The sequence below is a fragment of the Sander lucioperca genome, chromosome 3 (assembly GCF_008315115.2).
Source record: "Sander lucioperca isolate FBNREF2018 chromosome 3, SLUC_FBN_1.2, whole genome shotgun sequence".
In the NCBI taxonomy this organism is placed as follows: domain Eukaryota; kingdom Metazoa; phylum Chordata; class Actinopteri; order Perciformes; family Percidae; genus Sander; species Sander lucioperca.
Window position 1 is genome coordinate 27,858,906 of NC_050175.1, and position 72,089 is coordinate 27,930,994.

Below are 72,089 nucleotides of genomic sequence, written 5' to 3' on the forward strand. Positions count from 1 at the left end.
AAGTCTTAGTAAGTATTTACAAAAAGCTTTAAACTTAAAGTTGTCTAATATAGATCAGATTAGATTTAACTGTATTGTCATTTAGCAGAGTACAGGTACAGAGCTTGTTAATGTATGTTTCCAGAGCCTTATAGCCTAAAGTATGCCTAATATAGGAAAGGGTACCCTTATTTTGAACCAAGTAATAAGTCAAACTGTATTTAAAAACAGAATTAAGTATATTATACTTTGGTATTATGCTGTATACCATTTACCTTAAGATAATAACTTCAGTGCTGTCCTAATCCTTTGAGAAACAAATCTGCCTCTTAGCTATTTTTATTGGACCAGCTCCAGACTGAATGTATGCACATGCACACATGCACAGTCTCAATCCCTGCATGTTTGTTTAATTATTAAGTGTTTGTGTCGTCTGGAAGGAAGCTAAGGCAGGACTCGGCTCTAACACCAGGAGACTGTGGTGGAGGCATAATGTAAAGCTGACTGTGCAGAAGTTACTGCCTCAGCTTTTGACGCCATGCACAGTAGTTTATAGTACATTATTAAAAGAAGGTCACGATGAGGACTCTTGCTTCTGCACTGACTGCTTTTAAATATATCTAGATATCACAAGAGTGAATCAGCAGAGGTTATAGTCCTTCCACCCTCTCTTTACAATTGATTTTCTCATGCACCCAAACAATTTGTCACCATAGTGACGTGGTTTCTGAAGTTAGCAGGTGTTCTGTCCTCTTTACCTTAAGGGCATCAGAACAAAGCCTTGCATTCATAGTCAAAGCCATGTCGTGCCTCTGTGACAGCAGAAATGGTTATGGTCTGCATTAGCCTGTAACATAGAAATTGTGACGAGCCAAGAGAGTGTCTGCTTAGTGCCCGTAATTACAGTTCTGTCTGCTTCTGAGGACAGCGCCAAATTATCCACCACAGACTAGGAAATCCCTGACATACAGAAGAAAGCAGACAAAAGGAGTCTAAAACCTGACATGTCTCCAGAGAGGTCTGTAATAACAGTAAAAACAGTCGCCTCACTTCATGGAGCTTCTCAACTCTGAAAACTTTGAAGCAAATTGTCAATTCGGCATCAACTTTCGCAAGACTGCCTATATTCGAAATCTAAACATTTCATTTCTCGCCTAAAACATTGTCAGAAGTGAATTTAGTGATGAATAAGATGGCGAAAGTTGTTAAAATTGATCCGTTGTTGGTCTGTCTGTACCGGAAACCCGACCCTCGACCTAGGTTCCTTTGCTGAAAAGGGAAAAGAGAAAAGACCCTGCCCTGAAAGAGTTACAGGAACTGCAGTCAGAGGAACTTAAAAATCCCCAAATTAGTCCAGTCTGAACACGAGAAAAAAAGGGTTCTAGGAATTTTATGTTCTAGGAACTGCAAAAATCCCTCCGATCGGAAAGCGGCTATTGTATGCCTTTAAGCTATACATTTATAAATAAGTTAGTGTGGCTTTCCAATCTCGAATTATTCCATTTTTGATCTATTATGCTCAACAAAGTGAATCTGAGTACAAGAATAACCTTGAATGTTACTGAAATACAGATGTGGTTTGACATTAAAGTGCTCATATTATGCTCATTTTCAGGTTCATAATTGTATTTAGAGGTTGTACCAGAATAGGTTTATGTGGTTTAATTTTCAAAGAACACCATATATTTTCACCCTGTGTGTTGAGCTCTCTGTTTTAGCTACAGAGTGAGGCCCCGCACTTCTGTTCCATCTTTGTTGGGAGTTGCACATGTGCAGTAACTAGATAAGGACTACTAGCTAGTCAGAAGCAGAGTATGAGGGCGTGCCACGCTAGCAGCTAGGCGAGCATTATAACGTGTGTTACAAAGTGACGCACATTCGTCACGGAAGTAAAGGCTGGACTACAATAGAGCTGTTTGGAGCAGTTTGAGAACAGTGTTTTCTGTTGGAGATGGTAAGTCCCTTTGGGGTGGACTTTGGGCTTTTTCACTTTGTAAACCTATTTATTACATGCACAAAAAAGATATATAACACAATAAAGGAAAGGGAAAAAGCCAAAAAGTATAATATGAGCACTTTAAAGATTATAATATAATTAATTATAATACCCAGCTTCAGTTTCCTTCTTACTCGGCTCCAATATCACCACAAGATATAGATTTTATTCATAGACCAACAATAACAAACAAAAATATAAAGCATCACATCAACTTTTTATAGGCAGAGAAAAATGAAGGGTATGATTTTATACAAGACATCTAAAAAGAGCAATTCAGAGCACAAATACATAAAGCACAACTAATAATGACGAATACGGTGAACAATTAAAACAAGGGGGGGAAAGCACAAGCACGATAACTTGAAAAGTGTATAAAAATGACAAATTTGCTTGCAAAATCTTCCCTACTGGGTAATTACATTGACCATGGGCTTAAAGAGCCCATTAGGGTCAGGACTGCTGCACTCGAGGACACTAGAAGCTCTACAAAGAGCTGTCTTGTCTCAGATTGGTAGATGCTACTGTCTCTGAAACAATCCCACCGAAGGTTTAAAAGTCATCATTTAATAGAAATCAAAAATCGACCAGCTTTGACAGTAAAATCGTATGGCTTTGCTGTTCTCTTGAGTCCCTAAAATGTTACAGATTAGCACCACTGGGCTGGCATTAACATCAAAAGCTAGGGTAATGTAAATAAGTACTGCAAAAGGATTCAAAATATTTTGTTCACCCACTGTGTCTTTGTCTAGTGTTCTAGAACCAGAAGGAAATCGATCCACTTCCACCACAGTGGGTGGCTGAAAGGAAACGGGACCAAAGACTATGCTTTTCTATTTCAGCAAAAAGCTTTTCTCAACATTTTCTTTTTTCATCTTTGAGCTTCTTTTTTCATGTTTCCAAAACCATTAACATTAACATTATAAAAGGTTAACGGTCACATTATAAACATGTATGTACTACATGTACATGGACCTTAAAAAAACATCACATTTTGAGAAGCTACCTTCAATTACATGCCTTGATCTGTCTAAACATTTCCCTTTGTAAAAAGCTGTGCTTTGTACTAAAACTGCGTCGTCTTTACAGGTAGAAAAAATACAAGGTTTGTATCCCCAGACCGGCTAGCAGTACTTCCTGTCGTGTCATGCAAAAACCCTTGGAGCAGACAACACGTTGTCACCTTACTGCCCTATAAAAATAATTGGTAGCAAAATAGACTAGTCTTGAGAGTCATGCATCTGTCCTTTTCGCTGGTTCCTGTACATAATTCAATTTTTACCGTCCTGAGTGTGCAAAAAGTCAATATCACTGATGGCTAAAAATAACACCAATGTTATGGACTGCTGAGAGAGAAAATTAAAAAAAGCAAAGGCATCTTCCTGCTCTCTTTACACAGCCTTCTGTTCTGCATTCATATCGCACACAAGTATTCCAACTACATTTTGTGTGTTCAATTTATAATTTAACTAAAGGTTTGCAGACAGTATGTGAGATGTTTTCAAGTTCTATGTAATAGCCTATCATATACTACCTACTACACAATACGATGCTGCAAAAGTATTTTGCAAATTGGCAAAGCTTCCTGAAATGAATGCAGGATATATTTCTTATAACCTTCTGACAAGAACTATTGCAGCTGTGAGCTACAACTGCCATTGAATGTACATTAACCAACATTGCTTTACTAGAATATTAACATTTTACAAAAGTGCATCATCCTCCTGATGACATTTGATGAATGCCACTGTCTTTAAGTACTCATATTCGGGTATTAAGAGATGTAACTCCTGTCTGCTTAATCTTAAGAATGATTTCTTTCTTGATCATTTGTTTGTCTGAAACTCAAATCTGTAGTTAAACACTGTATTTGCCTTATCAGAGTAACAGGCTGCATATGACAGCATGAAAACCTAATCAAATGCTTGTACTAAGCTGACAGTATATTCCTTCACACAGTGTTTAGAAAGAGTTGTTGAACATTTCCATTATATTATTCATTTTCAATCTGTCTCACTGGGTCACATTTATAAATGTCTTCATAACCCATCAAATGCCCACATACAGAAACAAAGTCAAGTGAAATGCATGATCTTATACATGCTTTACAAAATTGTTATTAATGCTTAAAAAAAAAAAAAAAAAAAAAAAAAAAATGGAGTTTGTTTTTTTAAATCCACTGTTCACTTCAGCATCTGTACAAAATGAATGTAAAAATCATGAAAAATGAAATTTAAACAAAAAGTAAGAAATAAGAATCTTTTAACTGAAAAACCAAAAAACCTCCTGTCATTGCTACAGCCTTTCTGGCACTTCAAAAACGCCATCCAATTCTCCAATTCTGGACAAAATGTTGAGATCATGCTAACATGGTACTGCTTTAATGCACTTAGTCCCCTTTTGCCACAAACAACATGTATATAAAAAGTGCTACTGACAGCTGGTGGGGAGGAAGGACTAAGTTACAGATTGAGGATTGGCTGAATGAGGGGGAGGCTCGTCATTTTTCTGTACTTGTGTAGCCGTTCTTGCCTGTGTGCAGTCTGTGTGGTTTTTTTAGTCACTGACAGGAAGTGGGTGGATGAAGGGTTTCCCTAAGAGACGCTGGAGCATCGGATGCTCGGGGAGCCCATTTGTGTGAGCACCTTGTCGAGCCACTGCAGGGGGCCGTTCAGGTGCAGTTCAATCCAGCAGGGGGTGCTGGTCACCGTCTGTCGCCTGGGAGAGACACGAGGAGAGCAGAAACAGATGTTGAGTACACAGGGAAAGCAGGATGTGTGTGACTAAACTTACAAAGTCAGTGTAAGGCAAGAAGCTGGTCTCAGAAAACCAAAAGACAAAAAAAACTGGACCAGTGCTGATTTCTGAGTTACACCTTTAACACCTCGTAATGCCAGTTGAGACAGAATTCAAGATCAGTTTAGTATCAAAATAAGTCTAGAGTGTGAAGTGAACTGAAATACCAATATTCTCTTTTTTCTATTTGTGTTGTTATTTTTTAACTTGCGATTGGGAACGTTTACATAGCGATAACTTCAGCTGAATCAGAATAAATATGATAACCTAAGCCAAAACCTGCTAGCCTCTATGTCTCTATCTAGAATTCTAGTGTTTAGGAATAAATGTCATTTATGGGTACTTAATACTAAAACTGAAAATAGGAAGTTTGTTTTGTTTTTCTTTGTTACCTTTTTTTTATATATACCTCTGACAAACCTTAGAATGTACAAAGTGATGATAAGGATTCTCCACTTACACGTTCTTGAAAAAACAATAGTACTCTTTTTCTTTCGATTTTAATTCTTGAAAAAGAAATATTTTAGAAGAGGCAATATAAACATCTTCAGACATTTATCCTCTTGATCTCTATATCCTTTGGCACTTCCATGATTCCCCATGGCCTTCATACAAAATCCCTCTAGTTTATATGGTTTGTTTACATTTTACATCTATTTTTTTTTTTTTTTTTAGTGGATTAAAAAAAGAACAGGTAAAAGAGACATAAGAGTTAAAATCAACAACCAAAAGTCGACATGGGAAAAGACAGAGCGGGTGACGTGTGGGTGGAGGCCTGGCTGGTCCAGTAACCTGAATACTGTTTTTAACTGTCTCCACATGTCAGCATTTGGTCTGGACAGGACTGGTGAGCCGTTGCTCACAGCACAAAGGTTTCCCCCTTGAGGAAACCTCCTCCTGTGCAGAGCCAACTTTCAGCCAATCATTGGCTCCCCCTTTTATTCCGTCTCCTCCTTTCTTACTATCAGTGAGTCAGACTGTATGGAAAACAGGGAGGGGATGGGACAGGGAAAGTCTGACATCTCTTTTTGAAACAGCACATGTGTGTTTGTTTAAAAATAGTCTGCCGTACCAAGTGGGGCCTGTTTCTATTGATGAGGGCTTGACGACGTCATACACCGGATTCCATACAACCGGAGTGTAAGCAGATGCCCGGGAGCGGGAGCAGCTGAGTTGTGGGATATGATTCACAGTCTGTTTGTTTCTATTGTCTGTGTTTACATAAGGGCTTGCTAAGGACTTGATCTTTGCACAACAGTGTTGCTGACAAGTTGGTTGTGGGTTTTATCATGGGGTTTACCATTTAGGATATGAGTGAGTGGTTGCCGTTAACCCAAAGCTGATCTGTGAAGGCAGCTTACCTGTACTCGGCTCCCCAGCCCTTGACGAAGCTCATGCGGATGGTGCACATCCTGGTGAGTTGGTACACAGCCTCAAAGCCCTGGTTGACTGACTGGGCCAGCAGGGCAGCAAACTCCTGGTTGTTGAAGATCTTCAGGTTACATCCTGGAGGGAACAGCCAACACAAAACTGGTCACAATCAATTTGGTTTTACCATATTTAGACATGTACTTAAGATGGGGCAGCTTTTGGGGAGGTTTGGCTTTCAGGGGAACTTGTTGTATAAAGCCTTTTGTGGCTCCAGAGGGAGAGTGAATAAAAGATTAAAAAAACATAAGGATGTAGACAGCTGGTCTTAATGTTACTGTGCTTCAACAAAGTTTTTATTTATTTTTTTGACCTTTTTCTGACACTCGCAATTTATTTAGCCTGATCTAAACCTGATCGGGCATGAAAGGAATCTCCAGAGAATTGTAAAATCCTCTGAATTACACGGTTTCATACTTTAATAAAGTGATTTCATTTTCTTTGAGCGTAGATGACACTTGCGTGAGAAAAGTGATCTTAATCGGGCGAACAAGAAATGCATTTCATTTCTCTGTGAATGTTACCCCTGTGCAGCCTTTATGTTAATCTGACGGCATCGCAAAGTTCGACCTAACAAGATTGCGATCGTGACCTTTACATTAAAGTGACTTCAAACATGAAACCCACATGTAAAACCGCCATCACATTTAAGTAAAGAGGTGCTTGTCTGAAAGGGGCATGGACGACTCAGACAACAAAGTTCAACAGTGCTTGTGTAAACATCTTTCTTTGGACAACAAACCTCTATTAAGACACTATAGCTAAGGAGGACATTCCTGGACTGGTGGTGAAGGTAAGAAGGGATGCACCCATTTATTGGCAGAACATCGGTATCGGATGATATTTGCCATCGGCCTCTCGGCAAGTAAGATGGCATTTACCGATGGCAGTGTCCAATGTTTATGTGTTTTTTTTGCAGTCGGACTCGGACAACAGCCGCTAGCATGTGCTGCTACTGCAGCTGCTGATTCGGAGAAGATAGCCACTGCCTGGACACTACGCTGCCGTGACATATCATGTATAAGGTCAAAGGGTGCCTTGCCCACATGTTGTGGCCGTGTGGGAGTATTACACCATGTCGAAGAAAGACCAGCGACATAAATCGCCACCAGCATAACTCAGCCCTTGAGAACCACGGCATTTGAGAAAGGGAGAAAATATAGTGTAATGAAGGGATGAATGACTTTAAAACAGTTCTTACAAAAGGGGTAATACATAACAACAAAAACAACAACAACAAAACATCGTCATCGACCATATTGTATTATTTTTAAACATCAGTATCAGCCCAGAATTTCACAATGATGATACAGCCACAGTAAATCTGCTCTCAATCATCTATTTTAAAGAATTATCTTAACTTGGATTAATCCCAACGTGGTTACCAAAAGAGGTTCTCTGATGTCGTCAGTTTTGCCACAGACACTGAACGGGCTCAAACTGGAGATTTTTGCCAGCAGAAAGTCGCTGACAAACACACATAGCTGTCTCCAGAAGTTTATTCCTGCCCCCCAAAACTACACTCAGCCGTGAAAGTAGGGACAACACAACTTCATACTACATAACAAATGGGAAAAGGTGTCTCTGGCAGCTGGACACACACCTGGAGGGATCTTGCAGACTGTGGCAGGGTGCCAGCCGTAGCGTTGGTTACAGTTGGGGCTCTGGACAAAGATTGCGCTGTCGCTGAGACACTCGGCAAAAACTTCTCCTCCGATGTAATACAGCCGCACACCACGGCCTTGAAGACAAAACAGAGACAGAACAAACTCCTTAGATAAAACTCATGCCATCTTAAAAAAAACAAAAAAAAACAGCATTTATCACAAATGTAGAGTGATGTCTTGTTTGGAATTGGTATTAAATAACCAATCACATGTGCAGCGCAGATCTAAATAGAGTCGTACCAATATGTCTGCGCGTTAACTCCACAGCTGCGTTGCGGTTGACGTTGGACAACAGGCCCAGGCAGAAACGCTCTGAGTTGGAGGGGTCCGTGAAGCCATCCACTGTCAGCGAGGGTTGTGAGGCGTGGAAGGTCTCTCCTACTCGCTGGTTTAACTCGTAGTAGGAAATAGAGCACCAGAAGGCCGGCTCGCAGTATGTCACTGGTTGAAGGTCTAACACAGAGAGATGGAGAAAGATATATATATATATACACCTACATCAAACAGACCGAGAGATTAGCGAATGGAGTACACTGTTCAAAGTAGGGTGGCTGTGAATAGACTGAAATGTGCAGATCAATAAGAAATTCAATGCTTGAAATAATACAGGAGGAAAGAAACAAATGGGTAACAGGAGACAGGAGTCAAGGTCAGTAGGATAAGAAAGATGTGGGTACAAATCAGAGGAATAATGGCAAGAAAACAGAATAGATAGGAGAGAAAATGGATAGAAACAGCAACTGAAGCAAGGAAGGGGCAAATGTGGGGAGAAAGGGGGCTGAGGTGAATGTAGAGGGGAAAAAAAACACAACCTAAGAAATCATTAGGCTGAGCTTGTGTCACAAAATGTCAAACCCATACACTGTTTCCAAGAAGCTTTTACCAGACAAAATGTGGAAACTCAACCCTCACTGGTAGGACGCTGGAGCCAAAATGGTCAAATTACAGGCGTATCCATGACCATTTTCAGTAACTTCAACTGGTTCTGGTAATTTGCTCTTTTCTCCCTCAACATAGCCACTCTCTAACAACTTCAAAATTGTGTTCTTGCCTCTGAAGTCCAGAATAGAGCTGGACGACACTGCCAAATGAAACTGGTTTGATTTTGTTATTTCACCAGAGGCTTTACAGCCAAGCCCCCCTGGCGTTTTTCCATCCTGATAGAATAAACGTAGGATATTGCCATTGAAGTTAGTGTGGGCTGAATGGTGTCTGTTCCAAAGAGGGAAGACAAAGGATTCTTTCATCACCTGGTTTCCTTATACAAAAATGGAGTTACATCAAACAGGGAATTCCCACTGGGGAGATACACTATTGAAACAGTTGTCTGTAAGTGAAGGCAGACAGACAGAAAAGTACACAAACACACACACACACACACACACACACACACACACACACACACACACACACACACACACACACAGTCTTTACCTAAGTTGCTGTGTGTAGGTGAAACAGGGTTAGGTGACAGGTTTGGGGAGCTTGTGTCCATGCTGTGGGTCATCTGGTGATCGCTGGTCTCTCCATCCTCACTGAGGTAGCCTGGTGGTGGCGTTTCTGAGACACACACACACACACACACACACACACACACACACACACACACACACACACACACACACACACACACACACACACACACACACACACACACCTCATCAAATATGTGGTAAAGTTCCTTAAAATACATCTGGTGGTAATCTCTGCTGTGTATGTATAGTAGTTGAAACACAACACAGGAAGACAAAAAGGAAGATAAACACTGGCAATCTGCAAAGAATTACATTAGATACAATAAATATCAAATACAGCAAAATGTCAGTTTCACTATGTGTTTAAACCTGGTTGGGAGGAGTATGTTCAAAGCCATGTCCGATAACAGTTGTTTAGACGGCAAACACGTATCACTGTGTCAGTCTGAAAGGTGTGCTAGGCATTAAGAACTGCCTGACCCATGTATCATGTTAACAGCCTGACACTGTGTTAGTGTGGATAATCAGACTTGGTATAAAAGATTCCTGGTGTAAAAGGAGTGTCAGTCATGTTAGGGAGCATGCTGGTACCTGGTATGTAGTTGCTCTGGGGCTCAATGCCCGCAGGGAAGTTGGTGTTTTCTGGGATTGAATGGCTGTAGTCATCCAGAGGTGGGAACTCACTGGGGATTTCTGTGTGTCTGGGCACCAGCACTGGTGGGAGTACTGTATAACACACACACACACACACACACACACACACACACACACACACAGTTGTTTCTTAGAACAAAAGCAATACTGAGTTGGACAATAAATAAATATAAAATAAATATGTAATGCAACACAATTCAATAACAAAACAATAAAAGGATACAGTAAAACAATAAAATAGGACACAGTTGTGTGCAATTAATCACAGGACAAATATTAGATAAGCCCTCTGGATAAAAACAAGTCTATTCAAGTGTATTGAAAAAAAAGGGCCCTGGCAGCAAAGTAAAAGAATTCTGGACAAACTGTCAAACTTCATCCTTTATATTCTTGGAAAAAAATATCAAGAGAACCATGGTAAAATTGGAAGAAGAGATAAACCTGCTCAGAGCTCTCGTACCTGGCGTTTCTACTCTCTGATAGTGGTATGGGTTGACACACACTTCATCCTTCTTCGTGTGGAAGGCGTACTCACACAGCTCCACCGCCCGCAGCTCATGGTGGGACTGCAGGTCGGGCCAGCGCCACAGACGGCAGTAGATGACGTGAGGCAAACCTTTCCTGTGGGAGACCTGCAGACGGCCATCCAGAGACCTGCAGGCAGAAGCAGAGAAGTTTGTAAATAACCTGCATCCTTTTGTCTGAAATACGGATTTATGTGTCTGCCTTTATTTATAGATGTATATATATGTTTTTTCCCATCAAGGTTATGACAAATGTACCAGTTTGAATATGAGACTTGGACTAGTTATTGTCTGATCTGCCTTCCCCATCTCCTTTGCTTATTTTGCTTTGCCCAAAAAAACCCAATTATTTTTCTCTATTTTAAGTTGTTTTCGAAGGACTTATGGACATATCTTGTTTGACATATATTCTCAGGTGTTTGATACGGCACCTCTTTTTGATTAGTTCTTACACCCTATGGCTTTAGTATAAACATGTTTTGTTTCAAATTGGAAACTGATACTTGACGAAGGTCCATGACCCAAAATGTAATAATGATAACAACAAACTCACTTGTAATACAACCTTTTCTTTCACAGTCACAGACAATTCTGTCCTCCAAATCATATCACCAGATGTGATGTATTGTTGTTGTCTGGGCTCTGACACTACCTCCTACTGACGAGGGTCCCAGCTGTGTGCACGCTGGTTATGAGATGATGTCTAATAATAAACAACCGGCAATGAGATTTCAGTATGTATAACAAGTCTTCATTCATTGCGTATAGCATCTACATTCATCTGGTATACAATACTGTGGGCAGGATGATGATTTAGGCTGCCCAGATAGTAATGAGCGGTAGTTTGACGCTGCAGATTGTCATAATGGGGATGTAGCCTTTAATCTATGAGCACAATGACCCAAAAAACACACTTATCTTATCATCTTATGCAAGAGGCAACAACCACATATGCCTCTTCTAACTCTCTGTCTCACCCACCCTCTTACACATAAATACAGAGTAAGGGTCAAAGGCGTAAGCTAAAGCCCTTTAGAACGACAAATGCCAGTCCCCAAATATTAACAAGGCTGTGTACTGTTCTACTACTGAGAGCTCAGTCGTGCCCCATCTGGGTCAGCCATTGTACATCCAGCAAGCAGAGAATTGTGTTTTAATTTTTCATGGCAAAGGCTTTTATTCACTGCCTCTGTACTTTAAAATGGGATGGGCCGGGGTGTGTGTGTGTGTGTGTATGTGTGTGTGTGTGTGTGTGTGTGTTGGGGGGAGGGTGTCTTCAATTTATAAAATGGTATCTGAGTACTTTATGTGCACACAAGCATACAGGAGCATACAAAGAAGAGGCATACTATCGTCTGAAAAGTGAGAGCCCCCAGCTGATTGACAACACGAACCTTAGATGTTAAGGATAAGATTTCCCCATAATATGATGCAAGTCAAGTGACACAGTGAGAGGTTGAGGGGAGAGTCCCTTTATAGACATCTCATGACTGAAAAGCTGTAATTAAGTTGCCAGTTTTCCACAATTTTAAATAAATTAAAGTAAGTAAGTAAATTTAAAAAAAAAAAGCCATTTCTTGGGGTTTTACACCTTAGTGGTCCAGTAGTCACCATAGGGAAAGTGGAAGTTAACAGCAGAGCTGTCCTCAACCATGAAATGGTATTATGGCCAATCAATAACACATAAAACAGCTGTTTTGTTTTTTTTTCTTCATAAATGTCACAATAAAGACAGAAATGGTGTCTCACTCTTTGTATAGTCTGTTTTGTTAAGGGTGTATTGTACTGAAGCTTGTCCTTAGTCAAAAGTATTTTTTCAGAGTGAGCCACAGCAACATTATGCAGGTTATCACAGTGCTGACACATCAAAAAGGGAAGTAAACAACATAATAATATTAATAATACATCTATTATAGCATGGCCAGGAACATGTAATATGGCTAGGGATGTTACACGATAACACAGTGTCTGATCAAAGACCTCGCAGACTTCAGGCTATTAAATCATGGACAAACAACAGGGCTCGTCCCATTACACTGCTTCTGATTTTAGTGTTCAACAAGAGAGAGATTTGGCTGGGCCCAACAGTACAATCTGGATACTGTCACACAGTAGACAAATAAACAGAAACACCTCGGGTTATTATGCAATCAAGTACAACAACCTGCAATAAATAATTGTTCATTATTAACTGTTCCAACATTGTTCATTAACAATATTGTTAAAGTTGTATTAGTAGTAGCTTGCAACAATTTGTTAAACGTATTTCAATTATCGTTTGTGAGAGTCACTTATGACCACTGTTCCTCTTTTCTATTGCAGTTTTTCCGTGTTTGACATGTAGTGTTATGATTTATTGGTGCTGTTTCCCTTTACCACATTGCATACTTTTTTTTAGGTTTGTGACTGATGCAATAGCAGATAAGGCCTTTCAGTACCTCTGTAAGTTGTCTCAAAAGTCCCTTAAAGATGTTGTCAGACCTCCATTACAGCTAATTGGTATTCAATGTATTGACTCAATTTGCAACCTTGTTTTACAAGGGTTGGACAAAATAAAATAAACATACAGACATAAGACAGTTAGTAGCTTTGAAGCAACTAAATCACAGTTTCATAAACAGAGGCAGCTGCAAAAGTGAATCATGGGAAATTGTCCAAAAGGAGGACACGAGACAAACGCATAAAAAAAAAAAATGCATTTGCGAAGAGGAACAATGATCACATGCAGACACTCATAACACTGACTGACTAAATGTTGACTTAATAACAGCGCAAACTGTGAAAAAATAACCATAAAGTTGGAACACTACATCGCTGAAGGAATCCACAAAAATAATGCATTATAATCCTCAAAGAGGTAACATGCAGGGTTATTGTGGTTATCGGTGTTCCCTTACTCTTTTGGAGCAGAAAAACTACCACTGTAGATGTGTTAAATGGTCAGACGGGGCTGATCTGATGTCAGTGGTATGTGTGTTAGGTCCCTGCTGCTGAGTGAGTTTGGTAGGGGCTAGACTCTGCATGGGCTGAGACAGACATGCTCAAATTGCAGTGGCATTACTGGCTATTTGGTGTACTAACAAGACGTAGGGCATATGGAAAAAAATGGAAGAAGTAACAGTGCACATGAAACACATGGACAGGTCCAAACACACACAATACCCTCCTAAAACTGAATGACTCACTTTATTGAAGAAATTTATGACAGTACATTGATTGAGACTTTAATGGGGGAAAATAGTAAAAACCACTCCTCCACCACCATCAAGCCTCAGCTTGTTGTTTAGAGGAAGAGCCAGCAGCACTGTCTAAACAGGCAAACTCAGACAGCTATGTAGCAAGGGGGAGGCAGAAGACGGGAGAACTATGACACCAAATTCCCTGCTGGATGGACATGGGTGGGATCTGAAGGGTTCCAAAAGAAATCCAGGCAAGCAGTTTTTAGCCTTCAACTCCTCCCTACAGCACCAGAAACTGCGTAATACAGATCACCATAGACTGATTTTGTTTACAAAGACATAACTCACGCTGAAAAATAAGATAGACATCGATGACAACGGAATAGCTTTACATGGTTTTTCTTAACATATATTAAGGGTGTCACAATTTTGATTTTAAATCAAAATCGACCGAAATGAAGTCACAATCTGCTGCCACGCCCCCATGTCACGTTCGGTCGGCTTGACAAGCGGAAAAAAAACACGTGTTGAAGTGCTGCGAGTCAGTCAACCTCCTCTACCTTAGCTACAGCCAGTCAAGAGTTAGCATGGCAACTGCAGATGCAGGAGACCCATCGACAGAACTTGAACAACCTCCTCTTTCACTGAAGTCGCCGGTGTGGAAGTATTTTGGATTTCCAGTGAGTGTACCATATTCTGTGCGTTTACCATTGCACATTAGCCTAGCAGCTAGCAGAGTTTCATTCTGCTTATAGCTTAATCCCGACAAAACCGCACAGTTGAATTTCAGCCTGCATGCACGTTTTGTAGCCTAAACAGAGTAGCTTATATTGGTTATATTAGAGAGAGCAACAAGATAGCGGACTGCCGAGTCGCCCTCTGTGCTCTCTGACTGCTCAGCTACTAAGACCGCTGTGCTGGCTCAATGGTGTTTTAAGGCCCCAACCAAGCCTTCCTAGCAGCGCTGTGACCATCGTCTTCAAGGCACCTAACCATAACCATTGCCTAATCCTAGTGCCTTCCAGGCAGCGCTGCCTGGAATACGACGTTGGGGGCTTAAAACACCAAACATCGCTGTGCTGCGAAGTGTCTGCCCTCAGCATTGTCGTTTTTTTTTCCTTTTAACTTTATTGACAAATTGTCAAGTTTCCAATTGACTGAAGATATAAGTTATTGTTACATTATGTTGTTAATTCATGTTTTAAATTTGACAATGTAGTGTGGTACATTGCAAACAAAGGTCATATATTATATTGTATAAAAGTCTAGTCTAAAAATGGCATAGCAACATGTGCTTTAAAAAAAAGAAATGTAAAAATCGAGAATCAAATTGAACCGTGACCTTAGAATCGAAAATTTTATCAAATCGAGGATTTGGAGAATCGTGACACCCCTAACATATATATTTTTTTCAATATTGACTTTGTGTAAAATTGTTTTTCTGTGTGCATCAAATTTGGATTTCAAAAAATCAGTACCTCAAGACCACAAAATTAATCGTGTATAATTTGAGGAGAAGTCTTGTGAAGTCTGTACTTTGTACATTATGGTGTTTTTAGACAACAATTTGCACAGTTTTATGTGACACATCACAATGATTTTAAGTTGAAATTAGAAAGCTATTACTAGGTCTGCAACTACTCAATATTTTCATCATCAATTAACAGGCCAATTGTTTTTCTCAATTAATTGATCGTTTGGTCTATAAAATGTCAGAAAATGATTAAAAAGAAATTCCCATTGAAATTTCTTCTTTGTCACACAAGACAAATAAAAGCAGCAAATTCACTACCGAGACGCAAGAACAAGGGAATGTTGTAAAAAATAAGTTTAAAGAGTAAATCTATTCATTATCAAAATAATTGCCAGTTATTTTCCGACAGGAATGGACTCACTAATCTTTTCAGCACTAAAATAATATAATAATATAAATAAGAATAAAAAATATCCAAACCACCCTTCACTTTTCTGACCTACATTGAATTTTATTTCCTGTAGAGACAACATGTAAGGCTACTTAAAACATGCCTGTGTCATCTTTAGGTCATCTTGATTTCCTTTCTGATTGAGAACAAGAGACAAGGTGCCGATGTTTCTCCGTCAAGGGACAGAGTGAAATTGATGCCAAAAAAGGAAAGGCACAAATTGGTATAGATTTTTTTGCCACAGGGGAAATTGTGTCAACATCATTCGGTTTTATGACTCGAAGCTGAGGCTGAACCTGACCTTTACGCCCGATCAGCTGTTTGTGTGAATGGTACACACACACACACACACACACACACACACACACACACACACACACACACACACACGTTTGTTTCACTATCTCTGTGGGGATCCGTCATTGACATAATGCATTCCCTAGCCCCTTACCCTAACCTTAACCATCACAACTAAATGCCTAACCTTAACCCTTACCCTAACCCTAACCATAACCTAATTCTAACCCTAATCCTAAAACCAAGTCTTAACCCTCAAACAGCCCTTTAACCTTGTGGGGTCCAGCATTTTGGGCCCCACAAGCTGTATTCCCCGGTTTTTGGACCCCACGAATATAGTAAAACAAGCGCGCACACACACACACACACACACACACACACACACACACACAAAAAATAACTGTACTTGCAAGGGATTCACATTTAGTAATAATCTATGTAAATGCATAATGTGTGTGTGCGTGCATGTATGTGCTTAGCTGTCTCAAAACAGACTCAGACGGAGCAGATTGAGCTTTACTGAGGTGGGGGGGGGGGCGCAAAACAAACACTGAGGCATGCCCAGTTATGCTCAGAGACACAAACATATACACTGTGTGTGTGTTCAGGCTGGCCAGAGCAGTGCTCTCTCTCTCTCACAAATCTGTTCAAACTCAAATGAAAGTCTAACATCACTAAAAACAAGCCAGCAAACACTGAGGACCTAAAGGCCTTTTAGCATCTACTTTATTTTTTGTTGTCTTCCAGTATTGGTCATTACGCTACTAAACTCTCATGTTTAATCCAAAAATTAAAAGAAATGATTTTGGACTTTTGAAGTGCCTGCGAGTGTATGTAAACATTGTGACCCCTACTCCACAATCTGTCCTATGATAGCATAGAGGGGGGGAGGACAAAGTGGATGATGGATAAAGAAAGGATGGTGCTGCTGGACAAAAGGGCTGGCAGACTGTCTCAACAGCACGGGGCAGCTCAGAGACTCTTTGACTGGGCCCCTAACCCCCCCCCCTTCCATCTCCTCCGTCTGTCCCACTATCCTGACCGCCCTGCCTCAGTCCCAGTACTGAGTGAGGGTAGGAGTGTGGGGGTGTAGGGCTGAAATAGCCTTTGTGCCTTTCATAAAGTCTGTGGCCAGTCTGTCGAGCCATGACCAACAGAGCTGCAGTCTAATGACATTTAGCAGAGGGCTGATGTCCACCAATAACAACATGTGAAGAGATAAATCATCAATAATTCTGGAGAAGGGGTTGCAATAAAGTCGGGGTTTTGAAACCTGACACACAGCTTGATGGCAAATTAAGGTTTTCCTTAAACTGCTTCATGTGCTTCTACTGCGTCTATCCCCTTGTGTCATACATTAGTTAATACATTTCCAACCAACATTGGACCTGTTCTTGTACGACTGTCACAGGTTAATCCCTTGTTGTGCCACCATTCAAAGAATCTGCAACCGTAGAGTTAATCACATTACGTACAATCATAAAATAGTTCCAGTTTCAGTTATCCCTCTCTGCAAGCTCTCTTTCTCCCCCACCTGAGTTGGATGTTAGGGGTTTGCAAAAAAAATCGATTCACATTCGAATCGCGATTCAAAATCGATTCATAGAATTCCAAAAATCAATTCATATTTTTTAATAAATAAAAAAAAATTAGAAATCTTTAAAAAAAAAAATTTTTATTGTATGTCGACTGCAATCACATGGGAAAAGTAACTACATTTACATATTGTGAATCGTTTTTTCAATCGAGAATTGTTTTTGAATCGAAAATCGATTTTGAATCGAATCTTGAGCCTGAAAATCGATATCGAATCGAATCGTGACATTTTCTGAATTTTGCCTCCCTATTGGATGTAGAGAGTTGGTTAACTTGTTATTTAAACAACAATAACTGAATCAAAGTCCCTACTGGAAACACCTGTTCAGCAAAGCTACGCAGCATCTGCATTCAGCGTTGGTCAGGAGGAGGAGGACTGTGAAGCCAGACGTGCACTGACCCTTCAGTTCTGTCACTGACGTGGGTTTAACCCATGCCACCGTGTTGGTCTGAATTACCATGTGTTCAGACCAAAAACAGATATACAATAAACAATGCAAGGGGCTGCGTTGGTGGGGGATCTGTTGTTCCAGATAGCGATGAGACAATTAAATAATCCAGGAAGGCCAGTTTCGAGAAACCGATCCATGAGTTTTTAATCCTTTTAGACGCCAAAACCTTGCACAATGATTCATAATAGTATGAGAAATGACTTTTAAAAGTTATTATTACAACAATCGTTTCATTTACAATTTTTTTGGTTAATCCAGGTGACTAAATATCTGAAAAGATACAGAAATCCTGTAAATCAAATATTCCTATGAAAAGGTTTTTTTCTTGTAATAATACAACCAGAAAACAATAACCATAGGGATGTCTTGTGGTTGGTAGCGATTTGTCTTTGTGACATTAAGACTAAAAAGTAGAGTTAAAACAATTCGTCAATTAGTCGATCAGCGACTGGCAGAAAATCACTTGCCAACTATTTTGATAATTGATGAATCATTTCAGTAATTTTAAGAGCAAAAACTCAGTTTTCTGGTTCCAGATTCTCAAATACGAGGATTTGCCGCTTTGTTTGTTTTTTGTCATAATGAACTGAATATCTTTGAGGTTTTAGACAAAAATAAGACATTTTATAGATCAAATGATTAATCAAGAAAACAATCATTTATTAATCAATCATCACAATAATCGAAAATTTGTTGCAGTCGTAGAAAGAAGTCCTTGTTCTTTGCTACTGAGGGACACATGGTAACAAGTTACAGTTCACTTTTATCTTCACATGGACATTTTCTGAAATGCTCAAAGTGCACACATCTTTGCTTGTGAGTACATTCCAACAGAGGTGCAACTCACACAGAGGAACGTATTACACACACACACACACACACACACACACACACCTCCCACTCACTCTGGAAAAGCCATCAGACTTCTCTTTTTCTTACAAAAGAAGGGGGAGGGAGGGTGAAGGAAGAGAACCAAGAATAGAGTGTGAGAGAAAAGCAAGTCTGACTGTGGCCCACAGGTGATATCACAGGGCTAGAGTGTGCTGCAGACAGACAACCGGCAAGACAAATAACATAGTCTGGACTCCAAAAAATGGGGACACGATAGAGGACTGGGAACCATTAGTTTTACTGCTTATATTCAATGAGCTGAGCAGCCTGCCTCTCTCTTTCTGCATTAAAATGATGAATGACTGAAATTGTTCCAGATGCAAGTCATCAATACATTTTTCTCCAAAGTGTAGTTAAGTTATTTTTTTCTACAGTAGGGCAGAGTGTGGGCAAGTCTACTAGTCCAGTGAAATTGACGTTTGTTCATTCTTTTAAACACACAGATACCATCCTCCACCTGGATACGATATCCCACAAAGTGTAATTTCTACGATCAAAAAAACACTAAGTTTGCAGTGTGTTTGAGCATTGAGAGTGATTTCCAAAACAGCATTCTTTTAAGGTTGTTTGCTCAGTGACTTTGGCCAACACATGTTAACCGCGTCAGTCCCACAGCTTACGTCAGTGGTTGATTGTTGATTGATTATTTTCTGAGCTGATGGTCAGAGATCTGAAATACAGGCCAAAATAATTAAGCTATGTGAGCTCAGATCTGGCTAGAGGTAAAAAAAAAATGCTATGGCAAGTGCTTACTGTCCAATGTACAGAAAATAAAACAAAAACGAGAACATTCTCATACTGAGAATACTCAATACTGAGAGAAGAGTACACTGCTGTTGACAGATCAGCAAAAATTAACAGTTTCCATTCTTAACAAATAACTTTCTATGGACAAGCATAAACGTTTCTCTCAATTGCTACGCTAGACAGTAGATTTTTTATATATATTTATATTTGTCATCCATCTATCCATCCATCCGTTTCTTCACTGCTCATCTTTACAGCATTGTGGGGGCCTGGAGTCTATCCCAACATGCACTGGGAAGGAGGTAGAGTACACCCACGACAACGACTCGGTATCGTTTGAAATTTCTCAATTTTGATTTTCAATTTGTGCGATATGAATTACTGAGTTGAATATATATTTTAAAAAATCGTTCCACACCGAAGTTCTTAAATGTTAAATGTTGTCTAAACATAGGCCTAATACAAGGACTAGCCTTTAAAGGACAACATTTGGATTTAAATAGGATAAATAATTAGGAACTATCTGATGAAAGAATACGTAAACAAGATTATGAATGTAATTGTGAACTGATAGCTACAGGGCTAACACACACTGACAAACACATTCAAACCTTTTTGAGTCTCCAATTCATCGCATGTTTCTGGACAGTGGGAGGATTCCAGCAGTCCAGGCAAAGTATATAAGGCATAGTTACTGTGAAGGCTCTGACACACCAACCTGACGGCCGACCTTCGGCAGAAAAGGCAGTTGGACTGACTGCCTCCCCGAGTTGGTCAAAAAAGTGCCTCGGAACACACCGAAGCGAAAACCGGCAGCTGATTGGACGAACGCGTCACGTGGGTCTGGCTCCTCCCGGATTTTACAACGGAGAATAATAGCAGCTTGTTCAGAATACGATCTCATAGTTTACGAAGACAGTTCACAGTGTTTCTGAAATCAGTTTAAGCGAGAAATAGGCCGTGCTGTTGCTGAATCTGTCTTCATTTCAGATCGACAAAGGTCAGTTTGTCAGATTCCAAACTGACCTCACCAATCAGATTGGCCATTTAGTCCGACTGCCCGCCTTCCGATTCAACATGTCAAATCGGTTCAAACAAAGGCCGACAGCTCCTCAGACACACCGAATAGACTCGAGTCACTGACCTCGCCACTGTCCGACGGCCGATAATCGGGTTGGTGTGTCAGGGCCTTAAATATCACTAAAGCTTCACAACCTAGAAGTTGGGACGTTGTGAATATATATATATATATATATATATATATATATATATATATATATATATATATATATAGGTAGGAACATTCTGGGCCGTGAAAGTCATTAATCCCTTCATTACACTATATTTGAATTAGTACAAATGTGATCATACAAATTTATGAAACAACATATATCCTTTCACATGAAAAATAACTGCTTCAAAAGCCCTTTTAGGCTGCTATACAAATTAAGCTTAGCGTTTGCAGGACACAGAAGTCATACACCCGCTGATTGAATTATCATTCCTATCAGACACACACCAATCACAGCCATTCTCACATCAAGGCGGTCCTTTTAAATGACTCCTTCCTCACTGATCCCTGCTACACTGACGCTGCTTCCTAATTCCTAGTCCTAACATGACTCAAAGTTTAAAATGGTTTTCAATGTCTTTCTTTTGGCTCACTCTTTTTTTTACCCAGGGGGGGTTTGTGCATGGTGCTCCCTGTTTCAGTTTAGCATGCTGCTTGGCTGGTCAAGGGTGCATTATAAAGAGCTGAGCCATCAGCGCCAAGCATAACTGTGTTTCCATTTGTTGCAATTAATACTTAAATCTATGACGAGAGCTCCTGGCTGAACTAACGTTACCTACTCAATCGCAATCATTTTTCTGTATCTTGTGATCACAGGGTACACTGCAACAGTGAAATACTCCACAAATCATGAGAGATAAGGTCCTTGAGGTCAAGATCTTGATTTAGGTCCACGGTCCCTTGTGTTGCTGTATTGGGTGTCCTTGACAGTAAAGTGCAGAGCTCTTAGCGAGACTTACGTTTCTGGTTCTTCTATTTTGGCTGAGGTGGTGCTCTCATCTTAAGAGCAGATTGAGGAAGAAGGATGAATGTTTAGGACAACCTAACAGAATAAATGGTCAACAACAGATGATTTTTTATTTTTTATTTTTTTACAACCAGAGTCCCACTATGATTCTTGTCTATGTCCTTTTTAGTGAGTCTTGGACCACAATGGTATATTTAGTGATGTACGCTGTTCACTTCAACAACATCCAGTGACTTTTCTCAACCTTCTCCTCCATTAATACCTCCCTTTCTGTATTTTAAGACATTCACTTGTACTCGTGGCTTAAAAGTAATCCCCCCCCCCCTCTCCTTTTAAACCCCTGCTCCTTCACGTCAAGTTGTTTTTCCACACATATCCAGCTGTAGTCCGGCATCCCGTAGCAGCAGCAGTGGTGGTGTTAGTGGCCAGTGGAGCACAAAGACAGGCTTGTTGTCTGGTGAACATGTCTGTGTGTGTGTTTCTGCACTGTGCACGTGTACTTCCCCGCAGATAGTGAGAAGGCCAAGTCAAGGCAGAGCTGTCTCTTTAACCCCCTCCACCCCCAGAGTAAGCCGAAAACCAAACAGCAGCCAACGCCCTCCTCAAGGCCCCGGCAGGCAGAAAGAGCATTCTCTGAGCTGACTAACCGCACGCACACACACACACACACACACACACACACACACACACACACACACACACACACACACACACACACAGTGCATGGCACTATCTTTGTGGGGACCCGTCACTGACATAATGCATTCCCTAGCCCCTTACCCTAACCTTAACCATCACAACTAAATGCCTAACCTTAACCCTTACCCTCACCCTAACCTAATTCTAACCCTAATCCTAAAACCAAGTCTTAACCCTCAAACAGCCCTTTAAAGTTGTGGGGTCCAGCATTTTGGCCCCACAAAGCTGTCCGGACCCCACAAGTATACTGTATTCCCGGTTTTTGGACCCCACGAATATAGTTAAACAAGAAAACACACACACACACACACACACACACACATATATATATTTCCTACCTCATCTTGTGAAATGTTTTAATAAAAATGCTGTAATGCATTTAAACATCAGAAATATCACACAGGGCCAATCCCGATACATGCCTTGCCCCTACCACCTAGCCCGAGGGCCACCCGGAAACGAGGGGTATAGGTACAAATATGAAATGGGATTGGGCTTCAGTGCAGCAGTATCCACTTTCTATAAAGCAAATCAAACAACGACAGAAATCCTGAACCCAACTGTTGGGGGAACTTATTACTACCTTCATCAGAGCAGTCAACCACAGACAGACAGACAACACACATAAACTCTCTGTGACCTGTCTTGTATCACGTCCCTGTCGAACAATGCTGTCTCAGATGACTCAGGTGTGATACTTGACATGAAAGCTACCTAAGTGATTGAGAGTGAGAGAGTGTGTGTGGGTGTGTGTGTGTGTGTGTGTGTGTAAAAAGGAGATGGTAGACCACACTGAACGTATTATGGAGATAAAGGTAAGAGAAAACAGCAAGGAATGAATCATCGAGGATCTCCCAAATACCAAACTGCATTGAGTCTTAGGTTGTAGTAGGATGTTAAAAAAAGAGAGGCAGCGTATCTCTTTTTTCTAAATAACCTAGCGCTGTAACATTAATCTATTGGTCTATCGATTGAAATTTAATCAGAAACTTTTTGACAGTGGATTAAGGCTGTCGCTCTTTGTTTTTTTTCCGTTCTTGCAAGCGTGTTACTGTCAAACAGTGTTCAGTAGCCTCTCTGTCTGTGCCAGCCCAATGTATGTGAGCAGAGTGGAGAGACAAGAATTTCCACTCCTCCTCCCCCCACTGCGCTGTATTTATCCGATGTATTTAACGCCAGCGCTCTAAGCTCCTCGTTACATGGCCGCAAAATGTTAGCCGGATGCCGCCGGTGCTCTGGGCAATGGCGGCAAGGAGGGAGGGTGGGCGCCTGGGTCGGGCTTGGACATACTTCGAACTCATGTTGTGAGCATTACCGGAGCGAGAGATAAGGCGATGCCCCAACTTTTTAAAATGTGATAATTTGCTGATAATCTAGTGGAAAATATTACATTTGATGAGATCACCTTGGACTGTAGGGAATTGTGATAAGCACTGTTTTCTAATGTTTTATAGACCACACAATAATCAAGAAAATAAATCAGCAGAATAATAGATAATGAAAATAATAAAGTAATAATGTAACTTGCGGCCCTAAAATAATCTAAATAGAATTTTCACTGTGTAAACAGTATGCTGGCTATGATGAACTATTGTTAGACCTATCTCCACAGCGCTGCGGAGTAAGGTCAGACTCCTCCACACATTCCAGGATAGGAGAAAAATACGCTCTGGGTTGTTTGCATTTCTTTTAACCAATCACAATCGCCTTGGGCGGTGCTAAGCTCCGCTTGCAGAGAGTCTCGGGCACCCCGCAAAAGAAAACGCCACATACAATATTAAATGAAATTAACTGTTCACACAATACAGTAACATGAGCTATTTAAATTAGCTGGATACATGGTTAGACGTAATTTGCTTTTACCAGTGAATCGCCGTACTTCGTCCATACCAAATCCCTCCCAATCGGTCCCAAAACGTCCCAGTTAAGAGAGTAAATGCCATAAACATATTCTTTGTAAATCTTTACAATCATTCCCCGAAAGAACCGAGCAGGCCTGCCTTGTTGCACGATCCAAATTTTCTTCAAAACTTGCCATTTTCAGCATGTATCTTGCTAGCTTAAAGTTTGTTGTTGTTTCCTGAAGAGAACGAATTTTGGCGCTGACACACCAACCCGATAATCGGCCGTTGGACAGTCTGGCGAGGTCGGTGACTCGAGTCTGTTCAGTGTGTTCCGTGCCATCATCCGTTGGAGGAGCTGTCGGCCTTCATTTTGGCCGACCCGACATGCTCAGTCGGGGACAGGGCAGTCGGGACTCACCCGGAAATGGGGAGCGGATGAGCCTCTCAAAATCTGACAAAAATCTTTTAAACTGACCTTTGTCGATCTGAAATGAAGACAGATTCAACAACTGCATGGCCTATTTCTCGCTTAAAATGTTTTCAGAAACACATTTCGGTGAACTATTTTAGTACAATATGAGATTGTATTCTGAACAAGCCGCCACGACAGTCTGTCTGTGAATTTCCGGAGAAAAAAGACCCACGTGACGCGTTCGTCCTATCAGCTGCCGGTTTTCATTTTCTGGGAAACAATACAGAGAAGCGCTGCCTGCTGCTATGGAGACATATTACGTTTCGCGCACGTGCAGAGCGTACGCTCAAGTCGGCGTCGCCTCAGTGTGTTTTGAGGCATTTTTTTGGACCTCGGGGACCCGACTGATCAGTCCGACTGCCTTTTCTGCCGACGGGCGGCCGTCTGGTTGGTGTGTAACCTGTGTCGTTGATCAAGACTAAAAGAGATGAAACTGCATGTCATGAGTGTTTACTACTAGCTTTATGAAATTAAGCTTTGGTATAACTTCAAATTGCAATCTAAAATTACACCCAAACCTAGATGTAATCTGAGTAAAACAAACAGTTTGTTGTTTCTGCATTTACTTTATGGCGTCATTCTACCAACTTTGACCACAGTAACAAACAACAGCATGCGTCACATATGATGATATATGACAACTGATTCAAGAGACATAATGGCAATATAAAAACCACTAGTATTAACACATACAATTCAGACAAACAATATGCACTGATAAAGACAGGATGCAGACCTCTACTATACTAAATGACAGGATGTGTAGGACTGGTTGTGCATACTGTATGTACATATGTACAGTATGTATGTGCAGTAGAGCTGGGCGATATGGCAAAAAAATATGATCACGATAATTTTTTCCATATTGATCAATATCGATATTTATCACGATATATAATTTCATAATGCTGCCAGTTTGAAGAGTATCCTGATAAGGACTGAAGCCTGAAGAAACCAGAGGGTTGATTAGTTAAACTTAGAATATAATTTATTAACATAAAAAAAATAGAATAACATAATGTAACATGTAACTGTGCAACCATGGCTTGGTTTAGAATATATTGAATAACATCGAAATGATAACATTTAACTTTGCAAACATGCTTTATCTGCCTTAACAAAACAGTACAAGTTAGTAATGTAAATGCAAATAATGTAAATAAAATTAAAAGCTGTGACTACTATCACATTCACTTATCAATTGGGGCAATGGTCGCAAAAGATGACACGATTGATTGTTGTTTTTCAGCCCCGCTAGCGCTGCTAACAGCAGAAGAACCACTAGGACGATGGACAAAACATGTGGGCAGACTCGTTAACATGGGCCCGCATTTTCTAACTCTCGCTGGGATGGTACCTTTTCAAGTGATAGAAAAGATCGGTTGGGTTTCCCTTCTTGGTTGACACCGACCGACGGCATATTTTGCAGACCGTGTTAATCTGCGCTACGTCACTTTTGAGATATCCACACCACTTCCATAAAATTGATGTTGAGTTGCCTTTTTTGTCAACAATTTCCTCAGCTTTGGAGGATAACGCAAGTTCACTTTCACCGTAGCTTTCGTGCCCATGCCCCTCAGTTCCACTCATTACTTCCATTTTCTTCACCGCCGGTAGCTCAAACAATGCTCTGCGTAGGAAATGGGCGTGCACTTTTAAGTGCAAGCCAAAAACTTCTTCTTCTTCTTCTTCTACTGATGTTTTTTGGCGGTTGGCAAACAACTTTTGGTGTGCATTACCGCCACCTTCTGAAATGGAATGGCTTGTATTTCTGCTGTGTGATAGGCTGTTAGATCTATCAATATCGAGTAAAATATGTCCAAAGTTAATCATCGTTATCGACCTGAATTTTATCACGACCCCATATCATCGATGTGCGGCATTCAAGCAGGTGTGTAGCAGTGCAGGTACATACAATATCTTCTTGACACAGTAGCTTGTGTATGTATGTGTGTAGTTCGTCATCCATACACACGCAGACACTGTTCTTTTGATGCTGAACTGCTCTCTAGTTGGAAAACAAACTAGTTCTACCTCGGCTATTAGCGTGTTTCTTTTTTTTGCATTCCAACCACAGTAACCACAGTCTCCTTCTGATAAGCTTGAGAATCCAACACCGTGCCTCTTGCCAAATATTCTGTCTCCTTCTCTTCCTTCATCTAAACTCTTGGCTTTCTGGTTTACCTTTCTCTTTCACATTCTGATCCCCTCAAATTTCTCATCTCTGTTGTTTTCACCCTTTTTATTCGGTCTTCCTATGTCTATCATTTATGTGCCATCCTCCCTAATTAAATTCCCACTCTACCACTGTGATGACAGTCCTCCTCCCCTGCAGCACCAGACACAACACTGGGAATCCCCAACTCCACTCCATCCCTTTGTATTTCCCTTTATATCTTACATAATTCATTCTGTCCCTCTCTCAGAGCACTTAACTGATAAAGACATGCACTTGCATGTTGATATAGCAACCTGGTAGGGCTGGGAAAAGGATATGATACAGGATAAAGAACAATATGATACCTGAGTTTTGGTAACTGGAACAAAGAGATACTACAAAGAGATACATGAAGGAGCTGCTCGGAGAAAAGAAGACATTTTTCTACAAAATAGTCTAAAACTGGCACAATTTTATTTTTAATCAGAACTACCGGCATTTGATCAAAAAAATTGTCCAAAGTAAACAAGACTACATCTTGAAATGGTGAAAAGGTGACCACAGGTTTCGATAATTAGAGGATTATCACGAGACTAATATTTGATCGCTAAAGTAAATCTATTGGTTTTGACTTCTAGCTCTTTCAGTCATAAAGTGTGCGGTTGTGGATAAAGAAAGACCTCTACATTATTGTGGAGCACCTGTTTTGGCACAAACCTTTTCATAGGCGGACTAAATCAATAAAAGGAATCCTCTAAACGTATACCAAGTCCTCCATGAATCTCAACAGCAGTGATATGTATGAGAACACGGTTTTTGAACTGGGTCTTGTCCTGTGAATAGCGACGTTTGTATGTGGAAAGGGTACTGGGCTCCCTGTCCTTTCTAAAAGGATGCAGTCTCTTTCATTCTTAGTCCGTATTCTTTCTTTTCCCTGTCTTTCTTGGTTATCCTATCTTTTATTTCTGTCCTTGGGATTCCTTCACTCCCTCCCTCCTGCCCTGACATGCAGCAGTGTGAATCAGTCTGAAGTCTCGCTGCCAGCAGGGATGTGTGTGGACAAGACGAAAGCACTCCCCAGCACTGGCCAAAACCCACTAAGTTAAAAGTAGGTAGGATTGAGGAATCCACTCCCCCAGGCTCTATGAAAAGACATAACACACACATACATGCAACCCACATCTTGAATAGTTTCTCTTAATATACCACCAGTGTTCCCCCATTAAAATGCCATTGGGATCCTACATTATTTTGCTGCTTTGTAAGCTCTATGTAAACCTATTAACTCTTAAAACTACTGTTAAACATGAAACCTGTAACATGATGTGTTTCTTTTTCTGGTAAGGACTGGCTTCCATACACAGTTCTCTGTTCAAACATGATAGGACCGTTACAGATAGGTACATAGTGTCAGTGTAATAATTGCCATTTGGCACACAAGACTAGACAATGCAAGAAGTTATTGAGAGACTGTTAACCTATCTCCTCCTAATTTCAATGTCAGACTAATTTCCATCCATTGGTACAACAGTAGTGTAGCTTGTGCAATTCTGTCTTCAGAGTCAAGTCTAACACTGCAACGTGATGTCCACGATCAAGGCTTTACAGCATGTACTGCTTCCTAGTAGCTCATGCTTAGTTTGCACAATTTAGGCTAAGTGCCAAAACTATTGATTAGTTGAACGCCAGAAAATGTCCCGAAAACAACCTTGAGAATACATTATTGAAGTAATGTATTGTTAAACACTTGTTAGGTTTCAGCTTCTCAAAATATGAAGATATGAAATATGAAGATTTTCTGTTTTCTTTTTTATTTGCGTCATTGTAAATTGAAAATCTTTGGGTTTGGGTTGGTTGAACAAAATAAACAATTTTAAAAGGTGTCACCTTGACTTCTAGGACTAGACAAATTAATCGATAATGGCAAATAGTTGTTAGTTACATACACACAAAAAGTTAAATAATGTGACGATAATTGCATTTCCATCACTTTTGCAGGAATAAAACCTTATTGGTTAATGTTAGGGAAACATTGTGTTTAGGGTTAAAATAACTACTTCCTTGAAGGAGAATTCCGGTCTATTGTGTCTCTTTTCGGTGTTGTACTTTGTAGACGGTCCCTAAGCACTCGTCTTGCCGTCTCAACACCGAAACTAAAACAGAGCTGAATAAGCACAACTTTTATGCATTTCTTTCACATCTACTGCAGTCAGATTCACTGTGTTCACTCGGAAGGAATCACTTCACATGGGTAGACACTTGTAATGACATTTCAAACATGCTAAGAGGCTAAAAGCGCATTTAAAACTTGCCCGGTATCACTCTCCTGGGTGCTAACACTAGCAGGAGGATAACACGGTGTAGGCAACACCGATTGTTTTCATTTTTCTCCCTACTGACAGCACTCCAAATTTACATTTATTTAAAACAACAGAGCTACGTGCTGAAATCGACCGGAATGTCCTTTAAGGTTACGGACCTTTATCATCTTGGTTAAGGTTAGGTAACAATCACAGCCATCGCTAAAAGAAACTAACAAAGACTGTCAGTAGAAAACAGAACCAAAAAGCAGCCTTTTGTGTAAAAGTATGATGTTTTGTTGATCCATCCTCCTCCATCTACCTCTGACTTTGTGGCTATTTTCTACTTTGCTCAAGACACGCACAACAGTCACAATTTCTATGGCCACCGGAGGGCTTTGGAATATTTAGTTATTGGGAAGCTACAGTTAAACCACCTGAGAAATTAACCAACCCACAGGTATAACTGAAACAGACTTGGCTTCTGTTTATAAATACACAGATTCCCTTTAAATTAACTTTTTGTTTGTCCACCAGCCAAATGGCTAGTGAATGTTCAAATTTTACCAGCCACTCAATAGAGTACCATTGTTTTTTTGTCTGGTGAGTGAATCAAATCTACCAGCCACATGCACATTTTACCAGAATTTGGCTGGTGGATCGCGCTAATTTTGTACCCTGCATATCCAACCCTCTACCGGTCTGACGCATTTTACACACCAATGTTTGTGACTAACCCAAGTTTACAGCTCATAGGAAGAGAGGGTTTTAAAAGAAGAAAGGGAGAGAAAAAGAGGGAGGGACGGTAGGTCAACACCACAATCCCACAATTGCTCGTTGTTGAGTGACTAAGGCTTGGACAGGAGCCTCAGCATTCACTTAGCTTACTGCGCCTAAAAAAATTGAAAACAGCTGATTGTGAAAGCCACAGTGGCCTAAAGGCAAGTAAAGCAGTAGCCCTGCCCAAGTGATAGGCAAAGCCTAATACTGTATACTGTAAAAGCCTAGCTTTTCCAACTTCAAATGGGAATTCTAAAACAAAGTGACTGTGTGACTAATGTTTTTTTCATGGGACGCAGGCTTTATCTCCAGTGTAAACATGTTGGGCCATACACACACACACAGCCCACTTAACCACCCACACACCACCCACACCCAAAAATAACTTTGTCTGGACCAAACTCCCCAAGTTGTGATACCACGGCTTCTAACCAGACTGTCATGTTGTTTTAAAAATGTCATCTGGCAGGTCACAGCCCTTTAAAATTTGACAGCTGGCTTTCCCAAAGCTCCAAAACATTAAATTTTTACCACTTGGCAAGGTAAGTTTGACAGACAAAACTTACATGAAGGAGCTGCTCGGACAAAACCTGTAAACATCCTTAACTTTGTTTGACACAACTGGAAAACATTAGCCTTGAGACTTCAAAATCAGCTTCTGGTTTTTGGCATTCTAAGATATGATATCTGAATCAGCTGTGATGAGTAAATCGCCCGTTTTCCCTCTTTTCAGTAATGATAACCCTACCTTACATTCCCCCCAACAGATATTTGATCTGCTAATCCACCACCTGATGCAGCTATTGACTCAATCAATGCACAGTGCCGGCTTCCTTCAGCACTCAGCATCACGGAAAACCGTCATCAAGAGGGGTAGCGACGATGAGCCTCATTAGGGAGTACATGTGTCAGAGAGATAGGAGCTGACCTCCTCATGGACAGGCCTGAACACGCACGCAGCTGCTGTCAGTGAGCCAGAGCGTAGGGGAATTAATAGAAACAGCAGCTCTCCAGGGACACTGTTAGCCCACACTGACAGCCAGATCTGATATGGGGTCATCTTAATGCACTCTGCCTCTTCCCTTCTGCATTAGTGGTGGGATATATGAAACCTGGATCATGACAAACATTATTTAACTTTCCGGGTAGGCTTAAATCTGAATGCTGGCCAAGGCCTGAGCAAGCTGTGATATGCACACTTGTGGCAATAAAGAATGTGGGAGTGTTCTGCGTGGGGTTCAATTTTCATCTGACACACGGTATGCTTTTTAATCTAAATGACCCACACATGCAAGTGAGATTTTGTAGACTCAAGCAAATGTTGGAATGTTAGAGACTTAAAAAAATCGCTGTGAACATACACTCTGTTGCCAGTTTATGAGTTACACCTGACTGAAACTAATGTGCTCTAATATGACAGCCATGCAATACATTCTACTTTCATGAAGCTTATAATGTTGAGTTTTTGTTGAAACTGTTGAAGAGAGGTGTTGATTTAACGTTATTATAACTTGGAGACTGTAGATTGTGGGGCTGTTGAATTCTTTTGCACTACAGTGAGAGGTCTTAAGACTACAATCATTTAGGGCTTCAACTAATGATTGTTTTCATTAGGCTACTGATTCATCTGCCAATTATTTCCACAATTTATCAACTAATTGTTTGGTCTTGATGCCAGAAAATAGTTCAAAATGCCTTTTACACACACACACACACACACACACACACACACACACACAGTCAAAAGCGAGATGTAGTATTAAAATATATTGTGTCCAAAGCCACAAGATATTTAGTTTACTTTCATATATGACAAAAGTAAAACATCAAAACCTAACATTTGAAAAGCTGGAACCAGCAGGTGTTTGATATTAAAAAATTACTAATTTTTTGCCGATCAACAAATCGATTTATTGACTTGAGTTGAGTTGTACCCTCACTGATACTGTATACTGTACATGGGATGGACACATTTTAGCTAGGTGTGCTAAAGAAATGGCAACTGAACTGAGTGTATGTAATAGATGCTGTCATATTATGGCTCTACAAAGGCAATGCACACATTTGGAGTGTGATAAAATAGACAAAACCTTAAATTACACATTACTTGTATTAGCATGATGTTTATGAATTGAGATAAGTCAAACTCGGACTTTTGGTAGACATGGTCTTTGTTTACAAACAGCACCTCACCAGCTCTTACCTGTAACAGCCTTCCTTCAAGGGAGGAAAGTGAGTGCTTATAAGTGAACTGAATGGATTAAACTACGAGCAGTAATTTGATGTTGAATGCCAACGTTGATTATTTAAAATACTGTGTTGATAGACAAATGGCTGTATATATGCACTGAAAAGGAGACACAAGAGCCCAGCTCCACAGGCTCGCCTACGCACTAACACAAACCCACAGCGTTAGTAGAAAGCGTCCCAGATTAAGGCCAAGTTATATAACTTGGACTCCATTTGTGCTTTTGCATTGCATTAGGCTGCTGGCTAGTGATGCACATATTATATCCCCTTTTTCAACAACATGACTCCAGTTATATCTCAATTGTATCACTAGAAACTGCTGAAATTCTTTTTTCAGTTCACTTAAAGTGAAGTGTAACGTTACATATGATGGCATGGCAGCTAACTGACGCGATGATTTGCTAGCTATCCTTATGGACCACTGTTAGATAAGCATTGCATTAGCCACCTTATTGCTGTATAATTAACGCAAAGCGTGGAGTTTGAAATATTGAGGCGAGACAGGAAGTGGAAATGTCAACTTATCAGTCAAGTAAGGATGCCATTCATGTGCATGCTACAGTTAGCTAAATACTGGGACAACCTTCGAGTGTTCTGTAACAAAGCTGTAATTAAACGTTTAAACTGAAGTAACGTACCTACCTCAGCTAGCTAACGTTAGGATGCTGACTTTCCGGTCACTATCAACCCAGCGCACAAACTCTCCTTACCTCGGTATAGTGATGCATTTTGTGTTGATATTCTGGGTGGTGATGGCTTTCTCCAGTTCGTCTAGTTGCCCCGTCTTCTTGAGCTTCTTCACCAGACTTTTCACCGCTTTTTCACACCATTTCTCCTCCTGGCCGTTTTGCTCTCCCTTCTTCCAGCCTAAAAGTCTTTTGACAATGGGGGGAGTGAAAGGCAAAATTGACATCTTGGGTTCAGTTTAAGTCCTTCCAGTGTCGAGAAGTCCAGGCGGCGGTTTGGACAAAACACAGGAACTGCTCTTTAAACGGTCCAAACAGTGGATGTGAAAGTGATATCGATTAGCTAAAGATAAATTGTTGTTGTTTATTAAACGCCACACCGATGCACCCCAAAGTTAAATCCTCCAGTTTTAGTTCACTCTGTCTGGCTCAGGCTCAGCGGTGAACTGTGCACCGGTAGTCTGTTGCGCTCTGAATTTAGTGCTACTCCGCCAGGAAACCTAGTCCCGTCTGCACTCCTTTAAACCGGAGCTATTTTAAATACACTTAACACAACTCACACCCAAACTACGCCTTTAACTTGAACTATGTTTAAATATCTAAGTGAAAATAGGCTACTTTCTTAGTGTTTCTTTGCGGCTTAAACCTCCAATCAGAAAAGTTTTGATAAATTCAGAGTCATCCGCGGTGCTGGGTCCCCCGACTTAAGTCTGCAAGAAGTCTGCATCAAATGCAAATGCAGGAGCTGCTGCTGGGAGTCACAATTCAGGCTTTAGACTGCACAGCAGACCTGAGAGAGGCCAGTCTGAGCAGCTGGCCAAATGTGCTGCGCTGATATTGCACAATCCCTGCCTTTTCACTGCTATTGCTTGCTGATCAAATTGCATGTGGCTGTGCCTAAATGAGCTGTCACAATCACAAACATGCTCAGATCACTTGATTTAGTTATGTAAAACTGAGGAAAATGTGATTGCACTTATAAAGTGTGATGAATTTAAGTCCTTGTGCTCCTAGTGTTGATCTTTTGTGTGTGTGGGACGATTTAGGATATAGGGGTGCTATAATATATATAGGCTCTGCTTTTAAACATTTCCACAGCGAAATATGCTTTATTTATCCTTTGTGAATCTTCTTGAAAACTCCCGAAATGAAATCCTCCATCTGTTTCAGTTCATCTACTAATATAATTATAGTCCAAAGAGGGCCATGATGTTCTTACTTCCTTATTTCCCTCTACAGGGTAATAAAGTTGAGGTTTTTAACTTTAATAGGAAAATACACTCATTTCTTTCTTTATTCCATTTTCTTTTTGGAAGTCCACACACTCTTAATTATCCAACAGACAGTCACTTATTTTGCATAAGGATACATTCATGTGTGTATTTATTGTGAAAAGACTTGTGGGGTTTGAAATTCAGCATCTACAACACAATACTTTCCAGTAATTGCTACTGGGTTGTTTGTCTCCACATGGGTAAATAACTGCTCTAAATGGAAGGTGATAAATGTCATGCACACATGCACAAGCTGAGCCACCAACTTGCCTCAGCTTGTTAGAGATACAAACACAGGATGCCTACTCAATAAGGTGGCAGTTTGGTTTGCAGCGCGGCTCAGCCCTAAACCACAACCGTAGTCTGACATGCACACACACATATGCATACACCCCCTCCCTCACACACTCACTCACTAGTCCACACACACAGTGTCAAGGAGCCAAGTGCCAGATGTACAATAGAGTGTGTAACAGCTGAGCTCACCACAGAAAGTGATAGTTGGACAGTTTAGGGTGTGAGGCTGCCTTTGTTCTTCAAGCTTCAAAAGAAAGACTTTACTGCATTTAAAAGCCATTTCCAAACTTGGGAGTCTTATTTGCATGCACTTGAAAGAGTTGTAAAAGTTGTGAATGCTCTGCACAAAGAAGTTGGTGCACTTGCTGGCATTCTCCTTACAAATTCCCATTCCCAAGTAGCTTAATACATAAAGGAATTAAGGCAAAAGCAGAATAACTTGCATACTTAGGGCCCCAAAAAGGCTGTGAAAATATGCATTAGAACTATACTGAACTGTGTGATTAAGTCAAATTTAAGGAGAATGTATTGTCAGTTTTTTTTAAGAAGTGCAAACCTTTAATCAGCCTCCACTGGCATTTCACACTCATACAAGAATAGTAGCATTGATCTGTACTTACCATTTTTGGTTTGTGTGTCCAGGCGCATCGACCTGGGTCCAGCAGTCCCCCTCTCTGTGCACAGTGTGTAGTTTGTGCTAAAAATACAGCTGGCTTCAGACTCAGTAGGACAGACACTTTCCTTTTATCTATTTTGGTTACACAGCAGTGTATATTTGTATACCTGCTAAAGGCATGTCAAGGTTCTTCCTTCATGCTTACAATCAACCAACATATATATCTGATAAATAGATTCACACTGCATAATAATTTATTCAAATAAAAAAGTCATATACAATTAAGTAATTATTAAATATATAATCACATTTTAACCAGAGCTATCACAATCTTTTACATTACTGACCAGTGAGAAAGTTTTGGTTTTTGTGCTATTAGCCATCAACAGCTCCTCTGTGATAAAAATCAAGTCTGCAGCTGTAAAACACACCACTTTCTTCTCTGGTGTGTTGGCAGGCTGGAGGAGCGTGCTGCCATGTGTCACATGCTGAGGCCCCGCGGCCCTCTCGGCACCTGTTTACGCCCCCGGGGACACGACTGGCCAAGACAGCTGGTTTGTTTTGGAGAAGTGCAAGGCGAGAATGGGCGGATATGGGGGTGCAGGATGGGGGATGGGATTACAGATGGGCCGCAGTAGACGGGGTGTGGAGGGGAAGGGGGGCTTCTGTGAGAAGAATTACTGAGCACAAAAGGCACGTCAGCAAGACTGAATGGGCAGTGGCCGCATACAATCCGATGGTTGATAATGACATTGTGCTGGCTGGGACCTCAGGGGACTTGGTCCAGAGTGTGTGTGTGTGTGTGTGTGTGTGAAGTCAGCTGGTGCCCCCAATGAAGTAAAAAGGTCAGAAAGAATAGAAACTGTGGTTGTCTGAATGGATGTGATAAGGATGCAGATTTTGCCAACTTCAAGAGAAAATGTAAAATGTATCATTAACTAGTTGATTTTAATCCAATATACACTTTAAAGTTTCCCGTAAATAGCTTCAAAATTAGATAAAAAAATATTGACAGTTTGCCAACATCACATTTAACTCTTGTATCTGTATTTATCTTTTGTAGCTATACTTTTAGTGCATAAATTGTTACGTTATATTAAACACTACAATAAAACAGAAAAGTGTAGATATTTCCTGCATTTGTTTTATACACATTTAAATGTAATAAAGACAGAAAGTTCAGTGATTAAAGAAGTATTTCAGTAAGAACCTTTACTCTGCTAAGAGTTGCAACAGCACAATCAAAACAATACTTAATTACAAGTAAAAGCCTTGCTTCCAAATTTGTAGTAAAAACTCTTTCGTAAAACTACAGAAGTATTATCAGCTAAATTTACTTAATGTATCAAAAGTAAAACTGTTATATTGTTATTTATTACATTATTGGATTATTATTACTAATACATTCAAGTGTATGCAGTATTTTAGTGTTACAGCTGCTCAAGGTGGAGATAATTTCAACTCCTTCATGTGTTCACTAGTTTAATCTAATATAACATGATTATATGGTTTGTGTGTAAAACAAAAAACAATCTGCAAAGTAAAGTAGGCAGTCACAATAGCTCATACATGCATTTAGTGGTGTAAAAAGTACTATATTTCACTTGGAAATGTAGTACACAGGGAGTGTGTTGAGAAATAAAAGTGTTTTCACCGATCTTCTTAGCAATAACATGACACTGTTATGTTTTCTCTCTGAGAAAGCCATTAATCGCTCAACAGCTCTTGACATCTCCTCCAGCCAGCACATGGTGTACCAGAGGTTCAACATCAAAACCCTTCTACAGACACACACAGGCACGCACACACATACACACACACACACACACACACACACACACACACACACACACACACACACACACGCACGCACACACACACACACACACACACACACACACACACACACACATACACACACAGACACAGACACACAAACAAACACACACACAGACACACACACACACACAGACACACACACACACACACACACACACACACACACACACACACACACACACACACACACACACACTTCTCGGTTAATAAGGTGACAAATGCTTTGAAACTTCAGGCTATTGCACAACTCACTGTTCTATGAATAACAGGAAGACAGTTATTTTCCTTTCAGTGTAATTGCCTGTCGCTTAACAAACTCCTCAGTGGCAATCTGCATAAATGCAAAGCACATATGGTTACACTTTACTTGAAGGTATCTGCATGAGAGTGACATGACACTGTCATGAACGTGTCATAAACATTATAAACAAGTCATAAACGTTTATGACAAAAACGCTTCTGTCATTAAGTGTCATTCGGTTTTTGTCATGTCAAGTTATGGTTAGGGTTAGAGTTAGGGTTAGAGTTAGAGTTAGAGTTAGGGTTCATGTGTCATGACAGTGTCATGTCACTCTTATGTATATACCTTCAAGTAAAGTGTTACCGCACATATAAAGGTTTTATTTATTTATTAAAATAACATACCATGTACATGACACAATGAAAATAAGAGCTTCTGAGATCAGTTTAACTTTCTTTGTTTTGTTTTTCCTGGGTTAAACATTAACATTAATAACTTGTAGTTGCTATCAAATGTTAGTCCTTCTATTAGGTAAAAGGCCTCATATACAGAATCAATCAATTGAGGAGAGTTGGCCAGTTCCAAGCTTGTGTTTAAAATTTTGGTGGTGGTGGGAAACCGGTTTTGTTCATGATACAATTAAGATTTAGTAACAGGTGTTGAACAAGTGGACAAGTCAGCACACATCACCCATCTAAGTGAGAGGAATAAAGCCCTTTATGTAAGTGTATAATAAAGGTGTCATATATTAAGCCCATGTCTGTTCAAAATATTCTCAGAAAAAAATACTTTTGAGAAAAAAAACATAGTTTTGTGTCATTATAGTATTACAAATCAAAATAAGCTTTTTGGCTGAGTATGTTTACACATGCAAGGAATTTTGGGACATTTTGGAAAATTGCTTTCAATTTGCTTACACACAGTGCTGATTACAAATGCACAGTAAGATACAAATGCAGGCAAACAACAAACAAACAAAGCTAAGCAGACAATGTAATAATAATGTCTATTATTTGTAGGCAAGAAGTAATTAAAATATATACCAATATATTCTGTACATACTAGATAAAACATACATTATCTATATACAGATTACTAACAATGGATATACATGGCTGTTGGTCTGGTTGGTACTGTGCTACTGTGTGCAAACAATGCTTGAATAAATAATGTATGTATTGGCTGCTATTTATACAGAGGTGGTTGTCTGTCTATCACTGGATATCCTATATGTACAGTCAACGGTATAGTATATACAGCCAGGTTAGACCTACAGTGGACTTCAAAGAATATTGTGTGCATGTTCTTTTTTTAGTGAGTCAAACTAAATTCTGCTAATTGTAAAAACTAGACAATAAAGTGCACAAAGGAAAGGCAAAATAGTGTGCTCACATGTTGACATCTTGTAAATGCTCTACATTTTTCTAGTTTTGGTATTGTGTGTGTTTTCAGTTTCCAGTGGACAGCCAACTCAATTTTGTACTCCTTAATGGGAATTAAAAATGCTGGATCAAAGTCCAGGGTCGTAGCCAGGACTTTAGAAATAATGAGGTTCAGTTGGTTGCAATCTGTAATCTGCCTCTAAACTACACACTTGTCCTTTAACTGTTTAATAGTTTTATGTATATATTTGGTTGAGAGGGTGACCTCCTGTGATTGCTGCAACCCACAAAGGGAAATGGGTCAGTATGAGTGAGTACCCTGTAGTAACCAACTGGTACAGCGGAGTCATATGTGTGTTGCTCATCAGCACTGTGTGATTCTGCTGATGCGACTTCTCCCTGATACTATGTGAACACACATGAGTGGATCAAACACAAACACATGACTCATAGCACAGGTAGCTCTACTCTGGACCCTTTTATAGTCATTGTGACCATAATCTTTGTAACTGCAGAGAAAACTTTACCTCCAGTCTTTCTCCCCTCGAGCTATGACTCATCGTGTGGAATGACAATCCCAGAGATTACCCAGTGTTTCTACTATGACTGATTTATAAAACACAAGTTTGTCTTACAGTGCGGACTGAGGCACCACTGTCATGACTTACCTCTGAGTCATGAGCCACTATAAATGGCTGCAGTTCAATCCCTGTGAGAGCAAATTTCCTGTTGTTAGCATGCCTGCATAATCTCATTGATAGCAGACAGGATATTGAGTTGAGGTCATTCAGTTTGAGATGGTGTGCAAAAGCAAGAAGCACTGAGCATTGTGCCACATATGAGACGGCCATTTGGTATCATTTAACAACACATTTATCGGAGTACTTGGACTAATTTGGGATGTTGATTCAGAGTTAAAATTTCTGTTCATGTCTTTTTGCATCATTATCTTTTGTCACATTTACTCTGCTCAGCCAGGCTTTCCCAGCTGATCCTGGGATTTAAAGTGTTAACAGTGCAGCCTTCAGTCGTCTCCAACACTCCCCTTGGCTTTATTCAAACATTCCAACTTCTAACTTTTTTCACAACTAGGGTAAATTTTTACAGACATAAAAAGCATCTACAGTGTAACATCTACAAGTATGGGGGCGTCAAAAACCTAATAATAATATATATGTATATATTGTCCAAATAGAAAATTATTATAAAATTAATTAAACAATTTTAGGCAATGTCTCCCTGCCAGATAGGCACAAACTGTAAAACGTTCTCAGTTAGTAATTGATGTTCATTGATTAGGTATGACCAACCTAATAAATTAATATCAATTACTAACTGAGAAATTGAGAACTTGAATTGAGCAATCAATCAATACTCTTGAAACACCTGGATCTATCATCCTGTATGTTGGTTTGTCGTATCTCAATCACAAGCTCATATTAAGACGTTTCAGTGACCACACACATTATTATTTGACAAACTCTGGTTTCTTATATTCTTCTGACTGTGAGCATGTCATTTGTGACTTTTGAATTTCCCCTTGCGGAATAAATGAAGGCGTGTCTTCTTCATTTTCTTCTTCTTGTCTTTTTGGAAGAAAAACAAACTGTTAAATTGCGCCACCCAGTGGCAACATTAATTCATTACAAGCATGTGCACCTCAAGTATTTCATTCTCTGTAGCTGAGACAGAGAAGCAGTTAGACTTAACAGACTGTGTTTCATGAAGAAAATTAAACCATAATCATCAAAACTATCATGCTACCTGGCGAAAAATTAGACTTCATCAATTCTGGCCATCAAAATCTTTATCACGTTTATTCTGAAGGAGATGAACCACTGTGATGATCCCTCTGATTACATGCAACGTTAAATGAATTATGTCTACAATCATACTACAATGTGGAATGTGTTTGATACTGTCCACTGCACATCATACTTAACAGAACACTAAAGTGGATTAGATCGAGTAAAATTCCTATTTGAACCATAATTGCACATTATATCCCTGCATACCAGCTTCCCATTTGCATTTATATGACAACAAAACCCCTCAATCTCAGCTAACATATGCATGAAAGATCGAGCATTTGGTCACAGACCATTGCTTTTCTTTGTGGCTGATATAATTTCTCATTCTCCTAAGCCCTATTCACACACCCCTTGACATTATGCAAATAATGTCCCTGGGCTACCATTGTATTGCTGCACTTGAACAATATGAGTGAGAGGAGAGGAATACTATTGTTGCTGGAGTTGTTATCAAATTCCATGTTCCTTTAAAAATCTCTGCAGCTGATCATAATGTAGGGGTACAAACAAAGAGATCCATGTGGTCTGCCTAATGTTGTTTGGAAATGAGAGTCCTGTATTAACAACATGGAAATGAGATACTCACATTTGTGCAGCTCATCTCAATTTATTCCACCTTTTTTGTCTATTTTGGTCATTTTGATATAAATTCAAACATGATTACTAGATAGATAGATAGATCTTTATTGTCATTGTATGCGGTACAACGAAATTCTGTTGGAGACATCCTCTCCAAATAGCAGCATAGAGTAAAAAGTTTAAACTATATATATACACCAGCACATTCTCACCCAAGCACATCTCGCACATACACATTCATCTACACATACACTTTCATTCCATGTTCTCAATAAATAGCTAAAAACAGCCCACACTTTAATTTTGCACTAATTGTATTCTGTCTCTTTACTACATCTCAGCAATGTTATAGATTGTCTATTTCATGTATATTATGTTATCACCATACCACTTTCGCATATCCATCGACTTGGTTACACCTCACTTTGTACCGGCTTGAACTGCCTACTTAATCTGTACCTTTGTAGCCTATTGTATTCTGTTCTCCTGCACTATGTTGATTGTGAAACTATATGTTGTCTTGTACGCTTACACTTTTCTTGGCCAGGTCGCTGTTGTAAATGAGAACCTGTTCTTAACGGCCTACCTGGTTAAATAAAGGTTAAATAAAATTTAAAAAAAAAATAGTTTAGTGGTATATAAAATAATAAGTTTATACATTTAGATAGACAATTTCTTAATCATTAACAAACACTTAATACAATATATAAATGTTATGATGTGAGAAACAATAAACTGTTAAAATAATATACATTATAGCATCTATAATAATTAGTAAACGTTAATTATTATTTTGTTGTTAGTTAACAGTAAAATAATGATTAACTTATTTTTAATTAACTATCAATTTACATTTATAAGCAATGGTTATTATAAAGTGTTACCTAGTTGTCTTTAATAAATGTGTAGCAAGAGCAGTGTACGGATTTTCCTATAACTCCAACGCACCTGCACAGCAGGATTGTTGGATGTGCGAATTATTTCTTTAAAAATGCTTTTGACCCATTAAAATGATGCAATATCTACCTCTCTTCAAAGTAATGGCTTCAGTCTGGACATGAGCTGTGATCAACCAAAGAATGATTTTTACTTCCCAGATTCTCTATTTTAAGAATATTTGACAGGAATCTGAGAAACTTTAGAGAGAAATCATAATACTGTGTAGCAGAAATATTTCTTATTTATCTTTTTTTGTGACCCCTCCGACTTATCTTGGTACCCCTTCCACTCTTCATGAGAAGGATTATTTATTTCATGGTTAAGACTTTGTTTTAGGAGAAAGGTTTGAATTATGAGTCGGTGACCGTACAAGTAAGGGTTATGTTAAGGATTATTCATTTGGTAAAGCCCATTGTATGTAGCCTGGGAAAACCCTGATGAACTTCCGGCAAATTTGAGATTTGTTCTGCAAGTCCACTCTCAGTTACAACTGAGAAGGGTCTGGTGTCAACCAGGCGACATTGTATGACTTGTTACAATTGTGCCAAAAGATGGCAGCAAAAACCCAATTACACCCCACTGAACAAAGTCCATTCATAAATGTGAGGACCACACAAAACATTCAGTGAAGGATAGTGTTTCTGAAGAGAAAGTAAAGATATGGAACAGAGTCTGACTGTGTTTCCAGTCGTTATCTGGAGCCAGACAGTCTAACTGCCTGCCCTGCCTGTGTAACTGCCTGCCCTGCCTGTGTAACTGCCTGTCTGCCTGTCTGCCTGCCTGCCTGTCTGCCTGCCTGCCTGTCTGCCTGCTTGTCTGCCTGCCTGTCTCTCTGCCTGCCTGTCTGTCTGTCTGTCTGTCTGCCTGCTTGCCTGTCGATCTGTCCATCTGTGTCACTATCTGTCTGTATGTGGTCAACAATGCCTTACTGTATAACTACATCACAACAGGAAGAAGCGGATGCTTTATCTTTGCCACAATGTCATTCCCCATGTCAGACGTGTTGTTGTTTTGTTTAACAGCTTTATATAGTTGTGTTTGCATGACAAATCATAAACAAATCCATTTAAAAGTTGTGCAAGAGGATGGAAACCAGAAGAAAAGAGAGTTGTTGTTTTTGTTTGTCAAAAGTATATTTTTCGATGGAATGTTCATTTTACAGCACATAAATATATTATATTATGGTTTTATGTAAAGACAAATCTTTTGTATTGTGCTCTGACAAAAAAGAAAATCTCACCCAACTAAAGCTCATCTCAACCTTAACATGTCTCTCATTCAAAATATAGATTTCATTTTTTTTTTTTATAATCCTACTGTTAAGTGAGGGAAAAGTCATGGCCATGGCATGTCTGTGGTATCATTTAAACCACTAATATCAGTCTAAAATTGTAAGTATAACTTATGTGAGTAATTTTCTTGTCCTCCAGTGTGTCCCTGGCTCGAGTGTGGTGGTGACTGTCTGGTAATTGATCTACATATGCTGTAGTTCAGAACAGTTTTAGGCAATGTATCCCTGCCAGATAGGCACAAACTGTAAAACTGTATTTTATATCAAACAAAAAGTTAGGTATGTTCTCAATTTCTCAGTTAGTAATTGATGTTCATTGATTAGGTATGACCAACCTAATAAATGAACATCAATTACTAACTGAGAAATTGAGAACTTGCATTGAGCAATCAATCAATACTCTTGAAACACCTGGATCTGTCATCCTGTATATTTGTTTGTCGTGTCTCAATCACAAGCTTAAAGATTATCTTCAGTATATACAGTATCGTCTGTAGTCTGTCTTTTCTGAGTGAACATGGGCATTTTATTGGCTTAGCGTACTGTTTGCATGTACTGAATTACATTCTTTTTTGAGGCAATGTTTAATTGCTTTTACTGCAAACCAAAATGACTGCCATCAGTTTTCCAACACATGCTGTAGTGTTTTAGATTTCTGAAGATTCACATCTTGACAAATGGATTTCCTTACTGTAATGAAATAAATGGAAGCCAACAGCTGCCTGGAGGATAGGAAAAAGACAACTCATTCAAGTTCTAACGCTAAATTGATCAAAGCACGCAAAGACTCTGGTTTGATCTTTCAAGTGACTGGGTATTGTAACAGAAGAAAAAGAAGAAAAGAAAGTTATTCTTTTTTTGAATGCTTGAATTAATAGTCTGGGCACAGTGTAAGAGCAATGACATGTCTTTGGAAAATTCCTGTGAAAAAATACACCAAATAATTCCTCAGATTCTTTTACACATCTCCTGTGATAGTCTTACAGTGTTCATGCAAAGGATATGTATAATCTGTCATATGTACAGTATTTCATTCGAAGATTTTATCTTAAAGTGCAAGACAAAGCCAAGTGCAAGTGCATGTTACGCCAACATGTCTGTGGTTTTCTTCTTATTTCTGTGAGAACATTGGTACTTAAGTTTTGAGGAAGTCTTGATGTTTAGGACTTTCCAGCATACCAAAATAAAAATGAAAAGAACAAAACATTTTGTAAAGAGAAAAAAAAAAAAAAAAGCAGCAGCAAAGGCCAACTGCAGCACTGCAGGGCATGTGTTGACAACTCCTTTGACAATCTAAAGATCATCAGTAGTCGTGGTAATGTTGCCTCCAGGGCTCAGGCTAGTACCTGCAACACCAGCACACTGACAGGCCGACATAGCTTTCTCACCTCCACCACAGTTTGATTGACAGCTTCATACAAAAACCCTAGAGAATCCCTATAAATACACTTCAACAGCGCAGATCTGAACACAAGCACACAGACTTTGACTTGATCTGATCCTTCACTTGCTGCGTCTCTTGTTCGACACCCAAACTCTCCTTTTGAAAGACTATCTGGTTACTGCTGCAGGATAGCAAAGCAGTGTTATCTTGTCAATATGATGAGCTGAAAGTGAGTTCTCTGAAAGTGAGACCTCTCAATTCCACCCTTTTATTTCTGTTTTTAACACCTTGCTTGGGACAAAGTGTGAGAGATGAAAAATGGCTGTATAAGTCTGACTGGTTCAAGAGGAGGTCGGACAATAAGGCTTTGTGGCTTCAGCTAGCCGCCACGGTTCAATAAAACGCTTTGATATGAGGAATAATGTCTGTGTATGTCAAAGAGAGAAAGAAAAGACGAAAGGAAAAGAGATGAAAGAGTCACGTTTAATGTCTCCAACAGATTTGTCTGATGTAGATGTGCACTTTTTTTAATGCTGAAGTACAGTTTAGTTTTGGTCACAAATAATGCTGCAGTTTGTAGATGCTATGCTTACACTGGTTAGAGCAGCAGTAATTACAAAGATGAAAGGCTTCAGAGATGGTCTATCCCTTTTCCAACGTATAATTAATGCTTAATTACTTTATGAATAGGTAGACTGATTACAGTAGGGACAGTTTAAAGGAACAGTTCAAAAATGCAATTAATCAGATTCTACTCAGATTTTATTATATTGAAAATGTAAAAATGTGAAGCTGTATTATGCAGGTGGCAATGACGCTCTGTCAGTCGGCCCATCACTTTAGTCCAGGCTAAAATAATAATAATAATAATGATAAAAACATTGGATGTGTTGCTATAACACTTTGTACGGACGTTCATGTTCCCCAGATGCTGATCAGTTTGGTGATATCCTGATTGTTCATCCAGCACCCCCAGCAGGTTCACATTGTGGTTTTGAGTGAAATGTCTCCACAACTGTTGGATGGATTGGCATTAAATGTGGTACAAACATGTCCGCCTTAGGATGAGTTCATCGAACACAATCATCAGGTCAAAATGTTCATTAGTCTAATACTAGCTCTGCAGGTTTATGACCAAATACCTGCAGAAATAATGACATTCTTGCCTCAACTGTAATTTGTGTTTAGTGTTACTTAGCTAATGTTAGCATTTGCATAGTAAACATTATAACTGCTAAACATCAGTTTGTTAGCATTGTCATTGTGTACATGTTAGTATGCTGACATTAGCATTTAGCTCAAACTAAGCCAAAGGCTCATTCTTTACACTGAGTCCTGTCAGTTTTAAACGCTGTTTATATGATTTCCAACACCTCTGACAGGCCCAACCCCGTGCTGCACTGGCTGCCAGAATGCAGAATAATGTCACCAGTCTGGCTGAAACATGCTGTATGTGCATGGTTTCTTTTTCTTCTTTATCTTATAATGTTCATGTCTCTTTGCTGTTTTTTTGTTTGCTTCTCATGTCAGTGCATTGATTTGCATTTTTGAGTTGCGCTTTCCTTGCAGCTCCACTTCAGTTCATCTTACAATGTTGCTACTGAGTTTACAGAAGATGTGGTTTGCAATGGGGAAAAATGGGTTTGGTCAACAACAGTTTAAGGATGTTTCTGGGTCAGTTTAGTTGCATGCAATGCCCAGAAGGAAATGTCAAGACTGACTTCAAGTCAAGCAAACACATTTCCACAAGATCTGCAATTAGCTGAATGGACAGCATGAGGAAAATACTGTGTTCATCTGAATCAAGAGAGGGTGGAGAGTCTCCTGAAGTCTCTCTCCCAGCGCGAGGAAACCTGAGCAGGGTTGGTACCGCGCTGGAATCTACCGCACTGGCATCTACCGCACTGGCATCTGCCAGAGCCAAAACCTCATTCTGGAAGTTTGGAAAGCAGAGTGGAGTGACAGCATTTCCTGCATCCATTTAAAGTCCCACAATATGGAAAACATTTAGACCTCTTAAAGAAGAAAAGTCAAGTCATACATTGGTTTCATTGAGATTTTTTTCTGGTGGTATTTTGAGTAAAAAAGTTTTGTAAAGGAAACCTTTATCTTTGAACAATAACAAATTGGAAACAGAAGGGGAGTTGGTTTGATACTCGATTGTGTGGTCTCGGGGCAGAATTGTTCTTTGTTATGGATTTGTAAATCAAAAATCTAAAATGTCTATGAAAATAGTCAAACATCCTCTGTGTTTCTGGAAATGTGCTGCAGCTATTGTCTGGGTGGTGTGGCTCTGTGCCATGATAACCAGGCATGAAATTTACTCATCCACTATTTAACCACCATACATTGTATACATTGTATAGCGTACATTTTCACCGTTTTTAAAACCATATCATTTTAAAAGTACTGTATGTTGGGAAGACAAAAGTGTCATTTTAGTCCAGACCAGTACCAATGAGACCCTCAACTGAGTCAGGATTTCTTATTTGTCTAACAAGAGACAACGAAAAGTGGTAACTCATTACATTGTGACTCAGTGGTCAAAACTATAAACAAGCAGCCAAAGAAAATCGTTATGTTTTCAGATTTATTTTCACTAATGAAGACATGGTCTCTGTAGGGCTATATACTTTCCTGTGCAAGATGACTTTGTCTTTTTAAATCTTCTTCCATTTTTCAAATGTTGAGAATTTTTTTGAAAAAGATTAAAGATTCTGTTAAGTGACGTATTTTACTTTTTATTACATTAACAACTGGAACACACAGCCTAAGAATAGCCTAAATAAAGTAAAATGAAATTAAAAAAAAATTAAGTTTACTGTAAAAATACATAAATGCAGTTTATGCAGTAATGGATAAAGGAGAAAATTGACAATTACATGCTGTCCCTAAGAGAATGCTGTATATTTCTAATTAAATAACTCCAGCTCATTAATATGCTTTGTTTGTGTGTTTTACTTATATTTGCTCCAATGTGTGAGTGGTTTTGAGAGTGACTGCAAAATATTAAATAAAATGTTGTAACAGAGGAATGAGTACATTTAACAGGAAACGTAGGGGTGCCTGCTTAGCTCACCTGGTAGAGCAGGCGCCCATGTACAGAGGTTTACTCCTTGACGCAGTGGCCACGAGTTTGACTCCGACCTGCGGCCCTTTGGTGGATGGCATTCCCCCTTTCAAGTCTAAGCTGTCCTATCCAAATAAAGACTGACAATAATCTTAAAAACATTAAATTATGGTATATTTTAATTGCAAGCAGTGTGTGTAAATGTTTCAAGACTTATTGAGAAGTTCAGAGATGGATGTTTTGACACATGACAGATAATAATTGTGATTGCTTAGTTCATAAAACAATTCCATATATTGTACGTCAGTCACTTTCTATGACCTTTGCCTCCTGGATCAGAACTATTTTGAGGAAACCGTCAGGTGAATTGAATAAAGAACTCTTTGGGTGATCTAAGGGGTTAAACAGGATTTGAAGAGTCTCTTGGCTGCTATTCAAGAGGCGAGCAGCTTCAGGCGGTACTGGTCGTGGCTCACAGCAGCTGAAAGAGAAGGCTGTCTCCAACGCCTCCCCCCCTCCTGTGTCTCTGTCTCCATATAATTACACTATGGCTGACAGACATGGTGCTTAAAGTAACAAAACAAAGACGGACTGGAAAATAAACAGCACCCATAGTCCTTTATTGAAAGGGCGAGCCTGAGATGTGTAGGCCTACATTGCTGAGTTTTATAATAATAGTTTAGCAGAGAGGAGAAATAGTTCACAGTGAAGCAAAGCCATGCACATGGAAACCATAAAGGTGACACTCAGTCATCCTATTACTCATGTCCATGTATTAACGAGGTAACAAGAAGCTTAACCACAACGGTTATTACAGTATTATTGTTTCATTTCCAGTGACACAAGTAAGTCATGTCTTTGCAGTTTGGAATTAGTTTACAGTGATTTCATGCTTTAAATTTCAGAAAGAAAACTGACAAAATGCTGTGTGTATGTGTGTGTGTGTGTGTGTGTGTGTGTGTGTGTGTGTGTGTGAACACAAGAAGGTTGTTTGTTTGTTTATTTGTGTGTGTGTGTGTGTGTGTGTGTGTGTGTGTGTGTGTCTGTGTGTCTGTGTGTGTGTGTGTGTGCGTTCTTGTTTAACTATATTTGTGGGCTCCAGACAGCTTTGTGGGGCCAAAATGCTGGACCCCACAACTTTAAAGGGCTGTTTGAGGGTTAAGACTTGGTTTTAGGATTAGAATTAGGTTATGGTTATGGTTAGGGTGACGGTAAGGGTTAAGGTTAGGCATTTAGTTGTGATGGTTAAGGTTAGGGTAAGGGGCTAGGGAATGCATTATGTCAATGACGGGTCCCCACAAAGATAATGAAATGCACTGTGTGTGTGTGTGTGTGTTTGTGTGTGTGTGTCTGTCTGTGTGTGTGTGTGTGTGTGTGTGTGTGTGTGTGTGTGTGTGTGTGTATGTGTGTGTGTGTGTGTGTGTGTGTGTGTGTGTGTGTGTGTCTGTCTGTGTGTGTGTGTGTGTGTGTGTGTGTGTGTGTGTGTGTGTGTGTGTGTGTGTGTGTGTGTGTGTGTGTGTGTATGTGTGAGACTCTGATCCGGTCAATCAAACAGAATAGACAAATCAAAGTTAAACACATTTTTAGTTGGAGCCCCAGACAGTGTGAGTTTTGGGAGGGCATGCTCACTGTCACACTGTCATGGCTCACTGGAACAATTGAATAGAACAGAGTCATTGTTAATGTTATTAGCAACACCTGAGCTTCTCCTCCTGTGTGACAAGTCAACATGTCTGCTGCGAAAAAGGCCTCTTTAGACCGAACTTTAAATTCAAAATCGCAAATTTGGACTTGACTACACTTGAAAGCATGTTACTGAGCACAATCAACCAGAAGATGTACCATTTTCTCATAAAGAATTCAAATATCTTTTTTCATGGTTGGTCCAAAAATATCAGCTTTGTACACAAGCTACTTCATAACCTCGTATAGGCAGCGTTATGACGGCTCGCAGGGCCATGGCAAACACAGGGAGAGACACCAAAAAAAGCAGTTAAATAAACTGCAAAAAACATCAATTAAATTGCAAAAGAGATGAAATGTGGACAGCAATAAAGTAAGTGGTGTATGTGAGTGGATGTGTGGGAAGTATGGTGTGCAGGTCATGGTGGGAAAAATAATAAAGGAACCAAACAAAGCACATGGGACAGACGGTGGCAGAGGACAGTATGTAGTGACTGGGAGCATTGGGCCCGTGGTGATCTCAGTCAGCCCAAGTGGATGGCCGTTGATTGCAGATTGACGCAAAATCAGCCTCATTTTTATTATGACACAAATTAGAGTATTTACTCCGTCCATCATACAGAAAAGAGAGCGTACTTAGTTTGTACGCATATCACTCTAACATAAATTTATTTGGGTATAAAAATGATTGATGAGACTAATCTGAGGCTTCTTTAAACAGCTTCTACATCGGTGTCATCGGATGTTTACTCTCCACTTACTGATGACTCTGCAAACACCCTCCATGTTAACAGGTAACTAAACTCTGAGTTGTCCATGAGTTGCTGAGATCTTACTTAATCTCAGCATTTTCAACAGGCCACCTCAATAATCCTGGATTAGAAATATGTGTGTATGCCTTTGTTTAATAAACTCCAGGCCACGTAACAGCTTTTTTTAGTTTTTCAATAAACTGCCAATTGTTGATTTACATGTTTTGTGACTACTTAGGACCTGTATGTCATTATTTTTTTTTGGTTGAGAGGACATTAATAAACACTGATGTGCAATCAGCAACAAGACAGTGAGGAGACGGCTGAGCTGTCTGCGGTTTCACACAAGAAGGCTGGGGAGGCATCGATCCAAATGCACTCTGAGCAGCAAAGTGACAAAACACTGTCAAGATGATGATGATGATGATGATGATGATGGCGTGATGAGAGAAGAAGGGTGTTGATTTTGAGGTTCAGTGTTTTTCCTCTGGTGATCACTTTTACCGCTTTAGATTTCTGCAGACGGTTGAGATATAAAATAGACTTACCTACTAATATTTCCTTACCTTTTTTGTGGCAATCTGTTTCCTAATTTATTTTAAAGTGTTCATATTATGCTTTTTGGCTTTTTCCCTTTCCTTTTGTGTTATATATCTTTTTTGTGCATGTTATAGGTTTACAAAGTGAAAAAGCCCAAAGTCCACCCCAAAGGCACTTACCATCTCCAACAGAAAACACTGTTCACAAACTGCTCCCAACAGCTCTATTGTAGTCCAGCCTTTACTTGGTTGACAAACGTGCGTCACTTTGTAACACACGTTATAATGCTCACCTAGCTGCTAGCATGGCTAGTTGTCCTTACCTAGCTACTGCGCATGTGCGACTCCCAACAAAGATTGAACAGAAGTGAGATGTCTCACTCTGTAGCTAAAACAGAGAGCTCAACACACAGGGTGAAAAGAGGAGCTGCAGTAATGTGCAGTACAACAAAAATATGGTGTTTTTTGAAAATTAAACCATGTAAACCTATTCTGGTACAACCTCTAAATACAATTATGAACCTGAAAATGAGCATAATATGAGCACTTTAAAGAACAACCCCTTTGCTGACCTCAAGTGATGTACAGGTGAACTCCAGGATACCATGACATCACGTGACATGACATCCAGCCCTTTACAGGTGCCCCAAACCACAGGTTGTGAACCACTCCTCTAGACCATGTATTTCAAAATGATCAATACAAATATAAAGCATACGGGATTTGCAGTTTAGAAGCTAAAACTTGTAAACACTGGTATGTCACTTTAAGCGATTACTAATCTTGTTTGTGGCAAAAACAGAAAAGGTCTTCCATTAATTACCCATCTCTGATGTATTCATTAACATAATTATAACATCATAATCTGGACAGGGATAATTATATGGTGAAGGGGTGTAGCTCAAGAGCCAGTGGCAGAATTCGCCCATTTTCCTTCAGTTCACAGTGAGGTCAGCACACACCGCAGCCCTGACGACGAGGGCCAGAAACCCTTCTTCACCGCTCACTGCCTGGGATCCGTTTCATCGTCTCCATGACTCTGAATCCTGACAAAGGAAAACAATTAGGAGACTAGGCAGGGGTGTTTTCAGATGAGAAAACCAAAAAAGAGACGGAAGAGAAACAGGGTAGGTTTTTTGGACTAGTCCTGCCAGCAGCAACTCTCCCACCCCGATCCCTCCTCTGAATCCTTCCATTGTATCCTAACCACAAATCCCACACTTTGCCTGGAAAAGCAGAGAGGAGACTTGACTGAAATATACATTGGAATTTTGTGTGTGTGTGTGTGTGGGAATGAGCTTTTATGAAAGGTTTTTATCCAATTCTGGTTGTTGTTTTATACAAATATGTGTGGTCACATAAGGCTTGTATCATGTGAACGCACCAACAGTTTTGTTGTCATTAGAATTCCCCCTGGGGGCGACAGAAACTACGCACTATGGCTTTCATTGCAACACATTGTCAGGGAATGTAGCCAGCTAAGGTGTTACCACGAGACCTAGAGCTAGATTTTACTTGACAAAAGGGGTGTTGAATTTTACTATTTGATAGAACCACTGCAGCACCAAATTGGAAACTTGTGAGAAGCAGTTGTGGAGGTAAGCCCTCTCCACCTCTTCCACTAAATCCACCGTTCATCAGTGTTTTTTTTTTCCAAACTGCTTCCAGACCTGAACTGAGAGCAGCTCATGGCATGTACAGTATGCATTTGACTGATCCTTTAAAAGAAATAGTTGCTAAACATGCTTATTTTCTAAAATTAATACCATTCTCATATCTGTCCACTAAATATAAAGCTACAGCCAAAGACAGTTAGCTTAGGTCAGCATTAAGACTGGGAGCAGAGGGAAACAGCTAGCCTGTGTCTGTCCAAAGGTAAACCAGCACTTTGAACCATTCCTGTAAATGCTGAAAAGAGTGCCTATGGTGTAAACAGAAGAATATGTTTGTTTGCTTCAGGGGAGAAAACCGGCAAGTGTTTGTCAAAGTCGTAACCAAACCCTGCACATCACTGACAAGTGCTGACTCATCCATAGCTCAGGTAAAAGCACTTGAGACCATCACAGAAACCTTCATTTAATACAAATACTTTATTGACAATGTGTGTATGGCATACTTTCTGATGGAATTGCTAAATCATGAGAACATAAACCAGGTTTGTCTTATCTTAAACAGTTTATATTTGCAAAATGACACTGAGAAACTGTAATGCATATATAGAATCAAAAGTGCATATTCTTGTTCCTTTTTTATTTTGTCCATATACACATTACACTATACATAAATAATTGCATTGTAAAAATGACTCAAGTATTTACATGTATAATATATTTTATATAATATATACATTTTATATTAAATCTAGGTAGATTACAATTAGGATACTGGGTCAGAAAACCTCATGTGAGTCTGTGTGTCTGTGTGCTATCTGTGGTTGTTGAGTAGCACCTCCAGCCAGCACGGACAGGAGGTGATGAACTGTCTGGAGTAGCAGGGGCCCCATCCTTTAGCAAAACTGATGCGAACACTGTGGGGGTCCCAGGGCCCCTCCTGGCACTCAGGCTTCACACCATGCTGTGCCATCCAGCTGGAGCGCTCATAGTCAAAAACCTTGAGGGAGAAGCCGGGCATCACCCTCTTCACACTCAGCCCTCGAGCCCTGGGTGGGTCCAGAGTGGGTGAGTGGACAAACACCGGGTGCTGGCTGCGGTTGTACAGCCACACTCCGTCCGGCTCCCGGCTCAGCACGATGCCATAGCCAATTTTACTGCGCATCTGTTGCACACTGCTGCTGCAGTTACCTCCACTTCCATGGCTGTGGTGTCCATGAAGACCCGATGTGCCGTGGCTGCCAGGGTCGTCATGGCGGCTGTGGTAGGCGTTGGCGTGGAGCTGGCCCAGGCAGAGGCCTGTGCCCTGAGGTAGGTCATAGAAGATGTTGAGCGAGGGCTCGTAGGCTGGATAAAGGCGACCCACGCGTGTGCGCTGCTCCCAGTAGGCAACACTGCACCAGTACGAGCGGTGTCCGCCGGAAGTCGAGGAGCCGAGGGAGGTACCAGTGTCTGAGCGGAAGAAGAGAGGTGGAAGAATTAATATTTGCATCGGTTAGTGTTCACGTGCCCTAATCGATACTCAAAACAAGTTTGACTTACAAGACCACCACAGTGTTTTCACACTGCAGCAGAACACATGCATTCCTCAAACCAATACAATATTTTGAAGCAGTCTATGGTTTTAACTCGCAACAGCAGGAAGTTATAGATGGCTTTCACTTCCATTTTACAAGACAGAAGAAATTCATTTCTTGGTCTGCTTGAAAATTCAGTACAACCTTAAACCTTTAGACCTAAAGATACTGTACATAAAATGTCTTAGTAAGATTTTGTGTCACCATGAGCCGCCAAATCTCTATGCGCTACTATAAAACATCATTCTTCTAAAAGACATTCCCTCATTTGGTGGTGGAGAACACATCGCTCTACCAGAGGTGCCTAATTGGGTTGCGATCTGATGGCTGCAAAGGATTAAGAAATTAAACAATACATGCACACTGTTATTTTGCTCCCAATTCTTGTTCTATCCAGACAGGGGCTGCAAATTACATCTGTTATATTGCTTATTCTTATGTAACAATGTTAAATAAACAAATTAATAATGTGAAAAAATAAATGGACGTGATGATGTGTTGGCCACAAATGATCTTCCTGAGGAAAGTATAAAAGAAGAATTGGGAGTGAAATGGCAGTGAGTGGGTGATTTTCTGTCTTTTTGTGCAGATTACTGTTACCTATAGGTCCTGCAAAGATTTCCTGGCCTGGTGATTGCCCTGCAGTAAATGATTCACAACATTTCCATACAAATCAAACCACTCAGTGACCCCTTATGCTATGTAGGGAAGCATCTGCATTTACTGTTTCTTCACTCATTTATTCATATTTTTCCTTTAATTTGTCATTCATCTGAGTATTTTGAAAAGTTGGCTTAAACTGCCAACACTGAACAGCCCACTTCCTCCTCTGATCCCTTGTCATCTCCCTGCATAACACTCCTTCAGGTCCCGAGGGGAGCAGCAGAGAGGGGGTTGGGGGGTAGGGGTGGTGGTGGAAAGCATTCAGCTCTCTGTCAACCTAGCGCAAGCCCATGAACCCTTGACCCCCCCAGCCCTCATGCTATCAGCTCACATTAACTCCCACACAGAGTGATGCCATTATTTTGCTCCAGAGACTCTATTGACACAGAGGATTTAAAGACCCATGTGCCTGTGGCCCCATTCCTTTCATATTCCCGCGAGCAACCCCCCTCTTTATCCACCAGGGGCCAGAATGGCTGCGGTCCTTCTCCCATTAACAAGCTGCTTTTGGGTGAAACCAGGACCGAGATTAGGCTAGGTGTGTTATGTTTGCACAGCAGCCATTTTCGTTTCAGGGTGGGGTGGGGTAGAAGAGGCGGTGGTAGTACGGGGAGCAGGGAGAAGGAGGAGGAGAAGGAGGAGGAGGAGGAGGAGAAGATGTGTGTTTTTACGCAAATACACGCACACACACTAGATGATGAGATAGGGCCTCACACATGCACATGTACACACACAAATTTGGTCTTCTGATCCAAACAGTATGACTATAACACACACACATACACACACACACACACACACACACACACACACACACACACACACACACAAAATTGCACTTCTCATCTGAGGCCCACGTGTGTCATTAGTGAATTCCAAGCTGGCAACTCCTGCGGTCTGGAGTTTTTACAGCTCTCCAATAAGAGAGCAGGCTGCTCAGCTAGCAGGATCTCTTTCTTTCTCTCACTCTATCTCTTTCTGACTCTCACACACACAACACACACACACACACACACACACACACACACACACACACACACACACACACACACACACACACACTTTTACAAGCCATGCTCTTCCCTGTAATAAGGCAACACAAACATGTCTGGGGAAACACAGGGAGACTTTATGAGCTCATGATCAAATTAAATTAATTCCCAAAGAAGACATAAAACAAACTGGGACTTTTTAGGGTTTTTTAGACATAGTACACATTACTGTAATTCCCATCACATAATGAATGATGCTGCAGATAGTATAGTATTACATCCTGGCTTTTAAGTTTCTAATGAAACCTAAACTCAAGAATATTATGAGATTTAGTTTTTGTGCACCACATATCTGGACGAAACTCCCATAACTCCTGTTTAATCTGTTTAAAGCAACACTATGTAACTTTTCCCGCTTCAGTCCCCCTACAGGTTGTCTCATTGGAACTACAGCTGCAGCTAAAAGTTATATAGTGTTGCTTTAATTCTATTTTAACTTATTTTTTTCTTCCATTTTATTTTACTCTTTTAAAATCCTATTTATGTCTTTTTATATTGTCTTGTGTTTCTTTTATATTAGGTCTTAATGCCTTTTATGTCTTATGTAAATTGCCTTGTTGTAGGTGCGATACAAAAAAATGTACCTTGCCAAAAAGAATTCTTGAATAATTCATATTTATAATTTCAAGTTACTATTCAATATTTACCAGAGTGTGCTTCTTTGCTCATATGTATATTTGTTTATTTACTTATAATTTTCTTACTTATTGTATTTCATTTGTGCACAGTTTCAATTACTGGATTACAAGTATGACTATTGACTTACTTTATTTTAGTTTTCTGCCATGTGTAACAATCCATATACAGCTTTGGGGAGCATTGAGGGATAAAGAAAAAGCCGAGAAAGTCATTGAAAAACTGGCAAATATGGATGAGAACAGAATTTCACATTAAGCAATGGCACCACAGTCTTCTGGAGATTGACTGACATGTTGTGAAGTCAAAACCACTCAATCTGGATTTCCACTAGTGTTTGACAGCCCGTGTGGTACAGCATGTCATGTTTAATGTTTCTGGCACACTGACATAATGTCATCATACTCAGCCAGGCTATCATCCAACTAAAGGTATAATGAGCTTGTGTGAGAATGACGAGGGAGAACATGGAGGGAGGGAGAAGAAGGGAGGCGCGGGTGGGCAACTGAACTTCATCAATGGAATTTTAAAAGACGGGTTCAAACTGGAGGTTATCAGCATGTTTATGTTTGAGCGGAGGAAGTCGAAAAAAATGTGTGTTAGTGTGTGACTTTGTGAATGTGCGTGCCTACATCTGTATGTGAGGGCTGGCAGCAATTACAGCGTCCTGCAAGCATTTACACCAAGCACCATTTAACAGCTCTGTTTACCAATTAGATAAGTAGCCTTTGTTATTTCATTTCAAAATCACTGTCTCTTAGTGCCAATCTCATGGAAACGCCTCGGTACACTTCACAGTTGGTTTTATCCGAGGCCTGAACAAAGGTGGGAAGATAGATGGAATATAAAACAAATGACTCGCTGAAATGAAATTACAATAATCGACAAGCTAATTGCATTGACTAGTTTTGTTTTTTGGACTGATAAAAAGCACTGCCAATCAAAAGTTCAGGGGTCAGACAGGCAGTTTCCTGCCGGCTCCCGGACTTCAAACAATGACAGCAACACTCATTTTTCCTCTTTCTTTTTCTCCTCTTGAGTAGATATTAAAGGAATATTTAGACATTTTGGGAAACACCCTTATTTTTTGCTAAGACTTCGATGAGAAGATTGATACCACACTTATGCTTTATCTATATGGTAAATGTGGAAGCAGATGGTTATATTAGCTTAGCATAGCATAGAAACGTCGAGCCTAGCTCTGTCCAAAGGTAACAAAGTCTGCCTAGCACCACTTTAAAACTGTATATCTAATTGTGTTTAATTTGTACAAAAACCAAAGTGCAGAAACAACAATCTGTGGTTTTATTGGGGGATTATATATTGGCCAGGAGCAGTGACTTCCTGTAGTTTCCACTGGTTGCCTGACAACCTCATTGTGATGACTCCAGGAAGTCACTAACCCTAACATTACATTCTTAACTTGTAAGTTTTACACTTTGTTTTTGTATTAATTAAACAAACGAGGTACAACATGTTCATAAGTGAGCTTTTGAGGGACTAGTAGGTGGATTTTTACCTTAATAGAATAGAGACTCCCCATTTCCAGTCTTGATTCTAAGCTAAGCTAACCAGCGTCATATGTAACAGACAAACATGAAAGTGGAATCGATCTTCTCATCTAATTCTCAACTAGAAAACAAACAAGCTTATTTCCCAAAATGTCGAACTATATCTTGAAACTCCCTCACTTTTCTTGTATCCCTCCAGTCTGAGCTGTGGAGGCTTCCTTCTGCTAACCTTAACCTGCACAGACAGGAAGAAAGTAAGGGGAAAAAAGGGGAAATAGAGGAGTAAAAAAGAGAGACTGGGTGAAAGAGGGAGCGGGAAAATGAGAGGAAAAGAGAGAGAGAGAACCTGCCAAGCATAACCAGCATCCACGGAAAAAATGAAGGGAGAGAAAGAGACTGTGAGAAAGAGAGGGAGGGAGGGAGACCCTCGTCTTTCATCCACTGCCAAGGATTAGATTCCCCTCCAGTTATTAGACTCTTCCACTGTGCTGAAAGAAGTGGGTGGGTTGGGGAGAGGGGGGAGGGGGGCAGAGGGGGAGGATAGAATTCAGTTACTGACCATTGTCGGACGCCTCTAAGATGCTTTGTTTTGATTCAACTTCCTCAAATTACCTCCTAAAGCTCTTAAAAAAAGTAGAAATAAAATAAAATAGGGGGTGGGGGGGGGGCACCCCTCCCTTGCTACAAATGGTAGGTTCTGTGTTGTTTGAGACAACTATCATTACAGGGCAACTTCAATCCAGCAAGCCACATTTAGGCTGGCGTCTCGACTATCTCTGCCATCAGAGGGCTGCGTTATCGCTAGACACGGGCCGTACAGTCCAACACAACAGGGCTCACACAAACACACACACACACACACACACACACACACACACACACACACACACACACACACACACACACACACACACTCTCTCTCTCTCTCTCTCTCTCTCTCTCTATCGCTCTCTCTTTCCTTCTCTCTCTCTTTCCATTGTAAAGTGGATCTTGTGATGTAGCCTGCTGCAGTGTGCAACTAGACATCGTTCTCTGCGTTTACACAGTAAAAAAACAATTCTCTAACAATGATCCATTATTTTATACAAACAGACGTCCACATTCCTTGAACCTGCAGGTCAACCGAGCCACAGGAAAGTAACTGTGTGTCCCTGTAAAATTCCTAGGAAGATGTTCTTGGAGCTAGTTTAAAAAGCTCCTCTAAGAGGAAGAGAGTAAGTAACCAGTTTCCTGCATTTCTGCTGCTACTTTAAAGTGCCAGACAATTTAAGCCAAGGAATGTCTCAGGTTTGCATACATCATTATTGTATCCAGGACAAACTCTACTTTCCTGTCTTATATCATCCACCAAAGTTTGTGTTTTCATTGTGGACATGAAACCACTGGAAATCCAAATAGTTTTCACCTCAGTTTTCACCTTCTCCTAACTCTGATTTTTGTGTGTTATTGTATGTTTGTGAAACTCATAATGAAAGATGACACTTGGGAAATAAATATATAGAATAGATTATATACTGAATTATGCACTATTGTTGACATTTGTTCCTCTGTTTTTACTGACAATTTACATTTGACTTTGGCAGAGCTTTCACACTTTTTAGAAAACACAAAAGAACAGTATATAGACTGTGTTCTGGTGGTCATTAATACACATAAGCTTTGTAGCAAGTCATCACCCCTTCTCTATAAACTGTTGGTGTAGCTTTGTCAAATAAAGGCAAAAATGCCATATAACAGAAATGTGGACATGTTCCAATCCAACGTGTGCTTCTGTTTAAACTTTATACTGATTTCCTTTTTTTGTACACAACAATCTTGCCATGAGAGATTAACAGTGGTGATCCATTTGTCCGTGCTGTTCTGTAGCGCCGCGCTCCACTCTATTCCTATGGGTGACGTCAAGCGACTTCAACGTGCACGCAAAGCATTCCGAGAAGGCGGTGCTGCATTTGAAAAAATGCTGCGCGTCAAAAAGCTGGCCGATGCCCATCTTTATGCAAATTAATCCGTTGAACGCGACGCAACTATCCAGTAGAAGTAGATGAAAATCTTTTAAACTGACGATCTGAAATGAAGACAGATTCAGCAACTGCATGGCCTATTTCTTGCTTAAAATGTTTTCAGAAACACGTTTCGGTGAACTATTTTTTAAAAATCTGAGATCGTATTCTCATGACACTCGGTTGAAATTCTCGAGCAGCCAGACACGTCATGCGTTCGTCCAATCAGCAAGGGCGTGGAGCATCAACCATGGATGTATTACGTCGCGACACCACGCTTCAGTCGTGTCGCCAAAGTGGATCTCTACTGTTATGTGCAATTTCAAAATATTTCAAGAGTTTTCTGCAGGTAAACACACTGCAAGGATTGCTCATGTTATTAATCCCATTTGACTGCGAGCTACTAATAATGGCCTGACACTGAACTAATCTGAGAACTAATTGTGATTGGGTGTGTTATTGTAAATCATCCCTGATCAGATTTTTACTTCCTTGAAGCAGGTTAAGTTTCAGCGCAACATTTGCAACTAGTACAACTTAACCAGCTAAGCAGGACGAGGGTGGGACTGACGCCTAAATGATACTTCTATAGTACATTAAGGTGTCACAGCAGCTACAGCATGCAGTGATTTATTGTTCTGCACAGGCATTGCACACAGGCTGCATTCCTGCTATTTCTGATGTAATCATGTTCATTGATAAACAGTGGTGAAAACAATCACATCAAAGTCAAAGTGTGCGTTGGAAATAGCTTTTCTAGATGAGCGTGAGCTAATCTGTTGACCATTTTTGATAAGGGGAACATTCAGCCTTCGCAATGTTGTCTTCACTATCAACAGACACAGCAGCTCAATCCCAGTTCATGTGGTGCCTGTATAGCCTGTGTAGCCCCTATACTGTACATGTGGTTGCATTTTTCAAGAGTTACTTACAGACGCGCCAGAGAGACATATACAGGTATCATTATACTGCGACAGAGACATAAATCCGGCTTGACTAAAGATATTGCATATTGTAGCTTTAAGAATAACTGGCCTTAAGTTTACGACTCAAAGAAAGATGATTTAAATCTGAATAGAGACACAGAAGCAGCGAAGAGTAGCAGAGCTCTGCAGTTGACAAGCCTCCCCTCCCAACACATTCCTGGACAGGCCCTCTTCCTCGACACTTCCTCCCCCCGCTCAGCCAGTCACAGGGGTCAAGTTGACAAGTCTCTCATTGAGCCTCATGTGGTCCGACTATGGCCTTCACTCCTCACAACATAATTACACAAATGTATTGGTGGAATAGATCAATTTGTTCCACTATGAAGAAAGAATTATGAAATTCCTTCTAAAACTTTATTTGGGAGAAATATCTGAATATGAAACTCCTGTGTGGAACGCATTGATATAAAAAAAAAACAATGAGGCTGTGGACTGAAAATACAATGCACAATCACTATACATAACTCACAAGGGAGTGACACAGGGACTGTGAAACCTGAGAAATTAAGAGATTACAACTTCATTGACAAATGAAGTGTAATCCACGATGCACACACATGACTTGGCAGTTTTAATAACGAACTGAACAATGATCAATGGTTTCTGAAAGCTCTGTGTGAAAGATAAGTGTGTGTGTGTGTGTGTGTGTATGTGTGTGTGTGTGTGTGTGTGTGTGTATATACACAACAGTCCTCATCAAAGTTGGATAGTGAAGCTTAAATACTGTATGTGTTTGTCTGTCAGTGTAGTTCTCAATATCATGGGTGAATGCTCAGCACAAACACACAAGCAATTGTTCTCATTAACAACAGGCAGCTACATTGCCTGAAAACGTATGAAAATGTTGCTTCCGTCATATATACTTCAGACTTAACTCAGCGTTGCACTCAGAGCTCAAAGCACAGGCGACAGCTTCCTACATTTCATAAAGTCAGAGAGCCTGTCGACATCTGCAAAGAATCTTTAGGTTCAGCAGCATGGCAGAATTCCATTAAAAGCCAAATTGCGGGTTGGCAAAAACTCTGAGGGAACAACGGAAAGCCACAGCCAGCCCTGTAATTTAAACCTTATTTTAAATTGTGATGGCCTGACTACATGGACTGAAAAAGAGGGGGCGAGAATAAGAGTTGCAAAGACAGAGAGAAAGAGAGCAATAATGCGTGTACAACAAACAGTAGAGGCTGCGAGGGCAGAAGTAGAATTAACACTAAGACAAAGAACAGTAAAAGTGGGCTAAAGTGTGAGGGGATAGCAGAAGAATGGAGCATAAACAATATTGTGATTTAAACAATATGAGACAGTCTCTACTTGATAATCAGGTGTGTTCCTGATGTGTAACACTTCCTAAATCCATGAACTTGGAGAGGTCATGGGCTGTTGACTCCGTGTCAATCAATAACAAGGTTGAAAATATAAATATCTGAAACAAGCTTCTGTAAACACAGTGTTACCACAGACACATAAAGCAGGGTTGCATCAACCAAGACCGAATGTACAAAGACCCAGGATCAGACAAAAATAAAGTGTTCAAAAATAGGAAATGAAATAAATACATTGGTGCTTTTGCTTCTTTCTTAAGTTGCATGTTGGACGAACCGCGTTGATATCGTGTATCCTTTCCTGCTCAACCTCAGCTACCCTCAAGTGCTTGGAGTATTTTAGAGGTATGCATGCTGACTGTTCTGTGTATCCACGCAACAACATTTATAGGCTACGTATCTTTCGACACTGACAGACATTTCAGCATTAATCTTTGTTGATGACAATGCTCTATTAGCTCAGAGTTTACAGCTTATTTATACGTGTGCTGATTCAATACAGGCGATTGTTTTACAAGTCAGGATTAAGCTAAGCTAGGAGGCCCTGATCAGTCTTATGATGCAGGGAAATAAAGTGAGGGAAGTTAGGTTTCTGTGTTTTTTGTGTGGAAGCAAAGTAGCTTTATGAAATGTAGTAGTAGTTAGTCTATTCAACCTGGTTAAAGTTCAACTTCCCACATCATTGAATACTAAGAGCTAAACATGCTGCACTTCTTGCCAATATGCTGATTAAAAAAAAAACAACCTCTAACCTTCCCAATTACCTTCAAACATTCCAGTCTTCTACCACTGGAGTCATAGAAAGGTGGTGGGGGTGGATGATGGACGTACAAAGAGCAGGACTTTGACCCCAGAAAGCGGGGTTTGCATCCTGAGTACCGTCTATGGTTAGATTGAGGTATTAAAGCACTTTGGTAAAGGTCAAGGAAAGATTGTTGTTTTGGTAAATATGGTCGATAATCATGTTGCGTTTCATGATTTAAATCACTGCAGACTATTTTTGCATTAAGCCAGACCACAATATTTCCTTAAAGAGTCTCGGCATTGCCTGAACGTAACCATAAAAAGTTGAATAATGCTGTAGTCACTGCGAGCAGATTTTGTATTGCAAGATTGGCTATTTTGGGGAAAACAAATGACATACATTGTCAATGATCATTTCCCTGACATTGTACTTCCCTGAGCATTTTTGTGAATTGCCAGTTGCCATTAATTAACAACATTTTCTTATTATGTTGATTGAAAATCTATCCGGTCGACATTTTTCATTTAAAATGTATTTGCTGTTGCACATTAGCTGTATATAAACGTAATTTCTCGGAGACGGGATTTTAATAACAGTGTTACCATTCTGGCAGTAAGCCTAAAATGTGAATAAAAAAAATAAAAAAAGACAAATAAAGGACCAAACTGACATAAAAGAGCTCTGAGTGAGTTGTGTGCTGGGTCCTCAGCTGCGTCCCCTGCTTGTATAGTGAAAATATTTGAGGAAATGGCAAATGGTTAATGGGCCAGCACTTGATGTTGAATTCCATAGTCTAATGTGTCTCAGTCAGGCATAAGAGCAAGTGTTGTACGCGTGCCTGCAAACAGACTGGAGGTTCAGGTCACTGAGAGGACCCGTCCAGACTTAGACAGATAGATTCTCACTGGATGCAGCACAATGTGGTGGTTACTTTTTGTGTTTGCACAATTTTGACATCTTTGACTTTGACACAATATTGAAATGAATGAATGAATTCTACAAAGGGATCTCATTTAATATTTATGCTTCTGTGAGTCAAATCTTTACTTGAGAGTAGATGATTTACAAAACTGTGTCCAACTGTGTCAACCTGGATTGACATGGAAAGCTTCACACTTGCTGAGCTAAACTCACAAAAAACAGCACGGTGAAGTCAAACTCTCTTCCAAGCTTGCAAGAATGTCGGCTCAGTTCCGTGTTTCTTAAGTATTAACGGTGATATGTTCAAACATGTATCATATGTCACTCTCCAGAGTTAGACCCCCTTATCCCCCTCCCACCTCTTTCACTCTGAGACCCTACTCCCCTTCACCTTCCCAATTTCCCAACATTCCTGGGCCGTGCCCTATCAGTCAAAGGGCCAATTCATGGGGTTAATGCTGCAGCGAGTGCAGACAGGGCTTTGAGACAGGATGTTTGGCTGATACCTTGCTCTGCTTAAGCAAACAAGCCACCAAAATATGATTACTGAGGGCAGAGAGGGAGCAGTCTTCTTGTCTTACTTCAGTGCATCCAGGCCAAACTAATGTCCACTAAGTATCATTGCTTTACTTGTTTCCACATGTTCAAAAGCCAGAGACTAACGACAACAAGGTGGACACGTTTGACAAGTGCAATGATGTCATATGATGTAAAAGCTGACAAGGACATCATTAACTCTTTGGGCCTTGTCCTTCTGGACTCTCAATCCCTTAAAATAAAAAACATGCTATGTATGTGTGCTGTCATTGCTGTGAGAAGCATACCAATCACTCAGTGAAATGCTGATAAAAAACAAGATTAACTGCATTAAGTCTGCAGCCAAGCTAGCAATGAGTGAAATGAGATAGGAAAGGAGGAAAATTGATTTGAATGCGACTGAATCAGCATGTCAGGCTCAGATTTCAGTGTCATATTTAGCTCATTTTTCATCAGGCTAAGCTGTACTTTGTCAGTCTGCTAGTGTGGGTAGGTAGACTCAGTTGTGCTTTGAGCTGAATGCTAAAGTGCAACTTCAATCATTCAGTCTCACATTGTGTTCATGTTAAGCCTATTTCTGTTTGGAAGGGAGTTTGTTCTGCTTTCTCTTTTTCCAGTTAGTGACAAATCTTTTCCGCGGACATCACAGAAGCGACAGTGACGATTACTCAGAGCAATTAACTCAAGATTTTACAAGTTGTTATTCTGTAAGTCAACTTACAAAAACCTGTACAGCTGCGTGACTGCGTCACAGATGTGGGTGGTGATTCAGATATATGGAGCAATGCTATGGTAGCATTTTATGTTAGCTATAATCTCGAAGTACAGCTAAGGCTAATTACTAACTAATTTTAGAGATGTTTTTTCTTAAGTTTAATGTTTAAGTTTTAACGTGTTGGTTATACCAAAATAAACATGAGAAAATCCATTAAGCTCATGAAAGACAGTACCAACCATAGACTGTATATACAGATGGATAGCTTGACAGCGCCCCAAAAGTGAAGCCAAAACATATTGATCGCCCCCTGGTGGCTGGCTGCAGTATAGGTCATAAATCACACCCCTCCATGTTGGCGGATGGGACACTCAGAAACCAATGGGTGACGTCACAGACAGGCTGTCCATGTTTTTTACAGTCTAGTACATTTCTCCCAAAGGCTTCTGTCATTTTAGGTAGTTCTTATCACGCGGATGTTTGTTCAAGTGTTCATTTCTGTGATATGTTTGGTTTTGATTAGTTATTTGATGCTATAAAAACAGGACGAAACGTCATGACAGCTCTGATTGGTTGGGCGGGTATATCAGGACTTCAGTACCACCGTCCGATCACGTCTGTGCAGACTCTGGCTCCAAAATTACAAGTGGGAAGAAGTGGAGACGTGTCGTCCATCTTAATAGTTTATGGTTCCAGCTTTCATGACCATCACCAAATGAGTGTTTGTTCTGGCAAACAGTGGTCATGATTATACAGTAGGTTTATGTGATACTGGCAAATTCCATTCCAAGTTTTTGTAATTTGTGTATCATCACAGGAGGAGTATAATATAAGATATAAAATATACAGAAAGAAAAGGGCAATACAAAATAGTGCAGAAAGTCCAAATAATGTGTATTTAGAGAAACGGCAACACAAGCTTAGTCAAACATAATATACTGCTTTTAGTTATAGATCAATTATGAAGGTATAAAAAAGCAGAACTTTGTCTCCCTCGCAGCTAATCGCTTGATTGGTGAGTGTGTGTTTGTATGTGTGTGTGTGTGTGTGTGTTTTTGTCCTGATAGAACCCCTATGTGAGTTCTCTGAGACGATCTTATCACTGAGTCAGACAGAAATTCCTCACTTTTTCCCCCCTGTCACGCACACGTGTGCACGCACACACACACACACACACACACACACACACACACACACACACACACACACACACTGACAATAAGCAGCTGAATGTAGTAGATGTAAGCCTACTAAACTTTGAGTAGACATTTCCCTTTTCAAAGCATTACTGTTTGCTGCGGTTTAAAGGGAATGTTAACTGATTGAATGATAAAAGAGGCCAGGGCAAAGGTATGTATGGACCACACCCTGCCGCAGCCTTTTTTCCCCGTAAAGCTAGGGTAAGTAGCTACTTTAAAAAGGAATTTGAAAAAAAAGATGCTCAAGTGTAGGAGCACATGTTCAATGCTTGTATTTGTTCTAAAGAAAACACCAAGGCCTTTAGATGATATGCCAGAGGATCACCTGCACAAAAAATACTCATCTACACTCTTGAAAGATCTAACCAACCAACAAGTCTTTGATACAAGCTTCATGTTCAGCTTATTATACCAGCTGTAATTTTAAAAAAGGGGAGTTGTATAACCTGTCAAAGGTAACAGACAAAAGCGACATGCAGATTTCTTGGCTACGTCTGTTTAGTCTCTTTCCGACTCATGCTCTTGGCCTGAGCTCCAGTTCCTGGCTCCAGCATTCTGGTGTGGGGGGCAGGGGATCAGAGACCACACACACACACACACACACACACACACACAGAATCACCGAAATACACCACTTCTTGAGAAAACTGATCTTTTTCATCAGAAGGAGGTATCAGCTCTTACTACACAGCCTAGAAATCACAACCTAAAACTTGACTCTTGTTTGACTCGTGACCTGATTTTTTAACATAACTTCCAAAAACAACACTTTTGTCAGTGTAAATCAACTTAAAAGTACTTTAGAAATTATGCAGATGTGTTACACTCAATGAATTAAAGAGGTTTCATTATTTAGACCCCACAATTGTATTCCTGACAGTGTGTAGAAGGTTTTGGAACAGCATTTAGACCTCCATATTGGAAAATAAAACACCCTGGAAGTATAGTCCAAGCAATTAAAGTATCTTTTTTTAATTTCTCAAAATATTCTCAGAATGGTGAGGTGTGCATTGGGAGGACATCAGTATTTCTAAAAAGCTGGCAATGGCCCTGCCTCTAAACATGGAAAACATAACAACTCAATCAATTATTTCAACTTTAAACATCAACTTCAACAAAAAGTTCATTTCTGGACACAACAGACAAACAAACTCCAGAAAGTCTAATTGGCGTACAGCTGACTCTTCAGACAGGTCTGTGATGCAGCGACTACACTACACAAACTTTATAGGTGCCTATTCATCTTTCAACACCGTCCACAAGTGAGCCCAGGCAGGCTTGATCGAGTGGGTTTGTGGGTTTCTTCTAACGCTACAAGGACCTCTCCACCCGACCCCGGCACGTAAACAAATAAAGCTCCAGTTTCATCATCTAGAGGGGGCTGTTTCCTGTCCAAACGCAGCCCTTAGCCCCCCTCTTTCCACATATACACGGCACACAAAACTCTACACCTCCGCCTCATCAGAGCTGCTCGGCTCCCCCGCCCCCAAAATGCCAGCCTCTTTCCACTGCTCAATTGCCAAGAGGAATGGAGGGATTTGAGGGAAGAAAGAGGGAAAGAGGGGGATGGGTGGTTCGAGAGGCAAAGGGGATTGGGAGTATGCACGGGGATCTTATTGCAGTTTCATCCCAGTTAAATATTTTTGCTGTGGGGTAAGCAAAGGGAGAAAGAGAGAAAAGCAGAAAGGCTACACTGCTGTGGCATCTAGATAGTGGGAGACCCCAGACCCCCACCGAGCCCCCTATGCCTCTCTGACAATAGAAGCTTTATGCAGTGGAGTTTTTGCTTGTCTTAACAGCCTTTGCAAATAGGAAGGAAAGCACAACATAATAACACCAGTAAATGTAATTTACCCTTTTATGTCAACATTCAGAGACGATGCATGCTTTTGCATGCATGAGTGTGTGCATCTGTAAGGTCAAGCACACTCACGCTCCAAAACTTTTTCCATTGGTGCTTCCAAACTTATTTGTGGAACAAGTTCACTTCTTCAGGAATACAAATCAACATCTGCTGAAACAAACATCTGCCTGGTCACAAAGTTCATGTAGTTCTGCAGTAGTGATGCAAATTACTCACCTGTGTAGTCTCTCGGCGTAATGTGAGGCGGATTGGAGGAGAGGGGGGGCACAGTTTCAGTGTTAGACAGAGTTGAGTCTGGTGAATGTAGAAAAAAGCACAAACATACAGTAGAAGAGTGAGATACAGGTTATTAAACATTTCATTTATTAAAGTCATTTCTCAAGCAAAATTGCCAAACATTGGTTAAAAGCTTCTTAAATATGAGGAGATGCTGTTTTTATTAAGTTTAGTATAATTATAAATATTTGGGGTTTTTGGACTATTGGTAGGAAAAAAAACTACTTGGAAACCACATTGTACCCCTTTGAATTTCATAACGTTTTAAAGAATGAATAACGAAAATAACCATTGTTTGCAGCCTTCATACTGTCCCTCAAACTATATAGCAGAACGCCTGTTTGCACAAACAGAGCCTCCCTATCATAAACTCCAGATTTCAGGCTCAACAAAATAGAAGATGAGCAGAGGTAAAACTCAACTAACTCTGTGTCGCTTTCAACACAAGCAGCTTTTCAAAGATCTGTTTCCATTCTGAAAATATGACGGTGACGATACCCTCTGTGTCATTTACTGGTTTGCAATGTGGTCGCAATTCTTCCAAACTCACCCAGTGGCTTGTGATCATCTGAATGGGACAGAGAGTATGGGGGAGGAGGTGATTCTGGAAAATACAACAAAAGTTAAGGTTAAGTTAAAGGCTGTATGGTCGAAATGCTAAATTATCAACTGAGAAAAAAAAATACTAAACTAATCATGCCTCACATATTTTAGCTGCTGCATGAGTCTTCTACATTAGTGCTACCAGATGTAGATTATGTAAAATGATTACAATTTGCATAGTTAATTAGTTTGATATTTTGGATCATGTACTTCTTACATTTTGCAAACAAATAACTGCCTTCTGTCTCTACAAAAAAAACAAATAACAATTACAATCTGCCACAAAAAAAGCTTTCTTTCCTAAAACACAGCTCAAGATTCTTGTAATCATCAATGAAGAATGTTTTAATACAACCTATAGTTCTTAAATCATTATATAATGTCAAATAAATGGACTTTATCTTCAATCTCATCTAAATCACATAACTAACAAAGTCTTTCATCTTCAGGTACACAGTTCAACCCAGCTGTTTCTATAGCTAATGGTAATGTAGACCATGTACCTGAATGTAACTGTGCACACTGTAGGCTCAATGTTGTTTTTCATGAGGTAATGTTCTTTATTTTGGTTTCTACCTTGCATCAACAGACAATCTTTACTTAAACCTAAGGAGCTATTTGCATTGAGTACATGATGGCATAACTGTACACATATGTAGGCTTTCTTTTGAACTCCTAATGTGTATAATTCAACAGATCCAATCTGAACCTGCAAGGTTTCCACTGTATCTTTCTTTTTTTAACTGTACCTCTCTGTATAGAAGTGTTTGATTGTTCAGTTTTATCTTTATAAAGTTTTCAGTGAAGACATTTTTATTCACACAGGCTCACATGGTGATTTCTGTGTAAAAAGCAGCACTGTAAACTATGAGCAATGCAGCTGGGAGAGTCCCTTCAGTCCAAAGTGGACATGGGTTTGCGGCTGCGGCCCCTTTAAGAGCAGAGCCAGTAATTGCCGGAGTCCTCAGTCAGTTAGATACCCAGCGAGTCAGTCTGGCGCCAGCACTATGCAAACTGTATATTATCGGCACTCCTTCACCTAAATAACAAGAGGAGGACCTCCTGTCAGAGAAAAAAAGAGCCTAAGTGCAACTTGAGAGCGACCTTCAATTGGATGATGTTAGAAGCAGCAAAGTTTTGCTCAAATTTAAATAAATGTGTAATGTGTTTGGAATGTAGAGAGGAAATCAAAGTAATGGTTGACCAGAGTAAAAGCTAGAGTTATAAAACTGGTGAAAATAAATATATAGCATATATTGAAAAGGAGGTTGAGCAGATGGCTAAAAGGTGTGCACTCAATTTATTTTTTTGCCTAAATAAAAAATAAATAAAACTGCAGTAAAACATACCTGACATTTATTCTCTGGGGTTTCAGTGTTGCATTATGCTTTAATATAATTGTAAATGTGAGATGGCGTCATCAGTAATAGCCTAACTGACGAAAAAGAAATAGCCTGATAGAAAAAGAAAAAAATCTTTTTTCGCTTGTGACATTGTTTGCCACTTTAATCAACAATAACAACATTCTTCTTTGGCTGCAGGCAAACAACAGTCTGACTGATTGGAAACTCATTAATGCCATGCTATCTGTTCATAGGGGTATATGGGCCATCAATCTATATGCTGCAAAAAATCGAATTATCATCATTCATGGCGCACTTCACTTTTATGAAATGAACTTCATTCTCTGCAAAGCCCTTTATCTGAGTTCAGGCTCCAGGGGTTCTTGAGGGAGTCCCAGGGCCCCCCATGAATATGATGGTTAATGTGGTAGAAGTAACAAAATGGCATGGGTACACTTATTGCTATCTTCATTTGCAAGTTTAAAGTTCTTTTCTGAGGGGAAAGGTCTATTCTACATCTACCCACGCACCCCTGCACCCCCACCCCTTCAATGTTGATGTCCTTACCTGGCCCACATAACCGGCTGTAGTGATAGGGGTTGCAGCACACCTTTGCGCCGTCCACTGCGCCGAAGCTCTGGCAGTGGCACAGCGTTTTGAGCCGGGCTGAGAGCGGCAAGTCGCTCCAGCGGTACACCTTACACAGGAGATACTGTGGAGAGATGTGATGAGCACCGAGCCGCAGCTCAGTGCTCGGCACCATGACACACTCGCTGGGTATCCCTCCTTTGGTCTCTACAGCCTTCACCAAGGTATCCAGAGATCTCTCCTTGAGTCTTTTCAAAAAAGCATGAGCGGTGCTCGCGAGTTCCTCCTCCAGCCCTGCGTGCCTCGGTGCGCACTGACAAGCGCCCCCTCCGTCTTTTCTCGGGGCCCAATAAGGGCTCCGAGGTCTGAGATCCCATTCCCCAAACAAACAACACGTCACCGTCCTACTGTCGCCCTCCTGTCCCCGCCGGGAGCCTCTGTGCACCGGGACGCACATGGCATCCCGGTCATCGTCAGGCTGCTCCTCTTCCTCCCTCTCCGCGCTCTCAGTCAGGTCTCCAGCCTCCGCCGTGTGTCCCGGAGCCGGGTCAGTGTATGTCACCGACCGCTGCTCATGTCTGTGGAGCTTTCCTGAGTGTCTGCCACACGGACCGTCCCGTCCTCCGTCACCTCGTCTGCTTCCATCCCGCCCGTCGCTCTCGGTGACCAGACGGCTTCTCCAGAGTCGCCGTACAAGACCTGAGCGTTTCGACTTGAACATACGACAACCTAGACAGTTTTGGATGTGTCCTGTCGGCCCCGTCCGGGTCTCGGGAGATGCCACATCGATTTACACTCGTCGCGCAAGTCCGGGGGTTTGTGCACGGTGCGCACAACATGCGCAGCCGGTGTTCACCGTGTTCTGGCTCTCCCGCAGCATTAGAAAGTAATATTCAATCATGCGTTGCGTTAAACATCACTACACGTCTAAAGAAGGAGAAGGCTACACACAGCCACTGCTTAGTGACCTGCTGTTGCCAACTCAATTAAGCCACAACTTTTGCAAGCCCTCTCTCAAAGCCTTCCACACTCCAACACTCTGGAGACCACGCACACAATCCACAAACCATAGTTAGTCCACTCGAGGAGCAGGGTCAGTTTACATTAACAAAAAGAGCATCAGAAACATTAATCCACAAGTTTTCCAGAGTTTCTCCTTGAGTTTAGTGAAGCCCTTGAACCGTAAAACCCTTCCTTCACCCGATATAAATCCTCACAACACTGAAACTCCGATGATTTCTGTCGCTGGTGGAAGCAGTAATCCCGCTGCAGAGTCCTGGGGTAAAGCAGAGATGGTCGGGGACTCCAGTGCCAAACTCCGGGACGGATTCCGTGCTGAGAAGTTGTTTTAAAGAGAGCTGGAATTACTCCACTCTCCACTCCCCTGCAAGTCTTTTTCGGACGCACGCACAC

The 72,089-nt window shown here is 40.4% G+C and overlaps 2 protein-coding genes across 2 annotated transcripts in view; both read right to left on the reverse strand.

The window, feature by feature from the left end:
- Window positions 1-2,119: 2,119 nt before the first annotated feature.
- Window positions 2,120-33,623, reverse strand: smad3a (SMAD family member 3a). The gene is made up of 8 exons (XM_031290286.2): window positions 32,859-33,623; window positions 10,456-10,649; window positions 9,933-10,067; window positions 9,301-9,426; window positions 8,107-8,319; window positions 7,803-7,940; window positions 6,133-6,277; window positions 2,120-4,693 (listed from the first exon to the last, which is right to left on the reverse strand). The coding sequence occupies exons 1-8, from the start codon at window positions 33,059-33,061 to the stop codon at window positions 4,570-4,572; spliced, it is 1,278 nt and encodes a 425-aa protein (XP_031146146.1). The 5' UTR covers window positions 33,062-33,623; the 3' UTR covers window positions 2,120-4,569.
- Window positions 33,624-52,602: 18,979 nt separating this feature from the next.
- The window catches only part of LOC116043561 (mothers against decapentaplegic homolog 6-like), a 19,490-nt gene continuing 3 nt past the window's right edge, over window positions 52,603-72,089 (reverse strand). The window contains exons 1-4 of the mRNA XM_031290335.1: window positions 70,656-72,089; window positions 68,693-68,746; window positions 68,083-68,160; window positions 52,603-53,593 (exon numbers count right to left, since the gene is read on the reverse strand). The exon at window positions 70,656-72,089 is cut by the window's right edge and continues 3 nt beyond it. Coding sequence (XP_031146195.1) covers window positions 52,956-53,593; window positions 68,083-68,160; window positions 68,693-68,746; window positions 70,656-71,397 — 1,512 coding nt within the window. The 5' untranslated portion in view covers window positions 71,398-72,089 and the 3' untranslated portion in view covers window positions 52,603-52,955. The remainder of the gene's footprint in view (window positions 53,594-68,082; window positions 68,161-68,692; window positions 68,747-70,655) is intronic.

Excerpts from the sequence above, each read along its gene's own strand:
- smad3a (XM_031290286.2), bottom strand. The coding sequence starts at position 33,061 with ATGTCAATTTTGCCTTTCACTCCCCCCATTGTCAAAAGACTTTTAGGC. Across the intron at positions 10,068-10,455 it reads TCAGAGAGTAGAAACGCCAG|TACTCCCACCAGTGCTGGTG; the intron begins GTACGAGAGCTC and ends TGTGTTATACAG. Across the intron at positions 4,694-6,132 it reads GGCTGGGGAGCCGAGTACAG|GCGACAGACGGTGACCAGCA; the intron begins GTAAGCTGCCTT and ends TGTCTCTCCCAG.